Source organism: Salvelinus namaycush, chromosome 35 (genome assembly GCF_016432855.1).
Source record: "Salvelinus namaycush isolate Seneca chromosome 35, SaNama_1.0, whole genome shotgun sequence".
Lineage (NCBI taxonomy): Eukaryota > Metazoa > Chordata > Actinopteri > Salmoniformes > Salmonidae > Salvelinus > Salvelinus namaycush.
This window is the reverse complement of record NC_052341.1, coordinates 29,956,148-30,028,236: the sequence shown is the minus strand read 5'-3', so window position 1 is coordinate 30,028,236 and position 72,089 is coordinate 29,956,148. Positions and strand designations below refer to the sequence as shown.

General features: G+C 42.7%; 2 protein-coding genes across 4 annotated transcripts; one reads left to right on the top strand and one right to left on the bottom strand.

Annotated features, from left to right (window-relative positions):
- The first annotated feature begins 24,694 nt into the window (after positions 1-24,694).
- Positions 24,695-43,896, top strand: LOC120030105 (rho GTPase-activating protein 22-like). The gene is made up of 9 exons (XM_038975448.1): positions 24,695-24,961; positions 26,529-26,616; positions 36,326-36,457; positions 39,966-40,173; positions 40,442-40,574; positions 40,759-40,832; positions 40,950-41,071; positions 41,348-42,320; positions 42,433-43,896. Exons 1-9 carry the CDS (start codon positions 24,737-24,739, stop codon positions 42,653-42,655), a joined length of 2,178 nt encoding a protein of 725 aa, XP_038831376.1. The 5' UTR covers positions 24,695-24,736; the 3' UTR covers positions 42,656-43,896.
- A 131-nt stretch (positions 43,897-44,027) lies between these two features.
- Positions 44,028-61,936, bottom strand: LOC120030103 (mitogen-activated protein kinase 8-like). Of its 3 annotated transcripts, none has more exons than XM_038975445.1 (12): positions 61,731-61,934; positions 53,770-53,950; positions 53,245-53,374; positions 52,853-52,911; positions 52,248-52,386; positions 51,979-52,144; positions 50,561-50,632; positions 49,457-49,639; positions 48,883-49,007; positions 48,236-48,299; positions 47,566-47,643; positions 44,028-47,237 (listed from the first exon to the last, which is right to left on the bottom strand). In XM_038975445.1, exons 2-12 carry the CDS (start codon positions 53,889-53,891, stop codon positions 47,089-47,091), a joined length of 1,287 nt encoding a protein of 428 aa, XP_038831373.1. In that variant the 5' UTR covers positions 53,892-53,950; positions 61,731-61,934; the 3' UTR covers positions 44,028-47,088. The 3 variants fall into 3 exon arrangements, with proteins under 3 accessions (XP_038831373.1, XP_038831375.1, XP_038831374.1); XM_038975446.1 differs by having other exon boundaries at positions 47,116-47,242; positions 61,731-61,932; XM_038975447.1 differs by lacking the exons at positions 52,853-52,911; positions 53,245-53,374 and having other exon boundaries at positions 61,731-61,936.
- Between the last annotated feature and the right edge of the window lie 10,153 nt (positions 61,937-72,089).

Sequence of the window (72,089 nt, the reverse complement as noted above, 5' to 3'; positions counted from 1 at the left end):
AGACTTTTTACACACTTTGAGTCAAACAAAATTGTGTGTTCTCTTACATTTACATTTTTAGTCATTTAGCAGACGCTCTTATCCAGAGCGACTTACAGTAGAGTGCATACATTTTATTACATTTTACATACTGAGACAAGGATATCCCTACCGGCCAAACCCTCCCTAACCCGGACGACGCTATGCCAATTGTGCGTCGCCCCACGGACCTCCCGGTTGCGGCCGGCTGCGACAGAGCCTGTGCGCGAACCCAGCCCAGTCTGGGCTCGAACCCAGAGACTCTGGTGGCGCAGCTAGCACTGCGATGCAGTGCCCTAGACCACTGCGCCACCCGGGATGAACCCTCTTCTCTGACAATTAATCCACAGATAAAAGGAGAACCCTAGTTCGTTTTTAGTTCGTTTTTGATGAATCCCAGAAATGTTCCACATACACAGAAAAATATAATTTCTCTCAAATTTGGTGCACAAATTTGTTAACATCCCTGTTAGTGAGCACTCCTTTGCCAAGATAATCCATCCACCTGACAGGTGTGGCATATCAGGATCTGATTAAACAGCATGATCATTACACAGGTGCACCTTGTGCTGGGAACAACAAAAGACCACTCTAAAATGAGCAGTTTTGTCACACAACGTCACAGATATCTCAAGTTTTGAGGGAGCGTGCAATTGGCATGCTGACTGCAGGAATGTCCACCAGAGCTGTTGCCAGATAATGTCATATTAATTTCTCTACCATAAGCCTCCTCCAACGTTGTTTTAGAGAATTTGGCAGTATGTCCAACCGGCCTCACAACCGCAGACCACGTGTAACCACGCCAGCCTAGGACCTCCCCATCTTGCTTCTTCACCTGTGGGATCGTCTGAGATCAGCCAACCGAACAGCTGATGAAACTGAGGAGATTTCTGTCTGTAATAAAGCCCTTTTGTGGGGGAAAACACATTCTGGGCCTGGCTCCCCAGTGAGTGGGCCTGGCCCCCAAGTGGATGGGCTTATGCCCACCCATGGCTGTGCCCCTACCCAGTCATGTGAAATCCATAAATTAGGGCCTAATGAATTTATTTTAATTGACTGATTTCCTTATATGAACTCAGTATAATTGTTGCATGTTGCGTTTATATTTTTGTTCAGTACAGATACAACATTTCAATGTGGTTAATACACAACGTAACCAGGATGGCAGGTAGCAAGTCTCTAGGATAGGGGGCAACATTTTCACTTTTGGATAAATAGCGTGCCCAATTTCAACTTCCTTCTACTCATCCCCAGAATATAAGATATGCATATTATTAGTAGATTTGGATGGAAAACACTCTGAAGTTTCTAAAACTGTTTGAATCATGTCTGTAAGTATAACAGAACTTATGTAGCAGGCAAAACCCCGAGGACTAACCATTATTTTTTTGTATTTTTTTTAGGTCACTGTCTGTTCAATGAGTTTTCATTGGAATACTGGATTTCTAATCACCCTGTTTTCAGTTCCTACCGCTTCCACTGGATGTCACCAGTCTTTGGAAATAGGTTGAGGTTATTCCTTTGTGCAATGAAGAAGTAAGGCCACCTGGAAACAGTGTAATGTCATGTGTACTGTTTGAGAGTTGCGCAAGACTAGAAACGTAGCGTTAGTTTGTTGATCTCCTGTATTGAAAACAGATAGACCCGTCTTCAATTTGATAGATTATTAACGTTTACAAATACCTTAAGTTGTATTACAAAAGTAGTTTGAAATGTTTTGGCAAAGTTTAGAGGTAATTTTTGAGATATTTTGTAGTGACGTTGCGCAAATTGGAAGCTGTTTTTTTCTGGATCAAAAGCGACAAATAAATGGACAATTTGGATATATATGGACGGAATTAATCGAACAAAAGGACCATTTGTGATGTTTATGGGACATATTGGAGTGCCAACAAAAGAATCTCGTCAAAGGTAAGGCATGATTTATATTTTATTTCTGCGTTTTGTGTCGTGCCTTGCAGTGTTGAAATATGCTACTCTCTTTGTTTACTATTGTGCTATCATCAGATAATAGCATCTTATGCTTTCGCCGAAAAGCCTTTTTGAAATCTGACATGTTGGCTGGATTCACAACGAGTGTAGCTTTAATTTGGTATCTTACATGTGTGATTTAATGAAAGTTTGATTTTATATCATTTTTTTGAATTTGGCGCTCTACATTTTCCCTGGCTATTGGCCAAGTGGGACGCTACCGTCCCACATATCCCAGAGAGGTTTTAATTAAGAGTTTTGAGCAAGTAACCAAAAGGTTGCTGGTTCTAATCCCTGAGTGAAAAATCTGTTGATGTGCCCCTGAGCGAGGACCTTACAGTGCCTTCATAAAGTATTCATACCCCTTGACTTATTCCACATTCTGTTGTGTTACAGCCTGAACTCTACATTTATTAAAACCCCCTAAGGTCGATGTCTGCACCCCTGCGTCAATCGAAATAAAAAAATCACCATCAAAATCCATGTTTCAGCTAGAAATATCTGTTTTCTTGCATGGTTTGCATCTCAATCCACTGCATCCTCCTATGTCAGCCTTCCCGCATCAGGAAGGTGGCCGTGCTACAGCAGTCTTTGTCAGACCATGAGACATCCCGAAAATCTGTCTTCTCATGAAAATGTCTGTAGCATCCGAACCGTTTGAGCTACAAATTTGACCCCACTGTGGAAAGGGGAGACTTTCACGAATAGGATGGTGTTCTCCGGGACTCGTCTGAATGTAACCCTTACAAATGAATTGAAGTATGGAGGTAGTTTTGTGCCTACAAAAATAAGGGGTTGATGATGTGTCCAAAAAATATATATATTTCCTGAGCTTTCTTATATCTCCTAGATATAGGACAGACACTTCAACACATACATTTTTTTGACTGTCTTTTTTTATGCCATTTATGAATGTTTTATTCAATGTGTTATTGATGGGCTATGGTAGTAAAGGCAAAATTCTATATTTTATCAAATGATTAAAAAAATCCCCCAAAAATTCTAAATCAATCAGCTAAATGATTCATGATATGACCATCTTAAAACAATTCCATATGTTAGCTTAGTACCCCACCAATCCCCGAACAGATTAGACTTTTAGAGATTAAGTCAAAATTGTAACTCGACCACATTCTTCTTGGTAAGCAACTCCTGTGTAGATTTGGCCTTGTGTTCTGGGTTGTTGTCCTGCTGAAAGGTGAATTCATCTCCCAGTGTCTGGTGGAAATCAGACTGAACCAGGTTTTCCTTGAGGATTTTGCCTCAAGTTAATTTTTGTACATTTTTTATCACGAAAAATCCTTAACGATTACAAGCATACCCATAACATGATGCAGTCACGACTATGCTTGAAAATATGGAGAGTTGTACTCTGCAATGTATTGGATTGGATTTGCCCTGAACAACACTTTTGTATTCAGGATATGAAGTTCATTTCTTTGCCACATTTTTTGCAGTTTTACTTTAGTACCTTATTGCAAACAGGATGCATTTCATTTCACTCTGTCAATTAGGTTAGTATTGTGAAGTAACTACAATGTTGTTGATCCATCTTCAGTTTTCTCCTATCACAGCTATTAAACTCTGTAACTGTTATAAAGTAAGCTTCCTCTTCCTCTCCGGCAACTGAGTTAGGAAAGACATCTGTATCTTTGTAGTGACTGGGTGTATTGATATACCATCCAAAGTGCAATTATTAACTTCGCCATGCTCAAAGGGATATTCAATGTCTGCCCTTCTTTGTGAGGCATTGGAAAACCTCCCTGGTCTTTGTGGTTGAATCTGTGTTTGAAATTCACTGCTCGACTGAGGGACCTTACAGATGATTGTATTAGTGGGGTCATTCAAAAATCATGTTTAACACTGTTATTGCACAGATAGTCCATGCAACTTATTATGTGACTTGCTATACAAATTTGTACTCCTGAACCAATTTGGGCTTGCCATAACAAAGGGGTTGAATACTTACTGAGTCAAAGCATTTCAGCTTTGACATAGCACCAGTATGGTAGTAAAGGCAAAATTCTATATTTTATCTAATCATTTTTAAATATATATATTTTTTTACCAAAGAAATTCTAAATCAATCAGCTAAATGATTCATGATATGACCATCTTAAAACAATTCCATATGTTAGCTAAGTACCCCACCAATCCCCGAACAGATTAGACTTTTAGAGATTAAGTCAAAATTGTAACTCGACCACATTCTTCTTGGTAAGCAACTCCAGTGTAGATTTGGCCTTATGTTCTAGGTTGTTGTCCTGCTGAAAGGTGAATTCATCTCCCAGTGTCTGGTGGAAATCAGACTGAACCAGGTTTTCCTTGAGGATTTTGCCTCAAGTTAATTTTTGTACATTTTTTATCATGAAAAATCCTTAACGATTACAAGCATACCCATAACATGATGCACTCATGACTATGCTTGAAAATATGGAGAGTTGTACTCTGCAATGTATTGGATTGGATTTGCCCTGAACAACACTTTTGTATTCAGGACATGAAGTTAATTTCTTTGCCACATTTTTTGCAGTGTTACTTTAGTACCTTATTGCAAACAGGATGCATTTTATTTCACTCTGTCAATTAGGTTAGTATTGTGAAGTAACTACAATGTTGTTGATCCATCTTCAGTTTTCTCCTATCACAGCTATTAAACTCTGTAACTGTTATAAAGTAAGCTTCCTCTTCCTCTCCGGCAACTGAGTTAGGAAAGACATCTGTATCTTTGTAGTGACTGGGTGTATTGATATACCATCCAAAGTGCAATTATTAACTTCGCCATGCTCAAAGGGATATTCAATGTCTGCCCTTCTTTGTGAGGCATTGGAAAACCTCCCTGGTCTTTGTGGTTGAATCTGTGTTTGAAATTCACTGCTCGACTGAGGGACCTTACAGATGATTGTATTAGTTGGGTCATTCAAAAACCATGTTTAACACTGTTATTGCACAGATAGTCCATGCAACTTATTATGCGACTTGCTATACAAATTTGTACTCCTGAACCAATTTGGGCTTGCCATAACAAAGGGGTTGAATACATACCGAGTCAAAGCATTTCAGCTTTTAGTTTTTTATTCATTTGTAAAAATGTCATAAAACATAATTCCACTTTGATGTTATGGGTTATTGTGCCTAGGCCAGTGACACAACAATCGATAAAATCTTTACTGTAGAAACAAATTATGTAGATTTGCAACAACTACCACACCTATCCATTCTAAAAATGTACTTGAGTTACTATTAATATTTAACAAGAGATCAAAGCTCTGGATTCCCAATTCTAGACAGTCAGCAGTAGCACTTGTCACATATTCCAATTCAGTACAATGACAGAGGCTACACGCGCTGTTTTATAGCATTGCCTGCATGTTTTTCACACAGCCGGTGCAAAACCATGATTATCCCAATTTTAAACAATCCATCTTAAAACATAAAACAACAACACAACATATAATACACCTCAGAAATGTACATAGGAGCCCATTTCATGGTGTATGTTGTGTTAGCATTGCAAAGGGAGGGTCTATTACTGCAAACTTCGAAGTTTACCAGTAAACTACCAGAATTTTGGTATCTTTCAAGTTATTGGGGGGAATTTATGAAATGTCGTCTAGTGGCCTTTTTAGGGTACTTCAGATTATCACAGCTGTCTGTAATTATCTCTGGCCCTCTGTGTGGACTTACTACATGTAAAATAGATACAGTTATGAAATAACATGATTTTAAAATAAAAAAATGGAATGACAAAGCTGTAAAATATTATCCTAAATATAAACCATGAAGTTAGTGAATACCATTGGTGTTTAATGTGAGGGTTTCAGCATGAAATACCCTTTACATTTTACTGTATATTTAATTTACTATGTCAATATGTATTTGTTGTAAATGTTTTGTTGCCAAACTGGTGGCAGTTGTGAAAAAAGGTACTAGTTGGAAGAGTTACAGAGTTCATTGAAAATACTTCCATTATTGATAAGATGCTTTTTTCATTAATTAGGCTATTTTCTCTTGAACCATATGGTTCCATATCCAATAAAAGAGTGGTGACCAACCTTTTCAAGAGTCCAAAAGCAAGCCGAGATCTACCATTCTGATTTTACTTTTAAAAAACATACAGTAAGCCTATGCAACATTAAACAAGAACTTACTTATGAAAACAGCAGCTCTTTGCTGTATTCGTTGAGTCTCTCTTTAGTCATTGTTTTAAAAGTTTTGAAATCACAGTACCAACTTTGCTGTGCACTCAATGTTTCTTTTTACAGCCTATGGCTCGAGGAAACTGTGCAGACACAGTGATCTAAACTATCTGATTGGCCAGCGGTAGGCCTATAGGTGCACTTGATTGGCTCTCTGGTCCTGCCGGGTATGCAGAGTTCTACCTTCAGACACATAAAATGGTTCAAAATGGGAACATTTCGTCTTCCAGGCACTAGGGCTGCTGAATCAAGTGCACCTACCGCTAGCAGTGCTAAACAAAATATAAATATATAGGATCGCAAGGCTTTATAGTTGTTGTTTTTTATCATAGTTTTTTGGGGGGGGGTGATCAACTACAAATGCCTTGGAGATCGACCAGTCGTTCGTGATCAATCAGTTGGTGACTACTGCACTAGAAATGTATGGACAATATGGACATAGATATACACAATTAATACAAATACATTTTCTTAAAGAGTGGCGCATTGGTCTAAGACACTGAATCTCAGTGCAAGAGGCGTCACTGCAGTACCTGGTTCGAATCTAGGCTGCATCACATCTGGCCGTGATTGGGAGTCCCATATGGCGGTGCACAATTAGTCCAGTGACGTCTGGGTTTGCCGGGGTAGGCCGTCATTGGAAATTAGAATTTGTTCTGACTTGCCTAGTTGAAGTCGAAAGTTTACATACACTTAGATTGGAGTCATTAAAACTCGTTTTTCAACCACTCCACAAATTTCTTGTTAACAAACTATAGTTTTGGCAAGTCGGTTAGGACATCTACTTTGTTCATGACACAAGTCATTTTTCCAACAATTGTTTACAGACAGATTATTTCACTTATAATTCACTGTGCCACAATTCCAGTGGGTCAGACGTCTACATACACTAAGTTGACTGTGCCTTTAAAAAGCTAGGAAAATTCCAGAAAATGATGTCATGGCTTTAGAAGCTTCTGATAGGCTAATTGACATCATTTGAGTCAATTGGAGGTGTACCTCCAATGTATTTCAAGGCCTACCTTCAAACTCAGTGCCTCTTTGCTTGACATCATGGGAAAACCAAAAGAAATCAGCCAAGACCTCAGAAAAAAATTGTAGACCTCCACAAGTCTGGTTCATCCTTGGGAGCAATTTCCAAATGCCTGAAGGTACCACGTTCATCTGTATAAACAATAGTACACAAGTATAAATACCATGGGACCATGCAGCCGTCAAACTGCTCAGGAAGTAGACGAGTTCTGTTTCCTAGAGATGAACGTATTTTGATGCAAAAAGTGCAAATCAATCCCAGAACAACAGCAAAGGACCTTGTGAAGATGCTGGAGGAAACAGATACAAAAGTATCTATGTCCACAGTAAAACGAGTCCTATATCGACATAACCTGAAAGGCCTCTCAGCAAGGAAGAAGCCACTGCTCCAAAACCGCCATAAAAAAAAACAGACTACGGTTTGCAACTGCACATGGGGACAAAGATTGTACTTTTTGGATAAATGTCCTCTGGTGTGATGAAACAAAAATAGAACTGTTTGGCCATAATGACCATCGTTATGTTTGGAGGAAACAGGGGGAGGCTTGCAAGCCAAAGAACACCATCCCATCCGTGAAGAACGGGAGTGGCAGCTTCATGTTGTAGGGTGCTTTGCTTGACCCCAAGCATACTTCTGAAGTTGTGGCAAAATGGGTTAAGGACAACAAAGTCAAGGTATTGGAGTGGCCATCACAAAGCCCTGACCTCAATCCTAAAGAAAATTTGTGGGCAGAACTGAAAAAGCGTGTGCGAGCAAGGAGGCCTACAAACCTGATTTTGGGAACTTTTACTAGGATTAAATGTCCGGAATTGTCAAAAAACTGAGTTTAAATACATTTGGCTAAGGTGTATGTAAACTTCTGACATCAACTGTAAATAAAGGTTAGGTTTAAAATGTCAACAAATAAATTACTAAAGTTACCATCGATTGCCATAGCTGACCTGTTAATACCCAAATGACCAAAGATTCTGGTAACCCTAGTGACAATGAGCAGCCCAGTTGTTATGGCTGAACAAAAACAGCAGTGCCCAGCCAAACCCTACCCCTATCCACTACCCATGGCCATAAGGTTTTTATTGCTGTCTCATTTTGGCTTGTGCTGAGGTTTTTGTGGCCCTTCCCCCTCTGGTCTCTGTAGTAAGAGCAGCTGTGGTCTTCAGGGCAGCGCTGATTCAATTGCAGTGGAGGACTTAAAGCTTTTATACTCCATACGGGAAGAAGAGGAGGAAAGGAGGAGGATGCCTGGGATGCTGCTCCCACACTGATGCAATATCATTAGAGAGATGCAGGGAACTAGGAGGGAGGAGAGAGAGAGAGATGTAGAAGGGAGATCAAGTACAGTCTTAACCGAATGAACAACAGAGACAGAATGAAATATGGAATTGTACTAAATAGTTTGGCGTATGGCCTCGTTTTTGAGGAATGCTCCTCAGAGCCAGATGCTGATGACAGGTAACACTTTGCTCGGAAGCTGGCATTGAACCCCCCCAACCCCCCACAAAAGGAGAAGAATGAGACGCTATGCTGATGATGATAAGTTTGTATTCATTCCCACTATGCCTGTATAATAGGAAACAGAGTGAATTATGTTATGATGCTTGATGAAGTTCAACGGGCATTCAGAGCAGCCTCCTGATTGAACTTTCAGAAACTACAGTTCAATCGAGTACAGGCTTGACCGAATGAACAACATAGACAGAATGCAATATGGAATTTTATGAAATAGTTTGGGCTTCGTCTCCGAGGAACGCTCCTCGTAGCCAGACGCTGATGACAGGTAGCCTTTTGCTAGGCAGCTGGCATCGAAACCACCCAAAATAAATAAGTTAGACAATAGTGATTAGAGTGAAAAGACAGGATCAGAAAAACCTAAATCACGTGAAGGAATAAAAACGATAGGAGTTGTGAACTTGCAATTAGAAGGAAACAATGGAAAACCGGTAAGAAGACAGCCTCGCGAAAAGGTCACTGCGGAGGGAAACCGCCTTGCCTGAGGGCTGTGAGCATATGCTGTAGAATAGGAAGTAGCAGGTAGCATAGGATTGAGGTCAAAACGGTTGTGTTTTGCGATGAAGAGAGTCGTGCTGATTGAAAAGATGGTACGAGACAAAGAAACAAGTCGTAATGGTTGCCTGAAATAATGTAATTCACCTAGTGTGTGACATGCTGTCGCTAGGCTTATGAGCTGAGGCGCACTATAGAATGACCAATTATACATTATGGAGACCAATGAACTTCGGACCACTGAACCTGAAAATCCCCCAAAGGTACACAGATGGGAAGCATCAGCAGTAAAACCTGTCCTCGAGGGCCAACTGTCTAAAGCATGATGAGATCTTGAGATCAGTCACTGTTGCAACAACCATAGTAAAACCTTGCACAATTGCAATAAGGGAACCCACATGGTGAAAACCATTGCTGGGTAGCCTTAATTTGCTAACAGAAGGTGGTTACTGTGGGACCAACCATTGTTAATTGGGTAGGATGTTAGAAGCTAGCATGGAGAAGCATTTCCTTGAATCAGTTCAATATGTTCAATGATTACATTTCTGCATTACAAATCACTCCATACATTGCATTGCTTGCAGAATTTAAGAATGAATTGACAATGAGTAACGATGAATGTCGTCAGATAAATATAGGCTAATCATGAATTTCACTTGTGAGCTACTAACAGCAGCATACTGTATATAGGTATTTCTATAAACGAGGGTACCATTGAGCATTTCTTGTCTTGGACAACTGTTTGTTGCTGTTTCAAAGTCATTAATATTACATTGCCTTTTTTTTCATGTGAATACGTCAAGATACGTATTAAGAACTCTTTCTCGTTCTTGGAGTCTTCGCAGATTTGGCAAACACTTTGTGACATAAAACAGTACCTTTCTTTCCTTGCATTTCTGATACTGCTCGTTGTCATGATATCATATACTGAGAATTGAACAATTGAATTACACATTGAACTTGATAATGTAAAATTCCTGGATATTGCTCAGCCTCTTTTTTTGTATGGAAATCTCGGAAGTACACCATAACTTTGTAACATTTCGTATCTCCCTATGTTACAGTGGGTACACATATCCAAAACAATGACAAATGCAATGCTTCTAACGGAAAGAGTAACTTTAACAAGATGAATCAAACAAAAATCGATAGTCATTAACAGGGTTCTTCAATAATTATGCACGATAGTTGTTTGATACGCATGTGATGTCTACAGTAGCTGTTTAGTTACATGGGGAAATTATTGAGCTGGAAAGGATTTTCTGAATGACAGTCGAGATATAAAGAGCTTGTGTGATACTGCACTCGTTTGAACAACAGCGAAAGTGGGGGAATTAATGTTGATCTGGAGAATTGACGGAACATTTAGGTGTCTGTGTTGTTAGGGCCGTCAAGATAATTAGCCTACAGTATGTCATGGACAACATTATGTCAAGATTCCTGAGGTAAAATTATGGTCCATGTATGTTTATATCGTTTGTTTTCCAAGTTATCAGGAATGTGAAAATGGCTTGTTTATTTGTTTTTGTATATAAAACCCCTCAAAATTATTTCAGATTTTGATTTTCACATGTGGGTGGGGTTAAATGTGGAATGCCTGTCATTGGTTAAGTGCAAAGCCAACACTTCCTGTCCTTTCAAAGTAGGAGTTCACCCTTTTAACTCCATTCTATGAATCTATTATCTATTAGTTAATTGAGTAATAGCTGCCAATACCATGCCACAGTAGCCTAGTGGTTAGAGTGCTGGGCCAGTAACTGAAAGGTTGCTTTATCGAATCCCCGAGCTGACGCGGTCAAAATCTGTCGTTCTGCTCCTGAACAAGGCACTGTTCCCCAGTAGGCCGTCATTGTAAAAACGAATTTGTTCTTACCTGACTTTCCTAGTTAAATTTCTCAATTTCTGCATAATATTTAGTGTGTATTGACTTATTAATGAACTGCTGTTACTGTAAATGGTTAGCTGACTGATATATCCAGCTACCTAACTAACCATTGGTAACCTTTTCAATGATGCCATACAGCCAAAACAACAGAGTCTATTGCTAGACTAGAGATATACTATACTTAGTCAGTTGTTGCATATCTAACTAGTTGGAATGAAGCAAGGGTGTGAATAGTAGGCATGCAAATATATCCTTTCACTGTTTACAGCATGTCTTCAGCTACCCAGAACTGTCTGATCAGCCTGATAGGGTGCCGTGGGTGTGTTCCGCTTACAACTGTGCAAATCCATGTGTGTATAGCAATGGAATGAAACATCCAACCGATGCCTCGAGTCATGCTGTAGGTCCACAACACACCCAGAGGGTTGTGGGGTCCTGTCCAAAGGAAAGCCCTATCCTCTGCCCCTAGACACTTGTGGAGAACTGAGAGGATTGGACAAGTGTAAGCAAAACCACCAATATTGTGGAGGTCTCACCTTATCACCACTCATCAATCCCTCTCAGATCTCCACGTGTCTAGACTCTGGGCAGTAGGGGCTAGGGGTTGTTTCTGGACAGACCATGGGTATTATCAGTCAGGCACTGTGTAAAATGTTTAAAGCGGCAGTACAGTCAAAAACTTTATTTGCGATACTGGTATCATCCCGGCCCTACTACGAGGTTGAAATAACACTCTGAAATTGTGAAAATTATGATAATACCCTTTTTGTGTAAGAGCTGTTTGAAAAAAATGCTTGATATTTCAGCCTGTTTAGGTGAGATGGAAATTTTAGCCCACATCATGACATCACAATGTGAATTTATTATAACAGACCAATGACTGTTCATCTGGGTAAGGAGGTGGGCTCTAGACCATGCTATCAGTCGATCAGGGCTGTGTATGTAAATATCTTTCATATCGCCCACACAATCAGATTGAGCATTTAAAGGGCCAAAGGAGGCTCAGGGAAATAAATGATAAAAAATATATGTAGGGGTTATTTTCATTAAATAAACACAGACAGTGATTTATTAGACATACAGTGATGATTTAAAAATAAAATGACAAAGACTGCATGGGGGTTTTAATAACTGTCAAATAGTTTCTTCCTCTGTCCTTGGGGGAATCTCAATTTCATTTCCTTGATTTGTCAAATCCTCCCTCCTTGTCCCCTTCTCAAAACCCATTGGATGAGAAGGTCAGAGGTTGTAGGTGTCATAACCAGCCATAAAATAATGCAATATCTGTCACAACAGGTCTAAATATGTGCCATGACAGTGTTATGACCATATTATGACAGGTTATGACAAGTTATGTCAGCGCGTGTGACCATGTCATAACGTGTTATGACGCTAGGTGTCAAGTAAAGTGCTACCAATTTTTTGCCCCATATCTGATTCAAATCTGTTATTTCTCCTGCAGTCTAAGCAAAGGGAATCAGACACTTCAAGCCACGCTTCCAACTACCTTCGTAGGTGGTTTGAAATCAGATACAAATCTGGTTCCTGGCTATGCCACCTCAGACTGTTATTTGGCGTATCATTTTGCTAGCTACAGTATCTACTCTGGTGACAGTTTTGACAAGAACATGTGGTAGTTAACTAGCTTGATAATTGTTTACAAAAAAATGAGTGAATGTGCTAGAAAGCTACAGCTAGCTATTTGACTGCTGTGGCTAGCCAAAAAGGACTTGTTTTGAAAGTTGGATCATCTTATCCTTTGAGTCTTTAAAAGTGTTCTGAACATTCAAAGCAACTGGGGAAAAGTCCATGTCAGGCATTGTTGTCACCTTAGCTGGCTACATAACTGCTGAGTAATAGGAAGCACGAGCACCACCAACAATCAGCCTACACCACTAAGCACACACCCGTCATTACTATGACAACTAACGTGCTGTCTGAACACACACATCTGATTAGGTCACTTGTCACTTGCAGTTTGGACAGTCGGTATTCCAAAACGGATTTGAAAAACAAAACTGATTTGAGCGTTAAGGCCTTCAGTGTGAACATGGCTTAACATATTCTCTGGAAAATAGTCATGGAGGAATCACCTGTATCGCCTGGGAGTGGGTGGAGCTCTATTGCTGGAACAAGAGACGTATCTTCTTCCTCAGGGGAGATTTTGGGGTCTGACCGTCATTTGAAAACAATTGAGAGGACATGGGTAAGTTGACATAAATACATACCAAGAACTTGTCTGTCGGCCCTGCATTAAAGAAAAAAAATTGTGATAAAGAAAAAAGTATACCAGTTTCATTTAAGGACCAACAAATTGACAGCTGTGCCATATAGATTGAAAAAAAGTTGAGAAAAGATTTTCGATGTACCAATTCCATGGCACATGGTTTATGAACTGGTACACAAAACAATTTTGTATAACCACAGCTAGGTGATATAAGAAGTCATCGTAAATCTTAAAAAAATATATATTTTTAATTTACAATATGTACTTCTGTGAAACATTACAGTACAGTTGAAAAATATATGACTAATAGAATGGTGTTCTGAGATAGATGGGAGGGGTTGAGTGGAGCTGAAGGACTAAAAACAAACAAAATATACCTATAGTAAACTATACCGTGTCCTTAAAATGTATATAGTATGTATAAGCGGGAAGTAGAAGCCTAAGTGTTGTTGTTCATTAGTTTACTCCAGTTAGGGGAGGGATGGTAGGGTTAGGGGAAAATATAAACAAAAATACATTTAAATATATATACTGTATATATACAGTTACAGTCAAAAGTTTAGACATACCTACTCATTCAAGGGTTTTTCTTTATTTTTACTATTTTCTACATTGTAGAATAATAGTGAAGACATCAAAACTATGAAATAACACATATGGAACCATGTAGTAACCAAAAAAGTGTTAAACCAATCAAAATATTATTTATATTTGAGATTCTTCAAAGTAGCCACCCTTTGACTTGATGACAGTTTTGCACACTCTTAGCATTCTCTCAACCAGCTTCACCTGGAATGCTTTACATTTAACAGGTGTCTTGTTAAAAGTTAATTTGTTGAATTTCTTTCCTTTTTAATGCGTTTGAGACAATCAGTTGTGTTGTGACGAGGTAGGGGTAGTATACAGAAGTTAGCCCTATTTGGTAAAAGACTACCGCACGGCAAGCGGTACCAGAGCGCCAAGTCTAGAGCCAAAAGGCTCCTTAACAGCTTCTACCCCCAAGCCATAAGACTGCTGAACAATTAATCAAATGGCCACCGGACTATTACATTGACCCCCCCAGTTTGTTTTGTGCACTGCTGCTACTCACTGTTTATTATATATGCATAGTCACTTCACCAATACCTATATGTACAAATTACCCCAACTAACGTGTACCCCTGCACACTGACTCGGTACCGGTACCCCCTGTATATAGCCTAGTTTTTTATTTGTATTTTTTACTTTCGTTTATTTGGTAAATAATTTCTTAAATCTTCTTGAACTGCGCAGTTGGTGAAGGGCTTGTAAGTAAGCATTTCACGGCAAGGTCTACACTTGTTGTATTCAGCGCATTTGACAAATAAAGTTTGATTTGATTTGTATAATAGGAAAGAGTGAATTGTGCTATGCTACTTGATGAAGTTAACAAGCATTCAGACCAGCCTTCCTGATTGAACTTTCGTAAAAATGACATAATGAGGAAGAGGTAGACACCAGTGAGAGAAACAGAAGGAAAAGGAAGAACACAGACAGAGGAAGAAAAAGCTAGAAAGAGAGAAAATGACAGAACATTAGTGAAAAAGAGAGAAACACATGGCTTTAACCAATTAAGCGGGTAGCTCCCAGCCATAGAGAGAGGAAGTGACAGGGAAATAGCAACTCTCCTTCTTGTGTGTTTCAGCCCCATTGAACCTGCGATGGGAAGGGCATTCTAATCACAAACAGGCGTTTACCGGTCGGTGTGGTATAGTAGTAGTGGGATGAGATCCACCCTCCCTCCCCCCTACCCACCAGCGTGGTCTCCCCGGCGATGAATAATGTAGAAGGGAGGGGTGGAGGCCACTGAGCGTGTGCAAGGAGAAGGGATCCCTCCCCCTTCTGCCCCAGCCCCCTAGCCTGCAGCTGCTGCCGGTGCTGCCTACTACAGAAGGTCAGTGGGAGAGAGAAGAGAATAGAGGATAGGCAGGAGAGGATGGTGTGTTGAGAACGAGGGACCGAGCGAGAGAAACGAGAGGGGTGGGGTGCCGGATGGACGAATGTGTCGTCCTCCAGCGATGACAGCCATGCTCAGTCCCAAGATCAGACAGACCAAGAGAGGTGAGCGAGCCGAGAGCGGTGTTTATTTTTCTCTACCACTACTATCTAACCACACTACTGCTACACACTGTATGTGAATGGAGCACATGGGGCGGTACACGTAGATCGTTCTACTAGGATGCGGTCAATGACATCATCATCTCCTGTTTGGTCTTGATGATGCCGGCCAGATGCTTGTCTGTCAGCTGCTGCTTCTGATGTTCGCGGCATTGACACTAGAACGTGAATGACAAAATGATGCAGGTGTGAGAAGATTTCATGGGAGTTTAATGGGAAATGATGAACAATGCTAGATATAGGGAGAGATCACTTTGCAATCCGTATTCTCATATTCTCTCTAAAATAAGATCACATTGAGAGCGTATAAGAAACTAAACGGATGAATTCATTCATTAAAAGATATAAGAAATAAAATAGATTCAGTTAGGTTTGTGGTTCTAAGATAGGCACATTCTCTGCATAGCTTTTGTAATTGGTATGTAAATTTGCTTATTTGTATTCATTCAACAAAACACATGAAGAAATTCAATTTTCGAGTCCTGGTCCATTTAAATCTATTTCCTGGTCCATGGTAATCTCTTTAAATAGCCCACATCTCAGCTGTTTCACTCTCCCCATCATCATGCCTTTGAAGTACATTACCATGGTTTTAGGATGAGATAGCCCACTACTGTAGTATACTACACAGCATTGACAGTAGTATTACTGACAGATGAGCTACAGACACAGTAGTAGACACACATACACACATACTATGCAACAGAATATACAGCATAGATACAGTACACACTAGGGCTAGGAACTGCCAGGGACTTCACCATACAATGTTATCACAACACTTAGGTGCCGATATGATATGTGTTGCGATTCTCACGATTGCGATTCAATACTGCAATTTTATTGCAATTTGATGTTCCAAACATATTGCTCACTGTACAAGAGAGAGCATGAAAAGACGAGTTTTGATCAGTCATGGAAATAAAAGTGCATAAAAACATGTTGGCTCAATATTTAAATAGAAGATGGAGAACAAGCTATAGGATGAAAAAAAACTGCGTTTTGGCACAGGGACAGCCGGCTAGCGTTCGCTAGCGCTACCTCGGAGTCAAGTATTGATATAAAATCGTTCAAAATAATATTGCGATATGTAACTTTAATCCACCCCCCCCCCCCCCCCCCCCATCACTAGAGCACAGAGTACACACACACCAGCACAGCAGTGTTACACCTCACTGCAGCTGAACATCACGGCACAGTACTCACCCCCCCTCCCCCCTAATCCGAGTGATGCCTGCTACAGTTTCTTAGGCAAACTCTCCACGGATTCTCAATGGTTTAATACATTCATCAACAGCAGATAGAGTCAGTGGGAATTATCCAGTCATGCACCTGTAGCCGGCTACCACCCCCTTCCCATGCATCATAAATCACACAGCAACCATATTAATTAAATGGAATTTCTCAAATGGATTCTGTGCTTGGAGAAAAGAGCCAGGTAATTTATCCTGTGGCTGATAAGTCTACGCATTGTGACAGGTTAATGGATAGCTATTCTCTGATTTTCGAGGACTATACAGCCATACCATGTGATGATGAATCCACATCTCAAAAGTTAATTAACAACGGCGACTGGATATAGGCTATAGCAGGGGCAGGCAACCCTGTCCCTGGTGTGCCGCAGGTACTGCAGGATTTTGTTCCGACTTGGCACCTCACCTGACCAACTGAGCTGATTGTTCAACACACCTGGTCTTCTAGGTCGGTTAAATCAAAACATGAAGGGCCTGCGGCACTCCCGGTCCAGGGTTGCCTACCCCCGGTCCAGGGTTGCCTACCCCCGGTCCAGGGTTGCTTACCCCCGGGCTATAGTATGTGTGTGTGCAATGCAATCATGCAGTAGCTGTTTCTCTATGGTCCTAATGACTATCTCTGGATGAGGTTTCACCCACTTTGAAACAAGACAATATACTATGGATTATTCTAGTAGCAGCACATTGGAACATGCTAAATAGACAAGTTATTATAGAGCACATCTCCTTAGGTGGCGTGATCATTCTTTCAGACGTGAGCTCATTGATTGATGGTATTAGTGAAGCTGGTACACAATATACATTACTCATGATGAACATCCTTGGCAGACTATTCTCTAGGGTCAGGGAGTACATGCCATATACAATAAGGAGGAGGACCGCCAATCTACTACATCTTTCATTGAAGATCGCTATAAATCATATGGAGGAGAATATATGTTTGGGTTAGAATCTCAGAGCGACTGTGAGGGTGAACCATCCATTTACTTAACTATAAACATACAAAGAAATACTCTGAATGCGCACTTCGTAGCTAAATGAATTGCTGGTATTTTGTGTAAACACAACAGTCCCAATGTTGTTTCTAAGACTACTTACAGACTGGAAGAGACCACATGTTAAGCTACACCCATGACAACACAGGAAATCAAATCAAATGTTATTTGTCACATGCGCCGAATTCAACTTGTGTAGACTTTAACGTGAAATGAATCACTGAGAGGAGAAATCTCCAAACTGGCTCAGTGTACCATTAGCCTACAAACACTTACATACATACACTCACACACACACACACACCGACTCAGATAATTGGGCAGTGTGATCCAATGCGCCCACGGATTGCAACATCTGATGCAAACTACATTACACTTATAGAAGAAAATGGTGCTATCTAGATGCTCCCCATAGGAGAACCCTTTGAAGAATCCTTTTTGGTTCCAGGTAGAACTTTTTTGGGTTCCATGTAGGACCCTTTCTACAGAGGGTTCTACCTAGAACCAAAAAGGGTTCTCCTATGGCAGTGGTTCCCAAACTTTTTATAGTCCCGTACCCCTTCAAACATTCCAACTCCAGCTGCGTAGCATCCAGGGTCAGCGCACTCTCAAATGTTGTTTTTTTCCATCATTGTAACCCTGCACACTATACAATACATTTATTAAACATAAGAATGAGTGTGAGTTTTTGTCACAACCCGGCTCGTGGGAAGTGACAAAGAGCTCTTATAGGACCAGGGCACAAATAATAATGAATAATTTTACTCTTTATTTAACCATCTTACGTATAAAACCATTTTTGTTCATTGAAAATTATGATTTTTTTATTTAACTAGGCAAGTCAGTTAAGAACAAATTCTTATTTACAATGACAGCCTAGGAACAGCCTTGTTTGGGGGTAGAGCAACAGATGTTTTACCTTACCAGCTCAGGGATTCGTTCTAGCAACCTTTCGGTTACTGGTCCAATTCTCTAACCACTAGGATACCTGCCAACCCAATGAATAACTCACCACAGGTTAATGAGAAGGGTGTGCTTGAAAGGATGCACATAACTCTTAATAGCGAGATTTGCCAAGGCAGGATACTTTGAGCGCAGAAATCTGGCACTGGCTTCTGATTAAATTACATTTTCACAGAACCGCTTGTTGCAATTTCGACGAGGCTCTCTTGTTCAGATATTGGTAAGTGGACTGGAGGCAGGGCATGAACGGGATAACGAATCCAGTTGTTTGTGTCATCCGTATCGGGAAAGTACCTTCGTAATTGTGCACCCAGCTCACTCAGGTCCTTCGCTATATCACATTTGACATTGTCCGTCAGCTTGAGTTAATTTATACACAAAAAATCATACAATGATGGAAAGACCTGTGTGTTGTCCTTGTTATTGCAGACAGTGAAGAGCTCCAACTTCTTAATCATAGCCTCAATTTTGTCCAACACAATGAATATAGTTGTGGAGAGTCCCTGTAATCCTAGATTCAGATCATTCAGGCGAGAAAAAACATCCCCCAGAGAGGCCAGTCGTGTGAGAAACTCGTCATCATGCAAGCGGTCAGACAAGTGAAATTTATGGTCAGTAAAGAAAACTTTAAACTTGTCTCTCAATTCAAAAAAACGTGTCAACACTTTGCCCCTTGATTACCAGCACACTTCTGTATGTTACATGGTCGCTGCCCATATCATTGCATAGTGCAGAAAATACACGAGAGTTCAGGGGCCTTGCTTTATCAAAGTTAACCATTTTCACTGTAGTGTCCAAAACGTATTTCAAGCTGTCAGGCATTCCCTTGGCAGCAAGAGCCTCTTGGTGGATGCTGCAGTGAACTAAAGTGGCATTGGGAGCAACTGCTTGCACACGCGTTACCACCACTATGTCTCCCTGTCATGGCTTTTGCGCCATCAGTACAGATACCAACATGAGCAGCAGCTACATATGGACCGTTAGTGGAATTCCCACGAGAGAGTAACGGTTAATGTGATTGGATGTTAATTATTTGACTAGGCTACCAGTATTTGACATTGTGTTGTTATTTCGCTGAACACTAGATGGTTTAATGTTATTTTTGGCAGTGAAACGAGGATACTCAGGCGAGAAAAAAAACGAATCCAAATGTATAGCCCCGTTGGAAAATATAAATGGACTGTTTGAAAATGTGAAGGAATTATTATATTTTTTTAAATAAAAACAATTCATATTATTGTTGTTTTTTTAAAATGTTTACATTTTTATTATACATTCTTATTTGGCGTACCCCCGACGGCATTGCGCGTACCCCCAGTTTGGGAATACCTGTCCTATGGGAACAGCCGAAGAACCCTTTTGGAACCCCTTTTTCTAAGAGTGTGCACTACTAAAGCAACATTTACAAATCATTCCTTCATTCCTCTTGGCCCTATTTGGTTTCTTCCAGTAGAGTCGAATTTGAAAGGGCAGTGTGGAAACTGGAAAACAACTCATGAGTCTTCCTCCAAATGTCTGTTTAGAGACCCCACAACGCCACGCTGTGTAATGTCTGAAACACCACTGAGGAATTACATCTGTCTGGAATGACAGAATAATGAATAGAGTACTGAAAGACTTTGTCATTATAGTTTCATTTAAGACGATATCTGAGACGATGTTTGAGATCTCACAACACACCAATTGCAACGTTAAAACAAAAGAGCTCAAACGAGTCTCTACCGACCATGCTTATGGTCAAACCAAATCAAGTCAAATCAAATCAAATTGTATTGGTCACATACACATGGTTAGCAGATGTTAACGCGAGTGTAGCGGAATGCTTGTGCTTCTAGTTCCGACAGTGCAGTAATATCTGACAAGTAATCTAACAAATTCACAACGACTACCTCATACACACAAATGTAAAGGGATGAATAAGAATATATACATATAAATATATGGATGAGCGATGGCCGTGCGGCATAGGCAAGTATAGAATACAGTATATGCATATGGGATGAGTAATGTAGCATATGTAGACATTATTAAAGTGGTGTTATTTAAAGTGACTAGCGATACCTTTATTAAATCAATTTATTAAATATATTAAAGTGGCCAAAGATTTGAGTCTGTATGTTGGCAGCAGCCACTCTATGTTAGTGATGGCTGTTTAACAGTCTGATGGCCTTGAGATAGAAGCTGTTTTTCAGTCTCTCGGTCCCAGCTTTGATGCACCTGTACTGACCTCGCATTCTGCATGATAGCAGGGTGAACAGGCAGTGGCTCGGGTGGTTGTTGTTCTTGATGATCTTTTTGGCCTTCCTGTGACATCGGATGCTGTAGGTGTCCTGGAGGGCAGGTAGTTTGTCCCCGGTGATGTGTTGTGCAGACGGCACCACCCTCTGGAGAGCCTTGCAATTGTGGGCGGAACAGTTGCCATACCAGGCGGTGATACAGCACAACAGGATGCTCTCAATTGTGCATCTGTAAAAGTTTGTGAGTGTTTTAGGTGACAAGCCAAATTTCTTCAGCCTCCTGAGGTTGAAGAGGCGCTGTTGCGCCTTCTTCACCACGCTGTCTATGTGGGTGGAACATTTCAGTTTGTCCGTGATGTGTACGCCAAGGAACTTAAAACTTTCCATCTTCTCCACTATTGTCCCCTCGATGTGGATGGGGGGTTGCTCCCTCTGCTGTTTCCTGAAGTCCACGATCATCTCCTTTGTTTTGTTGATGTTGAGTGAAAGGTTGTTTTCCTGACAACACACTCCGAGGGCCCTCACCTCCTCCCTGTAGGCCGTCTCGTCATTGTTGGTAATCAAGCCTACCACTGTAGTGTCGTCTGGAAACTTGATGATTGAGTTGGAGGTGTGCATGGCCACGCAGTCGTGGGTGAACAGGGAGTACAGGAGAGGGCTGAGAAGGCACCCTTGGGGCCCCAGTGTTGAGGATCAGCGGGGTGGAGATGTTGTTTCCTACTCTCACCACCTGGGGGCGACCCGTCAGAAAGTCCAGGACTCAGTTGCACAGGGTGGGGTCGAGACCCAGGGTCTCGAGGTTAATGACGAGTTTGGAGGGTACTATGGTGTTAAATGCTGAGCTGTAGTCAATGAACAGCATTCTTACATAGGTATTCCTTTCGGGGGTCACTCCATTCAAATTGCATCCAAAATGGATAAACCTGTTCTCGATTTATATATAGCCCAATGTATAGATGTCCTAGCCTACCTCTTTCAGGTGATACATTCAATGCAGTATCAGCTTTAGATTTTGCTAATTAATGATGGGTTAAGCATAATAAGCTTCTGACTTAGAGCCTCTGTCTCTTGCGCAATATGCACCTGTGCTCCGTTGGCTTTTTTCCTTTAAAAAATGATCCTTAGCTCTTGGAGTCCCATGAAGGAAAAGCTAGACTAGAATAGCTTGCTGGACATAATGTTTTTTTTGCATTTTTTATACCAACACACTATTTGAAAAGGGATGCAAGCGCTTGTTTGCATCCCTTTACAGCAGCCTATAGAACTCGGGTAGTTTGAGAGAAGAGCGAACGTGAGACGGCAGTAGGCTATAGCAGCTATTTCTTCAGACACATGACCTTTCAATCTTCCTGAAGGGAAGTGACAGCCTTCTGCATCTAATTCTAGTCCTATATTATTCAAGGATGTCATTAGAATGATGCAGTTATGGACAACAAAACGTATTTCATTTAACTGTTGAACCCAAGGAAGGAATGAACAACAAAGTGAGAAAGAGGAGGTATGCCAATAACATTCGGGGAAATACAATTTTATGAAAGGTATTTACGCGTCAGCCTACTAATTATACGAATAGGCCCTATTATATTTCAAAATTAAAGTCAAATTCGCTAGCCAATACTTGTAACTCTGTAGGTCTCATGTGCTGCACCAGAATTGCATGTTCACTCCCTGCTTTGTCATGGTTTGAACGATGTGCGTCATTCCAGTCAATATAATACAGTATAACACAATGCAGTACAGTAATACAGCTCACACTCAAAAAGATCAGCCTACTGGAGCTAATTTCATTTATTTCGCCAGGAGAGCATAGAGCTAGCTACATCTATGGGCTTTGGCGTTTTTCTGTCGTGCAAAATGTGCAGTAGCCTATAGGCCTATCATATATTGGAGAACGGCACAATCTAGGCACACAAAATGTATTTAGTGTATGGCTCATCAGGCTCAGGTAGCATCACACTTGAATTTATCGATCAAAGCTTTATAAGCGTTATAATGCTTTTGAATGACACTTTTGGGTTTGGGCGGGAAGAACTGGGTTAGCCGTTGAGAAAAGGGATTTATTCTCCGGATGGAACATTTGTAAAATAGTCGGGAAAATATTCAACACTAGTGTGTGTACAGTATGTACTCTAATAAGGCTTCCAGACAAGCACACAGGGCTGTGATTGAGTGGGGCCGGCAGAGCACCCAGAAACAGGGATGGAGGTAGAGAGAGATGGACGGACAGTTGTAGACGGAGAGAGAGAGAGAGAGAGAGAGAGAGAGAGAGAGAGAGAGAGAGAGAGAGAGAGAGAGAGAGAGAGAGAGAGAGAGAGAGAGAGAGAGAGAGAGAGAGAGAGAGAGAGAGAGAGAGAGAGAGAGAGAGAGAGAGAGAGAGAGAGAGAGAGAGAGAGATGGTTCATGTGATATACGGCCCCTGCTCCTATGATGAGTGTAACCCATTAGGAAGGGAGCCAGGCAGGCAGCCATGGCAGTAGGAGTGGAGGGGGACAATGACGGCTAGGCTACGGTGGCCATGCAATGTTGTGTCTGGTGCCGGGGGGCAAAGGAGCCACAGCCCAACCCATAACCACAGAGTATAATAAACAATGACTGTAAATGTAGGTTTGATTTGACATTTGATTTGATTTGAAATGAATGGACAGTTAGAACTATGAATTAATTCCAATAAAACATGGGATGTTAGGAACTGTCTTTCCAGGGTGTCTGCGTCATACCTATACTATAGCGTTCCACATCCTTAGGGTCGGGAGTTTTCCCTGGCCACGTGAGAAACTCTTGGCCGTCCATACCCGTCCCACATCGCAATAAGGAGAAGAAAGGGAGAATAAGAGAGAAGAAAAAGGGAAGAATAAACATTGATTTTCATCCTCCCTTCCCCCTCTAAGCTGAGCAATGATCCTGAGTGTGTCACACAGGAGGTCCAGCAGAGAGGACGTCTGCAGGATTGATTCCTATAAATTATACATGATCATCAAATTGCTTGTCTTGTTTGCCTTTGCTGCTGTTTGGCTCTGTGGGAGGTGTTGCTGAGTGGCTATTCGCCCTGGATGGTCAGGTCTCTAGAAGCTGAAATCAGGTTTTTGTTTATTTTGTCAAATGTCATGATTAATGCATGGACTAGTAAAGACCCGATTTTACTTTCTGCACATGCTGTACTGTATTAAGTAATCTTGTCTGTGTCCTGTATCAAGCTAATTTCATGAATTACGTTGCATAAAGGACAGACTGAAACTGATTCAGGGTCAGTGTGAGTTCAGAGCCTCCAGACATAGGGAGCCTATAAACTGCATCTGAAACAGTCCTTGACTGAGCTCACGTTACACTAAAACCCAGAGTCAATCCCAGGAGGTCTTATTATCACAGTTCAAACTGGTTCCTGGTTCTGTTGGTCTGCCAGAACGGACAATAACTCTCTTCCAGTGGCTTTAAATGAATCACTTAGATCACCTGAGGCCTTTCCTCTCTTTCCTGTGCCGGGTGGGTCTCCAGCCACCTCTACCCAGGGGAGGAAGGGGGGCCTCAGCCTCAGCTCCAGGGCAGGACGTGGTGTGTGTGGTGTCTGCCTCACCATGGCAACCCTGGAGCTGACACACACTATGTGTATATGACTGTCTCCCTCACTGTCTGTCTTCCTCTCTGCCTGTCTCCCTCTCTGCCTGTCTCCCTCTCTGCCTGTCTCCCTCCCTGCCTGTCTCCCTCCCTGCCTATCTCCCTTTCTGTCTGTCTCCCTCTCTCCCTGTCTCCCTCCCTGCCTGTCTCCCTCTCTGCCTGTCTCCCTCCCTGCTTATGTGTGTATTTGTATTCATGTGTGTATGTGTGTGTGTCTCGACTCTCCAGCCCGGTCCAAGAGCATGGTGATGGGGGATGTGTCCCGGGGCCCATGCCGCCCATCCTCCCCCAGTCTCCAGGAGGGGGCTCTGAAGGCTGGCTGGCTGAAGAAACAGAGGAGCATCATGAAGAACTGGCAGCTAAAATGGTTTGTCCTGCGCTCCGACCAGCTCTACTTCTACAAAGACGAGGAGGAGACCAAGCCACAGGTACTGAACATTCACACCTAAGCTCTTCTTCAGTTCATTGCAGAGGTTTGCTGAAGTCCTTTATTTGGTTTAATGTGGGACTTTCGCTATAGTAGCTACTGTCGCAGGTTCAGATCCTCTCCAATAATACTTGTCTGTGGTTTTTCATCCGTTGCTTAGAAAAACAGGCCAAAGGAATTGTCTATATCACCACCTAGCATGGATAGCTAGCACTGTCATCGTGCCCTGCCTAGAAGGAAAATCAGGATGAAACATAGTTTTGATACCGTTGCTCAATTTTGGTAATGACGTTTTGGCATGGTCATGAAAGAGCTGTGCAGTAATCAGGCAGACAGTTGTTTCAGGACCACCACACAGCATCAAGCCAGGAAAGGGTAATGAAGTGATCCAACAAAAGACAGCAGGCGGTAGTCGGTGGCCCAATGCTTCCAGTGTTCAGTGATCATCTTCTTACATTCCCGGCCTGATATCCAAGCACCTCCATTGATTTCCACAGGCGTTCCCACTTGACTGCTGCCCTTTTAAATGCAGACCTGTCTCCCCAACACACACACACACACACACACACACACACACACACACACACACACACACACACACACACACACACACACACACACACACACACACACACACACACACCATCGGGGCCTTTCAGGCTGGAGAAGCTCTACATTAAGGCCTGGCTGAATGACTGAAGGGTTTGATAGGCACCTTTTAATCACAGGCTGTCAATAGTCATCCAGCCAGTATTGATTTCTCCACACACACACACACACACACACACACACACACACACACACACACGCCCCTCCCTGCGCGGTAACCAGGATGTGTGTGAAAGTGTCAATCTGTCCGCTTTTTTCCCATCTAATCAATAGAAATTGGAGCAGGGGGCTGTGTAAGCAATTCACACAGCAAAGTCTCCCACTGAGATGAAAGGAAATGATAACTGAAGGAAGGGAATTTGCATGTAGGCAATCTACAGCCATGTTTTATCATGTAGAGCAGGCCATTAAGGAATGGCTTGGTGTTTAGAGCCACAAAGGTTGCTACAAGACATCTTCTGAAGGGAGAATAATCTCAGATCTTGAGTTCCGTCTTAATTTTCCTCAGTCATTTGTCCCCATATTCAAGGCTCATTGTACCCTTGGGAGCTCTGCTGGGCTGCTAGCCCTGCCCCAACATTCTACCAATTTGTTGCCATGGCAACTACTGTGGACAGCTTGATCTCTGGTTTGGCAGATCCCATCCTGTTTGATGAGGGATGATGAGGGATGCTGCCAGACTGGTAGAATGAGACCCGGCTTTCCTTCTGAGTAGTCTCTAAATGAACAGGCCTTGATTACGTTGTTTAATTATTATTGATCTCCATTCAATAATGTGTACATCTTCATCCTGAAAGAGATGAAAGAGATAGATATTTTTCTATTTTCTACCCTAATATTCTCATAAGGATTTGATCAATATTTGTGATTTAACCGATTAGAGTTTAATCTCACTGAGGTATTGTTAATATTTGGTTTTGAATGGATTCTGTCTTCCTTCTGTCTTCTGTTCATTCCAGGGCTGCATACCTCTGCAGGGCTGTCAGGTGAACGAGCTCACCGCCAACCCAGAAGAACCAGGGAGACATCTTTTTGAAATCGTTCCAGGTGAGATAATCCATCAACACCAAACCTTCTCCTCCTTTAGCAGAAAATACATGTGTTGTCAGTCAAGCATCACTGCACATGTCTGGCTCAAGATTTTATGAGGAGGATATTTAGCGTATTGCAGTTTCCTCAATACCACACTGAGCCAGCAGGGGGCAATGCTGATTCACAATGGAGACTGGAGATGCAGGACACAGACGCCATACTGACTGGTAGATAAGCTTGCACTCAATACACTGCAATTACACTGAGTGTACAAAACATTAGGAACACCTTCCTAGTATTAAGTTGCACCCCCTTTTTCCCTCAGAACAATTTGTCGAAGCATGGACTCTACAAGATATCGGAAGCGTTCCACAGGGATGCTGGCCAATGTTGACTTCTATGCTTCCAGCAGTTGTGTAAAGTTGGCGCTATGTCCTTTGGATGGTGGATCATAATTCATACACACGGGAAACTGTTGAGTGTGAAAAACCCAGCAGTGTTGCAATTCTTGACTCACTCAAACCGTTGCGCCTGGTACCTACTACCATACCCCGTTCAAAGGCACTGAAATATTTTTTTCTTGCCCATTCACACCCTGAATGGCACACATACACAATCCATGTCTCAATTGTCTCAAGGCTTAAAATCCTTCGTTAATCTGTCTCCTCCCCTTCATCTACACTGACTGAAGTGAATTTAGCAGGTGAAATCAATAGGGGATCATAGCGTTCACCTGGATTCACCTGGTCAGTCTATGTCATGGAAACAGCAGTATATCACCCCCTAAGAATTGCATCCCTGTGGATGTTAATCTCTTTCGTGACAGAATCTCCAAACCAAGACTTCAGAATCAGAACTAATCGCTAAGAACACATTGACGCATCAGTATGGATTCCACCTCCTTGGCGAATGACATTTTAATAAAGGGAAGAGAGAAAAGAGAATATTCTCATCTTGCCCAGGCATACTGACCCCAATAGCTGGTTCTCAGGACTATCAGGAGTCTTTTAAGGTTGACATCTATGTAAAAGTAACCGGTGTGAAAGGGCTAGCTTGTTAGCGGTGCGCACTAGTAGCATTTAAATAGGTGACGTCACTCACTCCGAGACCTTGAATTAGTTGTTTCCCTCGCTCTGCAAGGACCGCATATTTTGCAGAGATAGGTAATGACGCTCTGTGTGTGACTGTCGTCGAAGTGTTCAGAGGTTCCCTGGTTTGAGCCCAGGTTGGAGCGAAGGAGAGGGACGGAAGCAATACTGTTACATGTACACGGACAATACGCAGCTTTGCCTAGGGGCGAGTGTGCTGGAAAGACCCTACGCAGTCAACTCTTCACGCTCAATACAGCCCGAATGGTCATTTTCAATTAAAGTCACTCAGAGTGAGCTAGGCAAAGAGATCGTATTCAATTCTAATTCCTAATTCTGCGGTACTAGGTAGCTACTGTATATCACTCAGTTAAATGTTATTTGCACTGTGATTTTTTCCCCCCACTGTGTATTGTTGCTGACGGGCCAGTGGGTCTCTGTGTTTTCTATTTATGGCGAGTAAATATTGCAGCACAGTGTAACCCCAATCAGCCTTTACTGGCTACGTGTGGATGAGCTAGGCAGGCAGCACACAGGCTGTCAAGGCCATTTCTGAAGACCATTTCAACAGTGGGACAGCAAGAACATAATGGAAAGGGGACTGCATTTCAATCGGAGCTGTGCACTTTAGAAGTCTCCCACTCTCAAACCCAACTCAGCCCCCTACATGCTCATTAGAAGAGATTCAATTCTCAGGCCCTTGAGAGAAACGGGGTGTTTTTTCTCCCTCTTGCTTTCTCTCTCACTCAGCTTGAATGAAAGCTTTTCACTTCTCAGCCTTGAAATAAACAACCACTGAGTGCTCAGATTGACTCTGGCATTACGATAATGATCCACTCTGGTAATGGGGTTAGGAAACAAGGGATCGTGGTAAACAAATGTTACTGTAAGGCTTCAACAGAGGCGCGGGGAAGCTTTTTGTGTACTTCTTACAATAGGTCAAGAGGGACCACCACATTCACCCACATCACCCAAAATGTCTCCATATGGATGGTCCTGTCCTCATTCATACTATCCATTTCAGAATCGGGTTTCGGCAAAGAGCAGTGCCTGCAATTCATTGGGCAATTTGGCTTTTGACTGTGCCATCTAGGGTGTTAGAGAGCCCATGACCTCTGAGGTTACTGTCTGTATAATTCTCCTAGCACTTGTGAGAAATCCCTCTGAGCGTCTTTTGTCTTCTGTTACCACATCACGTCATCCTTTCAGAGTAGGGCTGCGCAATTATTCTAATTCACATCGAAATTGCAACATTGACTCATTGACATCCACTTTTATAGTTTACTTAGTTGTTTTTCCCTCTTATGGCTGTTTCCTACACACACTAAACCCCGCCCCCTGTTACTCAAGTGGTGCAGTTCATCGTCCTAGCTGTTAGATCCACTATAAGTTTGCATGCGGTTCTATTAAGTCAAATGCAGTCAAGAGATTGTAACAAACAAGAAAAATGCTGCTTTCCACTTCGTTTTTTATTTAATCATTCTATTTCTATGATTCCAACAGTTTGCCCAAGTGTTTAGATCTATATCGCAGGTGAAATCGCAATCACAATATTTGTTTAAAAAAATGCTATTTGATTTTTGGGCCCGTATCGTGCAGCCATATTTCAGAGCAAGGCTAGGCACTAGGGTGTTCCTCGGTCTCAGTTCACTGACTCTCTCCATGCATGACCTCTGCCAATAAACGTCCTTGCAGGTTGTGTTTGATGTGGACACTTTAAAGGTCCTTGCACTGTCCAAATGAAAGAGAAGCGAAGGCCCCTGCAAATTGACACTAACTCATCAAGGGTACAAATATGCCTAGCTTGATTTTTTCCCCCTCCAGAATTTGGCAAGATATGATGCATTGATACATGATACATCTCCACTCATTTCCTCAGGAACATCTACGGTGATAGGTTCATTTGGTCATACAGGATGTCTATCTGATAGCACCTCTTATATCCTCATATCCAAGGCTACAATTAAACTGGTTAGGGAGCCCTCACACATTTTAAAGGTATAATATCCTGCTTCTTTTCCCTCTAATATCCTTGGGAGCAAGAAAGCAATGAACCAAAACGTAGCCAAATCCAACAACCCTTTTCAATATCCTTTAAACTGAAGTAGCTATGTGGCTATTACTGAAAGCCTATCAGAGAAAGGAAACAGGTATTATAATCTGTGGTTTATAAATGCACTCTGTGCTTAAGGGGTTACTCAAGGCTAAGCTTCCTTTTGTGTTGGTCTCTAGCCATAAAACCAGCTGGGAAACAACAGCCTGTAAAGGATGGTGGACACACACACACACACACACACACACACACACACACACACACACACACACACACACACACACACACACACACACACACACACACACACACACACACACACACACACACACACACACACACACACACACACACACACACACACAAGCCTGGGTAAACAAGACAATTTCAGCTAATTAATTATTGCAGGCTACTTGTTTAGCCAGTGCAAACACACACACACACACACACACACACACACACACACACACACACACACACACACACACACACACACACACACACACACACACACACACACACACACACACACACACACACACACACAGACACACACACACTTGGAGCCTGTCCCCTACCCCCAGCACCAGTCCAAGCCTTGCAGAAAAGCTCAGCCTTATAAAGAAGAGTTGTTTGCTAGAAGGGAATACAGCTTTAGACAAAGAACAGTGGTCCTGTCTTTCTAGGCTTGCACGACTTCTGATTAGCTAGTTGTCAGCTCATTGCTTATAGAGCACCCCGCTGGCTCAGAACATTGAATGAGGGTACTAACACGATCTTTGTATACAGTATGAAACTATTTTCTTAGTGCCCTCTGACATTTGCATATTACCCTGTGGCACTAGCAGTAGAAAAGTGTGTGATCTTGTTTACCTGAGTAATGTGAGCCAGGTTGAAAAAGTCAACAATATTCACGTGTGCCTCCCTTTCATCTGAGCTTCATTGTGGGCTCCCCTTACCTGATATGCATAAACTGTCAGTAACTACAACAATGGCTCACTTCATGACCCCAGACAGTGTTGCAAAAGAAAGCAATGGAAGTAGCTAGGCGCTGTTTTGTTGGTTTTAAGTCTATGGACAGCATGCTGGAATTTGTGATGGAGGATTTCCATGGATCTATAGATGGGTCTTGTGGTGACGTGACTGTGACCCTTAGGCTAGCAACAAACCTACACATATCACTCTTTCTGGTCACTTGAAGTGAAGGGAAAACCCCAAGGCCTACTGTAAAAATGGGTTAGTAGGACAAGCTAGCCAACAGCAGTGTGATCCAACAACATGATTACAACGATCAAATCAAATCAAATGTTATTGGTCACATACACATGGTTAGCAGATGTTAATGCAAGTGTAGCGAAATGCTTGATGCTACTAGTTCCGAAAGTGCAGTAATATCTAACAAGTAATCTAACAATTCCACAACAACTACCTAATACACACACATCTAAAGGGATGGAATAAGAATATGTACATATAAATATATGGATGAGTGATGGCCGAGCGGCATAGGCAAGATGCAACAGATGGTATAAGGTACAGTATATACATATGAGATGAGTAATGTAAGATATGTAAAGATTATTTTAGCTGTAGTCAATGAACAGCTTTCTTACATAGGTATTCCTCGTCCAGATGGGATAGGGCAGAGTGCAGTGTGATGGCGAATGCATCGTCTGTGGACCTGTTGGGGTGGTATGCAAACCGACGTGGGTCTAGTGTGGCAGGTAAGGTGGAGGTGATTTGATCCTTGACTTGTCTCTCAAAGCACTTCATGATGACAGAATAGTCATTTCGTTCAGTTATCTTTGCCTTCTTGGGTACAGGAACAATGGTGGCCATCTTGAAGCATGTGGGGACAGCAGACTGGGATAGGGAGCGATTGAATATGTCCGTAAACACACCAGCCAGCTGCTCTGCGCATGCTCTGAGGATGCCGTCTGGGCCAGCAGCCTTGTGAGGGTTAACACATTTAATTGACTTACTCACGTCAGCCACGGAGCAGGAGAGGGAGGGCCCGCAGTCCTTGGTAGTGGGCCACGTCGGTGGCACTGTATTATCCTCAAAGTGGGCAAAGAAGGTGTTTAGTTTGTCTGGAAGCAAGACGTCGGTGTACGTGACGTGGCTAGTTTTCTTTTTGTAGTCCGCAATTGCTTGTAGACCCTGCCACATACGTCTCGTGTCTGAGCCGTTGAATTGCGACTCCACTTTGTCCCTATACTGGTCATTGCAGTTTAGACTCATACACTATTAGAAAGAAAGGTGCTATCTACAACCTAAAAGGGTTCTTTGGCTGCCCCCATAGGATAACTCTTTGAAGAACCCTTTCTGGTTCCAGGTAGAACCATAATGGGTTCCATGTAGAACTCAAAAGAGTTCTACCTGGAACCAAAAATGGTTATCCTATGGGGACAGCCGAATAACCCTTTTGGAACCCTTCTTTTCTATGAGTGTACTACAGATCACCATGACAAATCTGGCCAATCAGAGGCTTCCCAATTGACTCGCAACGTCTGTGCGTTTTCCAGAGAGTGTGTGTGTGGACTGGGGAGGTTTGTTTGGTAAGGAAGGGGAGAGGAGCCCATCTAATCACTCCACACACAGCACACTGCCAGGGAGAGAGAGGGAGAGCAAGGCCAGGGCACACAAGGAGAGATTAGCGTACACTCCTCCTCTGGTATCTGCCTCTCCCGAGGGAACCCAGGGGATAGAGATAACTACTGCTGCCCATGTTAGTGAATGAGAGAATCTATACATGAAGAACAGGAAGAAGTGGGACTTGTTTTTCGGGGCTTGTTTTTCCTGGCATTGAGCATGCCTCACTGGCACCGCCTGCCCAGTAGTACCTGCGTGTGGATAAGGATACACAACCTCCAGGAGGGCAGCACGTACCCTATTCATGCCCCAGCTGTAGCACTGCCAGCTCCCCTCAGTGAATCATGGGAATGGGGCTGGCCTGCTGTAAGCCCACCAGGCTCAAACAGGAACACCTGCAAGGTAAAGCTAGCTACCTTTTTAGAGTTATATTGTAAATGTCAATTAATGTCATTTGAGTACATGTAATGTACTGTATTTATATTGAACAGCTATGGGCTAATGATGTCCATCTCTCTGTTGTGGATTTCACTTGTTTTGTCCATAATGCAGTATGCCATACCACAACAAAGGTTTACTTTGTAGGGGAGCTAGAGTGGCTCAAAAAAAGGGTTTTATTTTGTTGGTCGTGGTGTTCTGTTGTTGTATGACGTACTGCATTCAGGTTTTCTGAAGTCCTTTCTTTCATTTGAAGGGCAAGCTTTTCTGGTTATCCAACAAAGGTTGGTAGAAAACAATATAGGGCATGTTCTACAACCAATCATAGCTGCTCCAGAGCACATGTTTTATCACAAAATGTACATACTATAATAAATTAGAAAAAGAAACGTAGTATATGCCAGAATTATCATGATGTTCCCTCTCCATGGTGACCCTACACACAGCTATTTGGGAAACATTATACACAACACGTGTGCTGCACTTCCTAAACCCTCCGGCACAAAGGTCAGCAGGAGTTAATCAATTCCCAATCCTCAAAACAATCATCTGGACCATTATTCACACTGACAGTGGCCACACACACAGAGACACACAACACCGCTGCTTATCACTAACTGCAGGTGTCCGCACCTCCCAGTCAGTCAACTATGTTCACACAGTCAGTGGTGGAGCAAGAACTCAATTGTCATACTTGAGTAAAATAGATACCTTAGTAGAAAATGACTCAAGTAAAAGAGAAAGTCACCCGGTGAAATACTACTTGAGCAAAAGTCTAAATGATCTGTTTTGAAATGTACTTAAGTACAGTGATGTAAAAAGCACTCAATTGTCATACTGCAGGGGCTCATTCCAACACAGACATCATTTACAAATTCCGTATTTGTGTTTAGTGTATCCGCCAGATCAGACACGGTAGGGATGACAACCAGTGGAGGCTGCTGAGGAGAGGACGGCTCATAATAATGGCTGGAATGGAGTCAATTGTATGGTATCAACCACATGGAAACCGTCCTCTCCGCAGCAGCCTCCACTGATGACAATGCGTTATATTGATAGGTGTGGTGGAGGTGTGCTGTCCTGCCTGAGCATTCTAAATGTAACTAGTACTTTTGGGTGTCAGGGAAAATGTAATGGAGTACAAAGTACATATTTTCTTTAGGAATGTAATGGAGTAAAACTAAAACATAAATATTAAAGTAAAGTACAGATACCCCCCAAAAATACTTAAGTAGTACTTCAAAGTATTTTTACGTATGTACTTTATACCACGGCACCCAGGTAAGAAGAAACCTATTTTTCACAGTAAAACTCATCCCTTATCTCCCATCCCTTCCACTAAGGATCCATCCATCCACAAGCACAGTGGGCAGTCTGACATTTACCGACCAGAGGGAATCACTATCACCAAGAATGACCTTCACTGCAGTTTTCTGTGGAACATGAAGAGTCCTAATCAAAATATCAGCCCTTTTATGTGCTCAGTAGGAGTGAGACTATTTTCTTACAGTCTGCTGGCAGTGGGCTGGAAGAGGAAGCATTGACTGTGTTCAGGCTCCTTTATGTCTGCGTCAGCGGGGCATCTTTATCACTCGCTTGATTTCTCTCTTTTCCGGTGGCTGGATAGATCACTTATGTGGGTGACCTGGTGGGAAGGCATCCATCTGGTTTACACTGTTATTGATGACAGGAACTAGGACTGAAGAGCTTTGTCTTTCCTATCAGACCACATAAAGGAACAGCTTTTTGAACAAGTGCTTTTGAAGCTGTAACAATATTAACACGTTCATCTTTCAAGTTAATGGAAAGTGCTATGTTTGGAACCAAAAGTATCCAATATAGATGTTTGGTACAAGATAGTAGAAGGTGTTATTTTTTTGTGAATGATATGATTCTCTCCTACAATGGGAGTCCCTTTAGTCTTTTTTTGTTTGTTTTCAAGTTCATATCAGACGGCAGCAGCTAAGCGGTATTGCTTTCTGCGTGTCTGGTATATGAGTAAGATGTTTTGAAGCAGAAGACAAGTGGGAAATACAGTATATCTTGACAGAGCCAATATTCCACCAGTCAAATGATAACATCATCATTTAATATTTTATGAAGGCAATAGAATTCTCAGCATTATTTTGTACTCGCATAGGGAGGTTTCAACTGATTCCGAGAATATACAGTAGTAATATGCTAGGAATGCATAGACAGGAATTATATCTACTCTATCGACATAATATTAGGTATATGAAGTACTGACTGAATACAATGACTGCATATGGTAATAATGATAAAAGTAATGACTAAAGCATTTCAGCCTGGACTATAGACTGCAAACCTGTATCTAAGGGTCACATGAGTACACAGAGCCCAAAGCAGTCAATGTGACTGGGCTGCTAAGTGATAATCACAGTGGTGTGAGTTTGCTGAGCTGGGTGACAAAGGCACTTAGCTTTATGGCACCACTGTTTATATTTGGTTTACCTTCCCAAAGCTAAATGGCATGTCCTAACATGGCGAGAGATATCATTACATGGATTACTGGACCCCAGTAAAATCACATCTGAAGAATGATATCTGATGAATCACTTAAATGTGACCTGTTCTCTACATGTGTGCTACTATATCTGATAAATGGTAGACATTCATTGTGTTGCCAGATCCTATAGGGTCAATCAATTGAGACATGTAGTCTACATTTGGTTGTTCGGTCGGTCTGTTATGTATCCACAGAGTTTCTAAACCCAGAGGCGCAATATCGCTAGGCTTTCTGGGAACGCTCGCGAAGCAGACCAAACAGACCAGGCCAGGGTTTTGAGTTTGAGAAGTCAATGAGAGAAGTGACATTCTTCCTTGGTTGTTCATTTTCCCGAAATCTAAAGGCACAACCGAGATATGAGCCCGTCTCTTTAGTAGTTGAACATGTTATTACTCCAACCTCGTGGTAGTGACAGACTGACACGTTTTCATTTTCGTCAAAAACAACTTTATGTCGAAGGAGTGCCTTTGATTTGACCGCCTGCACATGTGCTGTTTGGCTTCGGGGCGACCGTTACACTCAATGGCATGTTTCTACAGTTTTCGCCTATCTTCATGGTGTACTATCTTTGATGTAGCTGTAACTGTATTCTAAACAAAACAACTACACCATCTAGTGGTAATAGTGCCGGTTACAACTTTATTCACCAAGAGGTCTGATATGAGGGTAGTTGATGGCTAACTTGTTGGCTGAAAATCCAATTTTTTATTTAGACAGCTTGATCTTTGAGGAGTCGGGCCTACCTGATTGGATTTCTTGTCCGTGCACAATATCTTATATTGTAGCCTTGTACAGGGATGGGGCTCTTAAAGGACATCTTAAAGGACATCTCCCGATGTGGAGCTGTGGTATGAAAAAAAACATGAAAGGACATTGAAGTAGCTGGACTCATCAACCTTTCATTAACCTCAGTCCACTTTCCCCCCAGATTAGTCTGCCAACCTATTAACTTTCAAAGATGCATTCGACTCATCTCTCTCTCTCTCTCTCTCTCGTTCTCTCTCTCTCTCTCGTTCTCTCTCTCAGGTGGTACAGGAGGAGAAAAGGACCGCGCTGCTCTCAGTCATGAGGCCTTTCTGCTCTTGGCCAACTCCCAGAGTGACATGGATGACTGGGTCAAGGCCATACGACGGGTCATCTGGGCACCCTTTGGAGGAGGTAAACTAGGCTGGCATTCAAAGTGATTTTGCTATGTGTTCAGTCTGGTTTTACCAGGGCTAGAAGGAAAACCGCTTCGCCCAGACATATTACTAGATGCAATTATTTACAAAACTGATCTAATGCTCAGTGAAAGGATATTCTGGTCAAGGCTCTCATTATTCTCTTTATGTCACTCAAACATTTTTGACATGTGCTGTAGGGGGTCAGAAGGTTTGACAGACAGAAAATCATTGCATGGCGTACAGTATGTTCAGAACAGACTAACGAGTCCTTTCAGAGTCTTTATTTCCTGACTAGTGTGTCATTACACTCTGTTCAGTTTCGAAACATTGCACTGAAAGGCTAGTCTACTGTACTTGACGTGTATGCAGAAGTTTCAAGTTTTAATGTCACATGCACAAGTACAGTTAAATGTCTTCCTGGCAAGCTCTAAACCCAACAATGCAGTAATCAATAACAATGTAATACTACAAATAGCAATAAGGTAGAACAAAAACACACAATAAATAAAAATAAGGAAATAAGAAGAGCACGTGAAAGTAAGTAAGCATACTATATACAGGGTCGGTTTCAGTACCATATTTACAATGTGCAGGGATACTGGAGTGATAGAGGTAGACATGTAGAGGTAGACATGTAAAGAGGTAAGGTGACTAGGTATCAGAATATATGATAAGCAACGTAGTAGCAGCGTATATGATGATTGAGTGGGTGTGTGTAGAGTCAGTATAAATGTACTATAAATGTAGTATAAATGTAATATTATGTGTGTGTGAGCAAATTATGGAGTGAGTGTTTGTGTGTGTGTTGGAGTGTCAGTGTACGTGAGTGTGTAGGGTCCTGTGAGTGTGCATAGAGACAGTGCAACATTTTTCATTAAATAAAACACAACGGTCTACTCAGATAGTCCGTGTAGCCATTTTGTTAGCTATTTAGTTAGCTATTTAGCAGTCCTGGGGATAGAAGCTGTTCAGGATCCTGTTGGTGTCAGACTTGATCCACCGGTACCGCTTGTCATGCAGAAGCAGAGAGAACAGTCTATGGCTTGCGTGGCTGGAGTCTTAAATGATTTTACGTGCCTTCCTTTCATATCGCCTGATATAGAGGTCCTGGATGGCAAGGAGCTCAGCCCCAGTGATATACTGTGCTGTCCACACCCTTTCTGTAGCGCCATGCAATCGAGGGTGGTGCTATTGCCATACCAAGCAGTGATGCAGCCAGTCAAGATACTCTCAATGGTACAGCTGTAGAACTTTTTGAGGATTTGAGGGCCCATGCCAAATCTTTTTCGACCTCCTGAGGGGAAGAGGCGTTGTTGCGCCTTCTCCTCGACTGTGCGCGTGTGTGTGTACCATTTTAAGTCCTTTGGACACCGAGGAACTTGAAGCTTCAACCCGATCCACTGCAGCCACACTGCAGCCCCAAGCCGCATGGAGGGGACAATGGTGTTGAACGCTGAGCTTTAGTCAATGAACAGCATTCTCACATAGTTGTTCCTCTTATCTAGTTGTGTGAGGGAAATGCGGAGTGCAATTCAGATTGCGTCGTCTATGGATCTGTTGGGGCGGTATGCAAATTGGAGTGGGTCTAGGGTTTCTGGGATGATGGAGTTGATGTGTGCAATAACCAGCCTCTCAAAGCACTTGGCTAGTGTGTGTGAAGGCAGCTGGATATCCAGATATTACGTCACACAGAGGATGTTCTAAATAGGAGGATCACAGCATGTCTAACTGACATCCATGCTTTCATATCATACATTCTAAATATGAGGGTTGTTCTAAGATCCTCTATGTTTTTTGAAGAACCTTAGGGTTCTTGGCATTGAAAATGGCCGGCAAAATTTTGCACTGCTAAATTATTCTGCCTGTGGATACGCAGAACATCAACACGCCAGAGCATATACCCATTGGACTTGGGGTTCTGCTGGGAGTTTACCTCATATTTGGATTTTTAAATTCTGCTTTGCCACTAAAATCATAATAAACACTGAGAACTAAAATATTGTGTTATTGATGTAATTTTTATGCGTATTACTATTATTCATAATAACTTGGGAGGGGGGTAGCTCAAAAATTAACCCCAAAGGTTCTTTGAGGATCCATTAAAAGGGTTTCTTTGAAGAACTTATAGGGGTTCCCCCACAGTTTCAATTTGAAGAACCCCTAAAGGAATCTCCAGGAACCTTTTGTTTTTAGAGTGTAGCCGTAACTTTAAACCCATCCGACACTGGAACTGGAAGGCAGGCACACTATTGTAGTCAGTCAGTGAAGGCTGCTTACGGAAGGACAGCTCACAATAACGTCTGGAACGGCTGAGCGAATGGAATGGCATCCAACCATGTGTTTGATGTATTTATACCTTTCCACGGATTCCGCTCCAGCCTTTACCACGAGCCCGTCCTGCCCAATTAAGGTGCCACCAACCTCTGGTGTAGTCAGTAGGCTACTTGCTACATATATTACATTTTGGAAGGAGCATGCAATGATGAAGAGAACTTCTTTAGCCCGTATCTAATTTTAATGTCAAGAGGGCATACATTGAGAGGATATACAATAATTTGTTGATAACAACAAGATTACGTATGGACATTGGACATTGGACCTATGGACATTTTTCATATTGGCCCATGCCAAGTACCTCAATTCCTCCACGAAGATGAGCGTAGACTAGAGTTTTTGAAATGAACCTCCAAGTCCTTCGATTCGCTATGTGTCGATACTTAATAAATCTTCTTCGGGATTGGTGTCCCTTCCAGGGGACTGTTGAGCTAACCTAGGCTAATGCGATTAGCATGAGGTAGTAAGTAACAAGAAAATTTACTAGGACATAGACATATCTGATATTGGCAGAAAGCGTAAATTCTTTTTAATCTAACTGCACTGTCCAATTTACAGTAGCTATTACAGTGAAAGAATACCATGCTATTGTTTGAGGAGAGTACACAGTTTTGAACATGAAAAGTTATTAATAAACAAATTAGGCATATTTGGGCAGTCTTGATACAACATTTTGAAAGTTGAAAGGTTGAACGTTGTAAACATTTCCCAAATCTTAAGATAAACCATTAGTCAAATTAACCCCAGAATTGGTTTATAAACTCAATAAATTAAGTAATGACATTAAGAAGGATTACCTGCTGAATTCAAAGATACAGCACTCGACTAAACTTCACTTGCGTCATCTTTGTGGTTTTGAGAGATAAACATGGTAATGCTTTCACTTATTGCACATAAAGGAACATAGTTCCCACATGATAGAGTGCTTGCTTTGTTACCCAACTGATCTCCTTTCTGTCATCCTGTGAACCCCATTCATTGCTGCTGGCAGCTATATTTTGATTTGCATTTTGTGTTTACTTGTTCATCCAACTGCTGAATGTTGAGATGCTGCATATTGGTATTCCTGAACATAACTTTCCATTGGTTTGGCATTTTATTATGGTAATGAATGACAACCATTATTTAATACTGAAATACAGTATGCAATACGTTTTTCTTGCCTGCAGGGATATTTGGCCAGAGTTTAGAGGACACAGTCCAGTATGAAAAGAAGTTTGGCCATCGCCTGGCACCTCTTCTGGTGGAGCAGTGTGTGGACTTCATAAGGGAACGAGGTCTGGATGAGGAGGGTCTTTTTCGGATGCCAGGGCAGGCTAACCTGGTAAAGGATCTACAGGAAGCCTTTGACTGTGGGGATAAGCCTTTATTTGACAGGTAGATGAAAGGTCATCTACATTCCCTGTTATTGAATAGAAAATAAATGCTGATTTGTTTAGCTGGAAGTAGAAGTGGTGGTAGAGGTAGTGGTGGTCAATTATTCACAATAGCTGTGATAGTGTATACACTGTACGCCTACATACTGTATAGCCTACCTTTAAATCCTTCCACTACAATACCGTAGGCCACTAGGCCTTTAGCATTTGGATATTGTGATTCACAGTTAGTAGGCAACTTTAGATAACTCTTTCGTGCCCCGTTGCAGTAACACTGACGTCCACACAGTGGCGTCCCTGCTGAAGCTCTACCTCCGTGAACTGCCTGAGCCTGTGGTCCCTTTCTCCAAGTATGAGGACTTCCTCGCCTGTGCTCAGCAGCTGGCCAAAGACGCGGAGGTGGTAAGAAACACTTCTCTACACTAGTCCTTGTCATGTTAGTACTCACACTATGACTGAAGCCAACGAGACAAACTGCTCTGTCATTGGATAAAAACCAGTGTTCAAGTACATTATGTCTTTGTGAAGAAACAAAAGCTGTTGTGATACTGTATGTCATTCTCAGGTTCTCATCTTATCTTCTTAGGGTGTACAAGAGCTGGGGAAGCAAGTGAGCAATCTTCCTCCAGCCAACTACAATCTCCTGAAGTACATATGCAAGTACGTCCACAAACATCAAACTCCCGTCCGTAGAAGATCACAATTATCTCATTTTATCACAGTCACATTTTCATATCTTTCTAATTCTGTCCCGCCGTGCCTTGCCTTTCTTTAAAGGTTTCTTGATGAGGTCCAGTCTCACGCAATCAAAAACAAGATGAGTGTACAGAACCTGGCCACTGTATTTGGACCAAATATCCTCCGGCCCAAAATGGAGGACCCAGTGGTAATTATGGAAGGTATGAACGAACTCTCATTCATTTTATATCATACCGATATTATTAGGCACTGTATTAATCATCTGAGTCTTTCCTGATATTTTTTAATTCAAATGGCTGGGAAGTATGATGCAGAGAAGATACGGTACATTAGCTTATGGAAAGTAGGGTACTATTGCATGCTATCTATTCATGACTCATCTACTCTATGTCCAGTTCACAAAACATATACAAATCCAAAGTAGAACAGCATTGTACAGTATGGTTCCTTATACCTTTTTATTGTTTCCTGTAAAGGGACCTCCCTAGTCCAGAGCCTCATGACCGTACTGATCAGTGAGCATAAACGTCTGTATTCGGGGAGGGGGGAGCTGGAGGTCCCTGTTCCCCAGCCAGAAGTGACCCTCCAAGGCCAACAGCTCCAGCAGCACAGCATCGGTGGCTGGATTTCTGAGGAGGACCTCCAGAGCTGTCCCGCCAACCCCAACGAGGACCTCGCCTGCAGCAGCGCCTCTTCTCTGGATGCTAAACTCTGCGCCGCCACCGCCCCTCCGCTCAGACTCGCTCCTTCAGGGAAGGGTGAGACGGTGGTCAGCCCCAGCAAGCAGACCAAGAATGTTCCCTCCTGGAAGTACTCCTTCAAGGGCTCCTCCACGCCGCGGCCCCCTCCTCAGGCCAAGCCGGCCGTTTGCGCGGCTGACGTCAGCGCGTCCTATAGTGGAAATTGGCTGATGAACGGGCTGTCCTCTCTGAGGAGCCACAGGCGCACCGCCTCGGGGGAGCGTGTCAGGGACTCCACCAGCTCTTCCCAGAGACTGTCCACCTATGACAACGTCACCTCTTCCTCCAGCATGGGCAGTGTCCCCAGCGTAGCCAGCACGCCTTGGTCCACCTCCTCCTGTGAAATCGCCGCACCTGACTCAGGCAGCGAGCCCTCATGGCCTAACTGTGGTAACGGGAAGGGTCCAGGGGAGTGCCAGTGGCAGGAGCTAGCCTCACCCCAGCGCCAGGGCCAGATGGGAGGCCGGGAGGAGGAGAGAGTTGGAGATAGGGTCTCAGAGCAAGAACATGACAGTAGTGAAGCCATGGAGCTGTGTGTTAGCAGCGCAGGCTGCAGTGACAATGGAAACACCATAGCCAATATGTTGGTGCCGTCCATCTTGACGCCGGAAGACCTTGACGGAGGCTCCAAAGCACTTACCAGCCTGGTGGAGGGTCTGAAGGATGAGCTGAGGCAGCAGAAGGTGGCCTATGAGACCATCATCAAAAAGTAAGTCTGCAGGCTGCAAATCAGTCAACAATCTTACTCAGGTTACTTGCAGGTATTGAGTAGTGCCGGCTCTACAGTTGTGTAAATCAACCTACGTATGTACCCCCTGCAGGCTGGAGGAGTCGAGTGCTGCTCTGTGCGCTCAGATGGAGCGTCTGGGGCAGCAGATGGAGCAGGAGAGGAAGAAGCAGCGCATGCTGGAGATCAAGCTCCGCAACTCAGACCGAGGCCGTCACGACGCAGAGAACAGGAACCGGCTCCTGGAGAGGGAAATGGAGGACTTCTTCTCCACTCTGGGAGACCTGACTCTGGGAGCAAGGACTAGCAACATTTAATAGCCCTGGTCATAGACTCCTATAGTCTCTCCCCACAGCCGAGTGCCATGAGTCTGGCAAGGGAGACTAAGAACTACATCGACTCAATTAATAATACTGTATGTTGTCCAACGCAGGCAGCTGCATCTCTATATTTCCTCAGGCCTCTAAGTGTGCCTATGACTACCATGAGTATCTATCTGGTGACAAAGCCTTGGTCCTTGGTTGACTCTGGTCAACTCTGTCAGTATACCTTTAATGTAAAACAAAAGGGGTCAACTACTATCATTATGACTGTACAATAATCACTGCTTTGTTAATCATATGCTGCCTCCTACAGTACACAATGTGCAAATACAACAATACCAAATACTCTTGCTTACGGTCCAGTGTTGAAGCCGCCATGACGGTTTGGGGCACATGAAGCTGACCACTGCCCTCAAAGAAACAATTCAAAGGTATCCTGGCTGTGCCTTCAGGGACTTTTAGAATTTAAAAAAAGAAAATGTTGTGTGCTTGTCCAAATGGTTCATGTATTGCTTAACCTTAATTTATCACTACTATCCCCAGAGTCACTTGCAGTAAGGTGCCAATAGTTCATCGAATGAAAATGTTGAAACAGAATGTACTGTATACTTCAGTGAATGTAATGTGTTGTTGATCAAGCCAGCCCTGTAAATTGAGTGTGAATTAATTATCAAAACATGGATATAGATTTGAACGCATAACAATTATATACATTCCCCCAGATAATTCTTATGTGAGCGTTGCATGTGGTGAAACTGTTGCTAGAATCCCCATTTTCAGCAAATGATTACTGCTACTGTATAGACATGTCTGGAGGCCTGAACACGAAACATGATCTGGTTCCTGAAGTCCCCTATAATCGTGTTAAATATTGTGACCATGTGTATTAGTTTCAAGGCCATGTGACTGTATTTTTTTGTGTTCTTTTTGCATTTTATACAGAATCATATGACTAATGTTTTCTGATGACCCCTTTCATATGCTGTTCCGATGCTTACGTTTACAAGGTTTTGTTTTGAAAGACTTGGACTGATTAAGACAAGTGTCTATTGTGGTCGCCCCTGTCAATTGACAGCAGTTGAAATGTTTATTTTCTCCTCAAACGTAAACTTAGGTTCAATATTTATAGTCTTTGATTAAGATTTGAAGGTGCTTATTTATTATGAATCTACACACTTGTAATGAATGGCATTATGGCAATATGAGTAAATAAAGATGACCGGTGTCATTTTGTGAGTGATGCTATATGGGTCAGCATGCTTGTGTTCAGTTCATCTTACACTTAGCACTTGGTGTGTACTCATTATACCACCAAATTATACAAAATCTCAAGATCATGTACAAAAACAACCTACAAATGCATGACTCAAATTGTGTTTCTTTTATTTGCAGTACATATTTTTATTTTTTTTGGGGGGGGGGGTATCATCAGATCCCAATGCATTTATTCTAATAGTGCACTGTTCATTGGCTGTGATCCCAGACGCACAGAGCCAAGAATTCTTAACTACTTGCATGGCTGGCTTCACTAGCAAACATAACAAACCAGCACCATACATATGACTTTGTTTTTAGGCATTACTTATCTTTTATTTATCATTATTTGGCCTTACCGATCAAAATCTATTGGCCACGCATGATGTACTCCCCTCTCTCTGCTCCCTCTGGCCACAGATTGGACTGGTATAGGACCGATTACGTAACATCATGACTAGATTAAAGTCATAGAGAATCATCCTAATTCATAAAAAAAGGAAAACATGGATTGACAGTACCAAACATTTCTCTACCTTCAGAAACATACAAACTAATATGGGCTAGACCCATCACTTAGTTTAGTCCTAGCACATTTTGCGGAAGGTATTGCACATGAACTGTAAAAAAAAAAAAAAAGATTTTTTTTTAAAGGAAATGTACATAAACAATTATCTTTACTTCTAGGTGAAGTATTCATAATGTACAAAACTAGAAGTTTCCTAACATTGACAATAGTACACTTTCAAATAAATAAATAACGGAATCTGTATTCACATGTCTTCAATAGCTAATCATGTGGGCAACTAAGTATCCAAGAACTTATTGAAATTTAGTGAGGTAGTTCATCAAAGCCTACTTAAAATCATGATGATACTTTTTTTCGAGAGAGCGATGTGATACAAAATCAAAAGAAAGTCTACAAATTCCAAAATATATCCCCAATAATGCCGGGCTAACAAAATTAAGACCACATCAAAATAACAAAATATCTTGTCTTGATTAATTATGTTCTTGTGTTATAACACAGCTTCTATAATAGTGGATGGATCTCATTGGCTGTTATTCTGCTTCCCCTTCCACAACACGTCATGTTGCCAAATAATCCATTAGGTTACATTTTACATTCTGAAATGACTCTATTTAGGACAGGAATTATTCAACACCACCACATAACATCTACACTGCCACAGTTACCATTCAGCGCAAATACATTTGGTTTAATATAAAACCGAGGAAATTAGGCAAAAGAAATCGTCCCTTCTAAAATCATCAAGCACATTCTCATTATGCAAAGTAAAGCCGCAAACCACACATGCCTACCAGTGATTGTTATATATTTTTTAAAAGTATTTAACTTTGATGAAAGACCTACCTAAAACTGCCCCTTTTTTAAACTATTTCAAACGTATATTATGTGCTAAAATATTCTAAAGCATACATCATCCGCTTGACAGAACGTAGACTCCAACTTCAGGGTCATACCGATGCCGTAGAAAAATATACAATGCATTTTTTGATAACGGCCTCAAAATGTGATTGACTTATTTGTGGAAACTACTATAGTCCTTATCAGAAACCATTAACAACCTACAGTGTGCACACCATGACGACTACTCCTCTTCCTAGATCCTCAGGAATGAACGATTGACAAACTACAGGCACTTTTCCCTTTTAAAAGCAAAATAATAAACAAAACATACACTGGAGGGACACTATTATTGCATACAGTTCAGAATCATTGATAAACTTGGATTTCGTGGTGGTTCAGTAATTATTTTGTGAAGTACTGTACTGAGCTTAGTGCGAAATAGATTTAGTACACACATGCATACACCTTCTGCAAAGGGCTTAGCCAATACCTTCTCTGAGATCCAGCTTATTACACTCATAATTTTCCCAATTAGAAATGTTCAATATACAGCACGTTGGCAACCGTAAAAACAAAATCGTTAAGGTATATTTATATTACGTTAATAAAATTAGATCCGATTTTTTTTTTGTATATAGTTTGTTTCTGCACTTGCAGCCTGCAAAATCTCCATCCCTCCAAAGACAATCAACATCACCACATACACAAGCCCTCTCTACGTCCATGTTCGGACTGAACCGAAGCGCAGTCTTCATAGGACTCCTCCTCCTCACAACTAGTCACATCCCATTTCTCACAAAGCTTCTCAGCGTACACCTGCACAGTAGTGCCACTGCCATATTTCTCTGTCCTAGTGTTTAACATAACCCCACTGTCAAAGCAAAAGCCACCTGGAGAAAAGAATCACTGGAGAATAACTGACCAGAGCCGAGGAAGAAGTGCCTACAGCTCTCTGACAAAATTAAAATGATCAACATCTTCTGAGTTGTTTCCTTTCTGGACCTATCTGCATCCTTTTGATCATATACTGGAATACCCATGAAATATGAAAAGAAAATTCCGGAAAACTTTTTACTGAAAAAAAGAAACAACATTTCTTCTCTTACCAAAAGGAAAAATGGTTCAGGAATCAAACAGCATTTTGAGATATTTTAAGACTAAACTAACAAAGAACAAAGAGAACCAAAAAGAAAGCTGTTTCATCAACTTGGATTTCTTTACAAGGAAGTACTCACAAGAGGAAAACAGTTCTAAAGTTTCTCAAAATTCAATCCAATGGATATATGCATTAAAACACAAAATCCCATATGAAATAGGCAAAGTAATATTACTATTCTGAAGGGGAGTACTAAAATTAGACATCAATTAAATGATAGTTGAAATGGCTTACTGCAAACTCAAATTGAAAAAAATATATTTACCATAAAATCTGTACAAACTCATTCAACATCAATATGGCCAATTGAAATAGCAGTATCTTGAACTAAAAGTTGATGAAACTAAAAACAAACAAAAAAAGAAGCTTTGATAAAGCTTTTACAGATGTTCTCAAATTCTCACCAGCAGTCGAAACCACAGCGTAGTGAAATCATTCTCAGGTTAAAAAAATATTGATATGCCACAATAAATTACAGCCTGGACTCAAAAAGAAAATAACTCAAATAACTCTGTAGCAGTAGTTTTCGGGGAAAATTATAAAGGATTAAAAAATAATTTAAAAAAAGGTGAAACTGGCCTAAACTCTACACCATTGAAGACAAGCGGAGGGACTGGTGGGACAGGGCCCAGGGCAGGGTGATAGTCATCTGCAGCAGCCCAGTGGGTCCGTGTTAGAGGCTGTCTCCAGGCTGCTGTCCGTGTCGGAAGCCAGGGTGGGGTCGGTGGACACATCGTTGACGGACGAGGACGATACAGAAGGGTACTGCTGGGAGCCGCTGCTCACTGCTGCACCTGTGCTACATGTATGGAGAAACATAGAAGGGGCATCAAGTCAGACTTGAACCACAAATGACTTCTGGTTAGGCTATGACATTTCAGCAGAGAGAAAAAGAGGAAAGTTTCTTAAAGAAATGAACATGGTCCTTCAAGTCGGATCTGGAGCAGAAGCCGATTATGGGCAGAGAGACAGTGCCCGTCTCAATTTGTTCCTACCACAGTGCACTAGGACCAGTTTTTCCATGACCACGGGACCTGACCAGGAAAAAGGCTGGGCCATAGTTATAAGCTATAATCAGAGCGGGAGTGCTCAATCCCCATAGAGACAACGCTCTAAACTAACCTAAAGACGCTGGCTGTCCCCGGATCACTCCATTCTTCGTTCTCTCCTCCCAGTCCTGGACCTCCATGTATATCAAATCTGTGATGGAACACAACATTTGGTAAAGAGAGCGAGTACAGTTGCAACTTCCGATAACTTCACCAAAACGCTCAGGTTTCCCAGAATTCCGGATTGGAAGATTCCTGGAATCAGGAGGGAATAAGGAGGACATCTGGGAATCCTACAACCGGGATTTTGGAAAATCTGGGAATTTTGGGAAAGTTGGGGAATTTTGCAACCTTAGACAGGAGACATAAACCTAAGAAGAGCATGACAGACCGCAACACAGCAAGCATGACGTGACACGGAGTTGACACTTGAGAATAGAGTCAATAAACAGGGCTCTGTCAAAAATCATCAGACCAGGTTTAGATTAGACAGGGAGGCAGGCAAAGGACACACCACACACTTTAGACAGGGATTTGTTAGGACAAACAGACACACACAAAGGGGAAAACCTGCATATAACACTCAAATATGAATATTAAATGTCCCGCAAGTATACCGTGAGATGTAGATTCTTAGTAGAGTAATGTGCAATTGTAATGTAACATAGTGCAAACATTTAAAAGTGCTCAGTGTATACGTCAAAGCATGGGTAAGCAAAATGGCTTCGCTCTCTCTACTGTACCTTTCCACTCCTCCACTGTGTGTTCCCTCTCATCCAGCTGCTTGTCAGTGATCAACGGTGGGGGCTGCAACAGGAACAGGACAGAGCATACTGTAAGTGGGGTGACACGGGGACTGATGACCTTCTCTTCACTTGGCTGAGTCACATTCAAATATGTGCAAGGCGCTGCTGCACTGCTGCCAAATCTACACGTCTCAAGGCCGTTTTATGTCCGTTTTGAGGACTGGTGAATGACTGAGGGGAGTGCAACATCTCATTCTTCACCCACACACTGCGCGTTAGCCGAGGTGGAGATTTCGTGACTGAGGGAAAAACAGGTTGACACATCCAAGTGCAATCTCTGCGCTGACAACCTGCCTGTCAATGGAAGTCAAATCCAGAGCACCTGCTTTCAGCGACGGCCTGATAAACAGTCAGAGACGTTTACCATCTGATGTGGCCTGAGCCTTTGGCAGGCAGGCAAACTCACGGGGCTTTCATGGTCCCTCTTACTGTGAACCACAACTAAATGTGTTTTTTTAGAAGCATGCACACACATTAAGACACACACAAAGTAGACCTGAAGAGTCATGTTATTATCTAACATAAGAGTAGACGACACAAGAGCCACCCCTACACGCCCACATAATGAGCAAGTAAGTGCTTACCGCCTCCACTTCAGTTGGATCATACCACACGTTGATGTAGGGGTGCTGGAGAGCCTCGCTCACAGAGATCCGTTTGGATGCATCTATTACCAGCATCTTTGATAATAGGTCTCTGGCTTGACTTGCTGCGAGGCAATTAAGAAAAATAGAGAAATTAATGGCATGGGTAAAGTCGACTCGGCTGACATTCATTGTGCTGATAAATTAGTGTAGTGTACCAGAATAGTCCCTTAGTCAAGCATGATCAGAATCAAAGCAGAGTAAGGCTTCAAACCACTACATAAAAGACTGCATTAATCATCATCATCATCATCAAACTTAACTACTTTCTGTGGAATTAACAATTGATCACATAAGTAAGTCGGACTCTATTAGTTAGTGTATATCAGAGAAAGTGTTAGGCACGTAATGTACTTATATTCAGCAAATAACTGTCTATAGATTTAGAATATTTTAGTCATACAAACATGTAGGAGACATTTTGCATCTCACAACAGGCACCTCTCAATGACACACAATACTGCAGTTTTCATGCTTTGGGTGTCTCACAGGGGGGCGTGCTCTCCCCGCTTACCTTTCAGTTTGTTGTGCTCCGAGTCGGCTGGGAAGAGGACGTCGGGGAAGAGCTTCTCAAAGGTGAACCCGGCGTAGCGGGGTCTGTTCTCCACGTAGGTCCTTACCGACTGGTTGAGCTTCATCAGGAACTCCTGACTGGGAGTCCCCAACTGCTCGATCACCTTGTTCCACTGATCAATATCTGACGTTCCAACATGTAAGAAAAACGCTACACAGGGCTTTTCAGAGGCTTTTCACAAGGGGGACAATTGACAAAGTTTTGGGTTTGTAGTTAGTATGAAGAAATCGGTTGTCGTGGAGAATTATGGACACTGGACACATGGAGGAGGCTAATTTCATTCACTGTTGCCTTTGTTGAGCAACTGTGACTGAGTAATCAAGGGAAAGCTGTTTGATCGTCTGTTCTCCCATGAGACAGACACACAAAACACTGAAAACAGAACCGAAAGCCTCGGTGTGGAACTGTATAATGAGGTGAAGTGATCAGAACAGTTTTCCCTTCAGTTGAAGCGGCCTCCGACAGGTACAAACCATAGACATCGCATCATGGTATCGGTCCCAATATGGAGTCTGTGAGAGTACGGGCAGCACCATTGAGGCCATCTCAATCTTGAAGTAGTGAATGTTCTTCTTCTACTAGTTGTATGACTTGGAAAACAAACTGAAAGGATGTATACTGCCACCTAGAGTGAGTTATTTGAACCGGTATAAGCCGAGGTTGGTGATTTATTTCCATCTGAAGTTATAGAACGTTTCCTCACAAGTGTAATTAATTGGCTGATCCCTGGTGACCTGGATGGAATTATGTGATCCTTCCTTAACCCATAGGAAGTCCCAAACAGTTGACTACTTCAAAATGGTGGAAGTCCTCAATGTCGCTGCCGATACTGAAACGGGCTTTTGAGCACTAGAGTCCTCGATATCTCTCTATGGTACAAACCCATTCACATACACCGAACGGAAATGAATTTGTATGCAGTAGTAGGACGGTCTCAGCACCACAACACACACTTTTTCACACACATAACAAACAAATTTGCACACACATACCTACAAACTCACACACACAATGGAGGGACGATGAGGGTCCAGGTAAGGATACGATCTGTGCCTGGGAACAACACACTACCTCGGACCATTTCTGCCATGATGCAGCCAATAGACCAGACATCAACTGAAAAATGAAATGACAATCAAATTAGCATGCAGAACTGAAAAATAACAAAAGAAGGAACGAATAACGATGCAGACAAGGTGATGTGTGTGAGTGCAAACAAAGAAAATGAACGCATGCAAACTCTCACGTCAAACCGCTGTCAGTGTCCGACTAAGCAGTGCATCATGATATGGGTTTGCTGGTTCACTCTCTGGCATATTATTAACCAAAGTGGAAGAGGGCCAGAGAACTGCCTACATACCACCCTCAAGACTCTCAGTGGACTACCATCAATTTAATAGACAAAAGCCAATTTTAGATCATTGATAAAAGCTCTACCAGTCCACCATATACGGCTGTTTATCTTTGAAGAAGACCGTCAAACAATAATATGAGATAAGAGGGTATCTTTTGCAATTGCAATTTCTTGGTACAAATTAAAGGAGCAAACCATTCTATTTCAGGTGCTTGATGTGTGAGTCAGAGGTGCTTCGAGCTACAGTGATGGGTGCTTGGGGGATAGAGTGAAGGTGTGGGGGGGGGTAAAAGTGGGCGAGGAGGTGTCAGGCATATCAGAAGAGAGATGGAATTTCGACAGTTGCTCTTTGACATGATCGCTGCGATCCATTGTAACGAGCACGGCTTCAAAAAGAAACTCGGCGACGTTTTTTTTGTGTGCAAATGCTGAACTGAGCTGCTGCAAGCAGCACAAGGATACAATCCCTTCCTGGAAAAAGGATTTTGTGGCGAACCATTTCTGCCATAATGCAGCCCACAGCCCATATATCCACTAGATATGTGTAGCATAGAAAGAAGGAGAAGAAAATAAGCAAAGCAACAAGTCAGCAGGAAAGTTTGGGACATTTTTGGTCAAGAGTACAGGGATGCCCATATTTCCAGGCAGTAGAAGTAGAAGTTAAATAAACCTTTCCCCCCGTATTTGAGCACTGAATTTCATCGCACAACAAACCCGAGTCCAATGATTCGGCGATATCAAGCCCCATCACATCTGCACATAAGACATTCTTGCATAAAATGTTAATTGTTAAAGGCATGCGCACTAAAGTGAACCAGTGGATCCACACGTGACTGGATTCCCACTGACACCTAGTCCAGCTGCACCGTCTCTGGGCGGCCTCTTAGAAAACACAAGCGCTACATCTGCTGTGCACTGGCTCTCTACACCGGAGGAAAGGAACCCACAATGCATAGCCAGGCATGCCACCGTCACCTCAGACTGTGACACTGACACGGGAGGGGGGTGTGGCTGTGAGGGTGGGTGGGTGTTAGGACATTGTGGGCGGAGCATGCGACAGGCAGCGTTCCGCAGCACGCACAGCTCTGATGACCGGTCACTCACTCACCGTTGGCCTGGTAACCCATGCCCAAGATGACTTCAGGGGCGCGGTAGTAGCGGGTCACCACATACGGGGTCATCAGGAGGCCTGTGGCCGCTGTCCTGGCCAATCCGAAGTCCAGGATCTTCAGTGTGCAGTCCGACTTTACCACAATGTTGCTGGGTTTCAGATCCTGAGGGTGGGGTAAGGAGGGGATGTGGTTTAGAGATATGGGATGGGTGGATAACTCTCTAGAAATGTCAGGCTAGGCAAGGCGTGCGTGTTTGTGTGTCTACCCTGTGTATGATGCCCGCGGCGTGAAGGTGCTTGATGCCACACAGCATCTGGTAGAGCAGATAGGACAGCCGCTCGTGGTCCAGCTCCATCTGGATCACCTGGCACAGGTTAGCATCCATCAGCTCCATCACAATATAACTGGGGACGGATACAGAGGAGAGGGAAGGAAGGGTGGGTGAGATGACACGTACACACTCACAAACATATGCATACACACAGGCAAACACACACAGATACACCCAAGCACATGCAAGAATACACACCGATTACGTCTCTCTCTCACACACACACACACAGGCTGCCTCCTCCGTCATAGCAAAACCGTCCGTATACCCTCAGGCTATGATTTGTTCATTTTGTATTTTTAGCTCCAATCAGGCAGACAGAGATTCTCACAGTTCCTCCCTCCGCTGTGAGAATGAAATCACATTTCGTCCCATGCACTGCAACATACTAACCCATCCGTTATCCCACGATGGACCCCGACCCCAACCACCATACACGAAACAATTGTTGTATGTACTTCCTGCCATTTCAGCACCACAGCCTACCAGGGAACACTGAGCATATATTATGTAAAACCAAGGGCGACGACGTTACTTACACATCTTGGAACTCCTCCAGTGTCTTCTGTGGCGTGAATACATTTAACAAGCCAATAATCTGTGGAGTTACAAAACGCATCAGTGCATCATGGTTCTATGAGCAGCATATGGAGGGACACCGCATTCAGCGGTGACAACACGCTGCATAAGGGTGCACTAAAAACAGCAGGAGGGTTCTTTGCTAAAAAAACGGATAACGCTACAGAAAACAGGCAATTGAACATTTGAAAAATGGAAACGGCCAAGAGCTCGCGTAAAAGCTACAAGAGGATAGCAACATTCTGGAACGATCTCTGTCGTGAAAATGAGACACATTTTTACAACTCCCTTTCCCACTTGCACTCGCCCTTTTTGCTATCGCAGGTTCAGAGAGAGGGGAAAAATAGCTTACGTTCTTATGGTTGACACATTTCATGAGCACCAGTTCTCTGTAAGCTCTTTTGGCATGGGTCTGGTTCTGGAAAGGTCGGCTGAGTTTTTTAATTGCAACGTTGCGTTCAAGGTTGTGGTCATATGCTGAGCTGGGAAACACAAAATATAACAGGTTTGTCCATACTGCATGACGCAATCTGAAGAAGGCAAGCATGGCCAAACATCAATGTCTTTAATCCTTTTTTTCTTTTCTTTTTAAACTAGGAGGCGTGTGAGTTGTTCACACTTTCCCATGTCCTAGATAAATAACAAGGTACAAGTATCGAAGTCTAATACTGGACCCATGGCATACAAACAACCTGCAACAGCTAATAACATATCATATTGACTTCCAATGCCATTTTTAAAAAAGCTATCAAATGGTTATGTTAGATAATGTTATTTTCCAACGTAACACACGCAGTTCTAACATAGCCACTTGATAATGAGTACCGGGCTACAACGCCTGTCTTTTCCTGTCTAATTCACAGCTCCGTCTACTCACCAGACAATCCCTTGTGCTCCGGAGCCTATGGGTCTTAAATTCTGGTAGCGCTTCAACACCGTAAAAGTGGAATCACCGACGTCTAAACTGTAAAACTCCTTTTCACGCTTATTCCGATTCATGATGAAATCTGGACAAAGTGTGTATTTTGGGCATCCAAGTGGAACTTCTGTCTCAAGACCTAAGAAAGAGGGAGAAGACAGCAGGGAGATTTTTAAAAAGTACTAGCATTTCATCAGCTTATTACCTGGACATTCCAAGCCATAGTTTTTTTTGATTGATTGACATAGGCTGCATTGAGAATTTGATTGACAGGCTGCATTGAGTGTAAAAAGCAATGACATTTGGATAATTTACAGTGCATTCTGAAAGTATTTAGACCTTGTCCCTTTTTCCACATTTTGTTATGTTACATCCTTATTCTAAAATGTATTTTTTTTTAAATGTACACCTCAATCACAGCCACGCTCAAGGTCCTAAACGATATCAGAACCGCTATCGATAAAAGACAATACTGTGCAGCCGTCTTCATCGACCTGGTCAAGGCTTTCGACTCTGTCAATCACCTCATTCTTATCGGCAGACTCAATTGCCTTGGCTTCTCAAATGACTGCCTCGCCTTGTTCACCACCTACTTCTCAGATAGAATTCAGCGTGTCAAATTGGAGGGCCTGTTGTCCGGACCTCTGGCAGTCTCCATGGGGGTGCCACAGGGTTCAATTCTCGGGCCGACTCTTTTCTCTGTATATATATATATATCAATGATGTCGCTCTAGCTGCTGGTGATTCTCTGATCCACCTCTATGCAGACGATACCATTTTGTATACATCTGGCCCTTCTTTGGACACTGTGTTAACAAACCTCCAAACGAGCTTCAACGCCATACAACACTCCTTCCGTGGCCTCCAACTGCTTTGAAATGCTAGTAAAACTAAGTGCATGCTCTTCAACCGATTGCTGCCCGCACCCTCCCACCTGACTAGCATCACTACACTGGACAGTTCTGACCTAGAATATGTGGACAACTACAAATACCTAGGTGTCTGGTTAGACTGTAAACTCTCCTTCCAGACTCACATTAAGCATCTCCAATCCAAAATAAAATCTAGAATCGGCTTCCTATTTCGCAACAACGCCTCCCTCACTCATGCCGCCAAACATACCCTCGTAAAACTGAATATCCTACCGATCCTTGACTTAGGCGATGTCATTTACAAAATAGCCCCCAACACTCTACTCAGCAAACTGGATGTAGTCTATCACAGTGCCATCCGTTTTATCACCAAAGCCCCATATACTACCCACCACTGCGACCTGTATGCTCTCGTTGGATGGCCCTCACTACATATCCGTCGCAAAACCAACTGGCTCCAGGTCATCTATAAGTCTTTGCTAGGTAAAGCCCCGCCTCATCTCAGCTCACTGGTCACAATAGCAACACCCATCCGTAGCACGCGCTCCAGCAGGTATATTGCACTGGTCATCCCCAAAGCCAACACCGCCTTTCCTTCCAGTTCTCTACTGCTGCCAATGACTGGAACGAATTGCAAAAAAAATCACTGAAGCTGGAGTCTTATATCTCCCTCTCTAACTTTAAGCATCAGCTGTCTGGGCAGCTTACCGATCACTGTACCTGTACACAGCCACACCTCATCCTCATATTATTACTTACCCTCTTGCACCCCAGTATCTCTACTTGCACATCTATCACTCCAGTATTAATGCTAAATTGTAATTAATTTCACCTCTAGGGCCTATTTATTGCCTACCTCCCTACTCCTCAACATTTGCACACACTGTACCTAGATTTTTCTATTTTTCTATTATTTTGTGTTATTGACTGTACGTTTGTTTATATGTAACTCTGTGTTGTTGTTTTTGTCGCACTGCTTTGCTTTATCTTGGCCAGGTCGCAGTTGTAAATGAGAACTTGTTCTCAACTGGCCTACCTGGTTAAATAAAGGTGAAATAAATAAATAAAAATCTACACACAATACCCCATAATGACAAAGCCAAAACAGGTTTTTAGAAGAAAAAATTTTTAAATACCTTATTTACATAATTATTCAGACCCTTTGCTATGAGACTCAAAATTGAGCTCAGGTGCATCCCGTTTCTGTCACGAACGTCGTCAGGGAAATGACCGGACCAAGGTGCAGCGTGGTGAGCGTACATTTTTCTTTATTTTAAATGTCGCCAACAAAACAAGAAACAACAAAAACGAACGTGAAGCTTACTAGGGCTATACAGGCCACTAACAAAGACAACTACCCACAACTAAGGTGGCAAAACAGGCTGCCTAAGTATGATTCCCAATCAGAGACAACGATCGACAGCTGCCTCTGATTGGGAACCACACTCAGGCCAAACACAAAGAAATACAACACATAGAATGCCCACCCCACATCACACCCTGACCTAACCAAATAGAGAAATAAAACGGCTCTCTAAGGTCAGGGCGTGACAGTACCCCCCCAAAGGTGCGGACTCCCGGCCGCAAACCTGAACCTATAGGGGAGGGTCCGGGTGGGCATCTACTTCGGTGGCGGCTCCGGTGCTGGACGCAGATCCCGCTCCACCTCTGGCTCACCCCACTAAAGGTGGCGCCTCTGGTGCGGGGACCCTCGTCGCCGACCCCGGACTGGGGACCTTCTCCGCAGGCCCCGGACTGGGGACCCTCGCCGCCAACTCCGTACTAGGGACCCTCGTTGCAGGCCCCGGCCTGGGGACCCTCGCTGCAGGCCCCGGACTGGGGACCGTCGCTGGAGGCTCCGGACTGGGGACCGTCGCTGGAGGCTCCGGACTGTGGACCGTCGTTGGAGGCTCCGGACTGTGGACCGTCGTTGGAGGCTCCGGACTGTAGACCGTCGTTGGAGGTTCCGGACTGTAGACCGTCGTTGGAGGTTCCGGACTGTAGACCGTCGTTGGAGGTTCCGGACTGTAGACCGTCGTTGGAGGTTCCGGACTGTGGCCCGTCGTTGGAGGTTCCGGACTGTGGCCCGTCGTTGGAGGTTCCGGACTGTGAAACGTCGTTGGAGGTTCCGAACTGTGAAACGTCGCCGGAAGCTCTGGACTGGGAACTGTCGCCGGAAGCTCTGGAGTGGGAACTGTTGCCGGAAGCTCTGGTGTGTGTAGGTGCACTGGAGGCTTGATGCGTGGGACCGGCACCGGTGGCACCGGGCTGATGACACGCACCTCAGGGCGAGTGCGGAGAGGAGGCACAGGACGTACTGGACTGTGGAGGCGTACAGGAAGCCTGGTGCGTGGAGCTGCCACAGGGCTCACCAGGCTGGGGAGACCTACTGGGGGCCTGGTACGTGGAATCAGAACAGGTCTCACTGAACTGGGGAGATGCACTGGAAGCCTGGTGCGTGGAGCAGAAACCGGATACGCTGGGCCGTGGAGGCGCACTGGAGGTCTCAAGCGTAGAGCTGGCACAACCCGTCCTGGCTGGATGGTTACTTTCGCCCGGCAAATGCGGGGCGCTAGCACAGGACGCACTGGGCTGTGCAGGCACACCGGAGACACAGTGCGCAGAGCCGGCGCAGGATATCCTGGGCCGTAGAGACGCACTGGAGGCCAGATGCGCTGAGCCGGCACCATGCGGGGAGCTGGAATATAGCGCACCGGGCTATGAGTGCGCACTGGAGACACCGTGCGCATCACTGCATAACATGGTGCCTGACCAGTCACACGCTCCCCACGGTAAGCACGGGGAGTTGGCTCAGGTCTCCAACCTGACTCAGCCAATCTCCTCATGTTCCCCCCCCCCCAAAAAAAAATTGGGGGGGCTGCCTCTCGTGCCTGCTCCGCTGTGCCAACTCCTCGTACTGTCGCCGCTCTGCTTTCGCCGCCTCTATCTCCTTCCTTGGACGCCGATACTCTCCAGCCTTTGCCCAGGGTCCCTTGCCTTCCAAGATCTCCTCCCATGTCCATTCCTCCAGAAAACGCTGCTCCTCCCGGCAACGCCGCTTTTTTCTTTTGGTAGTGGTAGGTAGTTCTGTCACGAACGTCGTCAGGGAAATGACCGGACCAAGGTGCAGCGTGGTGAGCGTACATTTCTCTTTTTTAAATGTTGCCAACAAAACAAGAAACAACAAAAACGAATGTGAAGCTTACTAGGGCTATACAGGCCACTAACAAAGACAACTACCCACAACTAAGGTGGCAAAACAGGCTGCCTAAGTATGATTCCCAATCAGAGACAACGATCGACAGCTGCCTCTGATTGGGAACCACACTCAGGCCAAACACAAAGAAATACAACACATAGAATGCCCACCCCACATCACACCCTGACCTAACCAAATAGAGAAATAAAACAGCTCTCTAAGGTCAGGGCGTGACAGTTTCCATTGATCATCCTTGAGATGTTTCTCCAACTTGATTGGAGTCCACCTGTGGTAAATTCAATTGATTGGACATGATTTGGAAAGCCACACACCTGACTATATAAATGTCCCACAGTTGACAGTGCATGTCAGAGCAAAAACTAAGCCATGAGGTCGAAGGAATTGTCCGTAGAGCTCCCAGACAGGATTATGTCGAGGCACAGATCTGGGAAAGGGTACCAAAACATTTTTGCAGCATTGAAGGTCCCCAAGGACACAATGGCCTCCATCAATCTTAAATGGAAGAAGTTTGGAACCACAAAGACTCTTCCTAGAGCTGGCCAAACTGAGCAATCGGGGGAGAAGGGCCTTGGTCAGGGAGTTGACCAAGAACCCGACGGTCACTCTGACAGAGCTCCAGAGTTCCTCTGTGAAGATGGGAGAACCTTCCAGAAGGACAACCATCTCTGCAGCAATCCACCAATCAGGCTTTTATGGTAGAGTGGCCAGACGGAAGCCACTCCTCAGTAAAAGGCACATGACAGCCCGCTTGGAGTTTGCCAAAAGGCACCTAAAGACTCTCAGACTATGAGAATCAATACTCTTCTCTGATTTAAACCAAGATTGAACTCTTTGGCCTGAATGCCAAGCGTCACGTCTGGAGGAAACCTGGCACCATCCCTATGGTGATGATTGGTGGTGGCAGCATCATCCTGTGGGGATGTTTTTCAGCGGCAGGGACTGGGAGACTAGTCAGGATCGAGGCAAAGATGAACGGCGCAAAGTACATGATGAAAACCTACCTCCAGAGCGCTCAGGTCCTCAGACTGGGGTGAAGGTTCACCATCCATCAGGATAATGACACTAAGCACACAGCCAAGACAACGCAGGAGTGGCTTTGGGAAAAGTCTCTGAATGTCCTTGAGTGTCCCAGCCAGAGCGGACTTGAACCCGATTGAACATCTCTGGAGAGACCTGAAAATAGCTGTGTGGCAACGCTCCCCATCCAACCTGACAGAGCTTGAGAGGATCTGTAGAGTAGAATGGGAGAAACTCCCCAGATACAGGTGTGCCACGCTTGTAGTGTCATTCCCAAGAAGAATCAATGCTGTAATCGCTGCTAAAGGTGCTTCAACAAAGTACTGAGTAAAGGGTCTGAATACTTATTTAAATTAAATATTCAAAAATAAAAAAAATAAAAAATAAAAATTGGCATAAAATATTTTTTTTAAACTGTTTTTTGCTTTATCATTATGGGTTCATGTGTGTAAATTGATGAGGGAAAAAAAAACATTTAATCAACTTTAGAATAAGGCTGTAACTTAACAAAATTTGGGAAAAGTCAAGGGGTCTGAATACTGTTCGAAGGCACTGTACATCATTTCTCTACAGCTTTAAAAAGGCCCTTCCTGAGGTTTGTGGAAGTTCTTTGCTAGCATTATAGCAAATATAGCAGCTTAAAAACAAACACTTTAGTTGCTTGCTTGGCTGAGATATGGGGCAGCGCTAGGAACGTTTCTCACAAGCCAATATAGAAATCGCACAGCTATCACATCGAGAGTGACTAGCACCACTGTCTGATGCCCATTTGAGCCTGCAGAAATGTTTATTTAAGACTCCTTGCTCAGGCAAATAGAAGGAAGGAGTGAGGCAGAGAGAGAGAGAAAAAAAGAGAGGGAGGGAGCGCTGGATTTGATATGGAGTTAGAAGACAAAATCATTACTCAAATGTAGGCCCATTTCCACTGGCTGATGGCTGCACAGTCGACAGACCATTAATTGACCTCCATACGCCTACACAGCCACCTTCCCCTCCTCTTCACACGAAGGGGCATTCAGTGTGGGGGGGTTCATCCCGGATGAAAGGCATGTCAACGGCCCGAAGCCGTGCTATGAGATGGAGGGACTAAAAAAAAGGTTTGGAGGAGCTTGAACAAAATGCTTTACCGACACAAAAGGGAAGTGAAATCACTCCGTGCAATCGCTCCGTGCAATTGTGCACTCTGGAGCAGGATGAATGGCGGTGCAAACAACTGAATGACTATGCCCTATACAGAGGGACTGAATTGAATGATATGCGTGTCATTGTATTAAAACAACATAAATGACACTATTTTGATTCACATGATCAATGGAAATGTGAGCATTTTGCATCATAGTTCGTTTGTGAAAAGCTAACAGACAGGATAAAAACACTAACACATACTGTGTGCAACAAGGTTTACTAAAAGCAGGAGCCATGGAGCAGAAGAAGGTGTAACAACGACATTTGGTCTTTAGATGTGGCACTCGGATAGATGAGTGGTAGAGAGAGAGAGAGCTTCTCTCACAGAGACTCTGAGAGAAGCTGAGAGAATATGCGATTAGAGGGAGGCAGAGAATTGTAGCCATGAAGCATGTCGCCGTCGCGGACAACATCGCCCACCCACAGGTGAAGGCTACATCGTCTGTTGCTGTTTCAAGGTCTCGCTCTAAATCACAAGTTCGTGGTGTCTGGGACATTTCAGTAAAAATGGGGGCCATTTCATTCACAGCAATAACTGTGAAGGAAATAATCATCCATGTCTCTCGATCATGCCATTAATGCCCAGCTGGTGTCTACATCTAACCTAAATTAATATGACTTCTTAAATGATCGGTGGTTTTCACCAGCCTACTTTTCCAGCTAATGAAGACACTGTAGCCCATCACCACTGACCGCAAGAACGAGCAACGTCAGAATTAGAAGCAATTTGTCAAATGCCTCTGGCTGCATCTGTTACGGAGGTCATTCTTCTATGACACACCTTAGGCTGGAATGGCCAACGAAGGTGTCCGACATCTTTCAAAACGAAATGCGACAGTAATCTTTAGCCAAGTGTTGTTAATCGAATGAATAGGAAGTCAAAGGAAGATATGATTGAACCATATTTACCATCACTGTAATTATATTAATAGCGTTCTTATTGTAGATAGACGGGTATTATGTCGATGTGACAGCTGCCTGAACATAACACCGTCGATTAATTATTCTGCAATGTTTTAGGTATATTGGATGAAATGTAGTCGATCCAGATATGCTGACGACTTCATCCATCAAAAGAGTTACAATTTTGCACAAGCTGCTGCTATTCCTCTCACTTGCTAAATAGACATCGACTTGACGCACTAGCAGAATAGGTAAGCCTGCGAACACACGTTTATACTACTCAATTGGTGGTAGGCAAATTGTCAATTGCCCATTTCTTTACCGAATGGCGGGCATGTGTTTCATATTTGAGAAATGTAGCATGTCAAATGTAACCAAGTCATTTATGTTGTCAGTATCTGCTGCGAAGATAGGTAGTTGTTACAATGTAACACAGCAGGTAGTTACAGTCTTGTTACAATGTAGCGTATTTTATAGAGTCTCGTGTGCATTTAAATTCATCGCGCATTGAGAAGTATCCAATAGCCAGATTTTTTAAGGCGGTGCACGTCTTTAAAATTGCAATAGGCCTATAGGCCGAAACTCGACAATATGTTCCAGCAAGCTGGTTGCAGCTATTTATTGTAATTTCTGTGTTCCTTGCGACCCATCAGTGACAATACCCTCCCCCTCCCCCACTGCTAACAATAACATGTCTTATAAAGGTTTCATATGGAACTCACCTCACTCCAAAAGAACGCGTTCGTAATTCCAAAACTGTCAAACCGCGGTTTCTGGTCTTCCGTTTAAATATGCAGCAGAATGTTTGAATATCTTATAATATCTTCTCGTTAGTAAGACAACCTCTGAATCCGCTGCGTTTCCTTCCACTGGCAGGCCTGGATCTGCAAAATACATGTGTACTACGTAGCCTAATCTTTGCGCTTCCGTGACACAAACAGTTTCTGCTATTTCATACCGACGTCGTCGAAACCTTGCGATGTTTTCCGGTTGCGGATGAGAACTGGGTGACATTCAAGAGCGCAACGCCCTGCAGTGTTGTATAGCCTACCTCCCGCGGGTATTCTCTGTTTGTAGTGTATGCAACATTATGCATGACAAATTAGAGGCATTTAGGCATTCTACTTCTCATCTCGCCATAATAAACACACCCACTGAGAGCGAGAGAGAGAGAGAAAGGAGAGAGAGATAGAGGAATATGTTTCCCATGCCAATAAAGCCCTTGAATTGAGAGAGAGAGGGAGAAACCTTCCATAACAAAGCCATCACCTACAGAATATTAACCTGGAGAAGAGCCCCCTACGCAAGCTGCTCCTGGGGTTCTGTTCAGAAACACAAACAGACCCCACAGAGCCCCAGGACAGCAACACAATAAGACCCAACCAAATCATGAGAAAACAAAAAGATAATTGCTTTATACATTGGAAAGAATTTACAAAAAAACTGTGCAAACTAGAATTCTCATTGGCCATAAACAGAGAGTACACAGTGGCAGAATACCTGACCACCGTGACTGACACAAAATTAAGGAAATATTTGTCTATGTACAGACTCATTGAGCATAGCCCTGCTATTGAGAAAGGCCGCCGAAGGCAGAACTGGCTCTCAAGAGAAGACAAGAGAACCCCATATGCACACTGCCCACAAAATGAGGTGGAAAATTAGCTGCACTTCCTAACATCCTGCAAAATGTATGACCATATTATAGACACATATTTCCCTCAGATTACACAGACCCACAAAGAATTCGAGAACAAATCCAATTTTGATAAACTCCCATATCTATTGGGTAAAATACCACAGTGTGCAATCACAGCAGCAAGATTTGTGACCTCTTGCCACAAGAAAAGGGCAACCAGTGAAGAACAAACACCATTGTAAATACAACCTATATTTATGTTTATTTATTTTAACTATTTGCACATCATATAGACATAATATGTGCTTCTACACCTGCATTGCTTGCTGTTTGGGGTTTTAGCCTAGGTTTCTGTACAGCACTTTGAGATATCAGCTGATGTAAGAAGGGCTATTTAAATACATTTGATTTGATTTGATAATATGACATTTTAAATGTCTTTATTATTTTGGAACTTTTGTAAGTGTAATGTTTACTGTAAATTTTGTATTGTTTATTTCACCTTTGTTTATTATCTAATTTACTTGCTTTGACAATGTCAACATATGTTTCTCATGCCAATAAAGCCCCTTAAATTGAAATTGAGATAGAGATATTGCGTGTGCGTGTGTGAGAGAGAGAGATAGTGAGAGAAATAGAGTGTGTGTGTGTGTGTGAGAGAGAGAGAGAGAGAGAGAGAGAGAGAGAGAGAGAGAGAGAGAGAGAGAGAGAGAGAGAAAGGAGTGTGTGTGTGTGAGAGAGAGAAGGAGGAGTGTGTGTGAGAGAGAGAGAAAAGAGAGAGAGAGAGAGAAAGAGAGAGAGAAAGCGAAAGAGAGAGAGAGAAGGGGAGAAAAAGAGAGAGAAAAGGAGAGAAAAAGAGAGAGAGAGACAGAAGAGCGAGAAAGAGGGAGAGTTGGCGTCTTTAGCCAAACAACAATCACACGTGATTTTTGAAGTTCTCATTAAAAAAGAAATAGGCCTATTTTTTAACATACTTTGGGTTAGTAGAACTGAGCGGAACATACTTGTCTCACCTTTCACCTCACTGTTCAACTGACAGATTGGGCGCGTTCCTCTGCCCAGGCGTTGCTGACTCCTGCCAGATTTTACAACGCCTATAAAGGTATTTATCAGGTAAAGTATCAGCTAACCACATCATATATTATAGCAATCTGTCAGTCGATTACACAGTTGATGACGTCGCACGCAACCATTGGTTGATGCATGCAAGGTCTGCGCAAGGGAGCGCGACCATTAGCTACAGTATATGCTGCTCAGAGTACTTGGCCACACCAATTGGTTGCGCACTGCCTCGCCACTTGTCACACTGCTCCTGCGTAATCCAATTGAGTTCTTATAGCTGGAGTCTAAAAATAGTCCAAATTAACAGAACCACAGTATAGACAGGTAACTACGTGTGAGTCCAGAACGTTATATGCGATGGAGAAATGTGTTATTTCCACGCTGTCGTGTGATGGAATTATAGATGGATAGATGAAAGTCCCCTGATAGGCTAGACAAATTTGCCGACGGAGAGCACAGCCACAGGTGGAATGCCATGTGATGCTTGAGAGGATTACATTCGAGCTGCAGGTATTCTGAAGAAATTAAGAGGGACTTCCGATATCGAATTAATTAAGGTAAAGTTTTGGGTTTAATTGGATATAATTCCGCAAAAATATAGACCTACATCTATTCTACACAAGTGTGGTATTCTATGAATGCGTAAAAGTTGCGTACCACAGCCAATGAGTGAATGCCGATATGTCATTAGGAGTTAATTGTGGGTTTAGCTTTCCATTAGGTAGTTAACGGTTGAATTACAACAGTTTCTTGACAATAGCCTGGTAGGCATGATCTCAACCTAAAGAGGGAAGCATATATGTTACGGTGTCATTTTAGCCCATCAATTAAATTATTGGGCAATATAATTTTATATTTTGTGTTTTAAATGCAATGACAGCATAAATATAGCCAGTTATCATGCCTTTATGTCCAAATTGAAAAAAATATTTAATTCCAGTTTGTCGACAAATTAATAATTTATATGCTGGATTCACGTTTCCACCTCAACCAAAATCTCAGTTAAATCAAATTAAACTTAAATTAAACTTAAATTTGATTTAGGCTTAATCCTATTCTTTAACTTAGATTTTTGGTTGAGTTGGAGATGTGAATCCAACATGACTGATTCATTTGAAAAACAAACTGGAATTAAAGCCAGACTAAGTCAGTGGCACAGATGGAAATATCCAAGCGGAAGATACATCTCCTTCTAATGTTGATATTTGGTTCCAGTGATAACCAAGCAGAATTCAATATCACGTTTGAAATACAATAAATAGCCTATTAACGTGTCGACAAGTTAACAAATGTGACCGACCGGCTCGATTCAGGTCTTATATAGCAACATTTAAAATTTTGTTTTTTACATTGGATAAAAGTAGAGACTCAGAGCTAAAAATTGGTATATCATACACTACAGTTGAGGTACAATGGGAAAGTAATTCTGCTTTGAAAGTTGATAAACTTGTAACCTCACTTTTTGAGAAAATGGCCCTTGAATGTTTTGGTACACCTACTGGAGAGCTCTTTTTTCGTCTACACCCATTCAGCATTGTTCACACCCGCTTAAGCTTTATCCCCACCCAGCTCTTTATTAAGGATTCAGATGTGAGGCCATGTACTAAACAACCAAAGATTTCAAGACTAAAGGCTGGTTTATACTAAGGGTGTGTTCGTAAATTCAATCTGGAGTGCCAGAGTGTCCTCAGAGTGCGCTCGTAAACGCATAGCGTTGTCAGATCGTCCGTTCGTAAATCCAGTGTGCGTTCAGAACGCACTGGACGCTCTGGCGGAGGAGTAGGGTTGATCCGAGTGTTCTGATCTAACAGCAGTCAACCACCCAAGCTAGGGGAAAGGAGGATACCTAGTCAGTTGTCCAACTGAATGTATTCAACTGTAATGTTTCTTCCGCATTTAACCAAACCCCTCTGAACCAGAGAGGTGCAGGGGGCTGCCATAATCGACATCCACGTCTTCGGCGTCCGGGGAACAGTGGGTTAACTGACTTAGCTAACTGGCTAATGTTGGCTAGCTTGCTAGCAGTGGCGATTTTAGCATGTAAATCTTGGTGGGGCAAATAAAATAAATGTGTGATGCATGCCAGCAAAGCCCCTACGCAACAACACTAAACAATACATTTAATTGCACTACAACGGTGACAAACGGTGCACAGAAACTCATTCACCGTTCATTAAGCCTCATTTACTGCCTTTTAAAGAACATAGCTGATATGGCTGACTTGCTTAAACAACTGTGGTTTTTACTAACAATTGAGATGTACAAACTATGGTATAAGGGGACAACAAGCGGATAAGAGGCAATCCGTAATTTCGATTAAGACATTAATGAGTGACCAACGACGGACGTAGGCAATAATACTATTTGTTCAGCGCTTTTGAAATGTACAAGCGACAGAATTCAGAACGTGGGCTGTTCTTACAGTGTACTCCCTGTACAACAAGTCAGAATCATAGGATGAATAAAGGGGGCATGTAAACAGACAATGAAAGCTCTTACAATATTCAATGATTACATTTCTCTAAAACAGGTTATGGGCAAACAAGCACACACCGGCCACGAATGATGTGTTTACAATACCGCATTGGTGGAAATAGACCAAATTATTAGGAAGTAGATCTAATCTTTATCTAAATCACAACAATAGACAAACACAGTCTGCTTAAACAAATAACACACAAACCATTATACGTTTTCATGTCTTTATTGAACACACTGTGTAAACATTCACAGTGTAGGGTGAAAAAAGTATGTCAACCCTTGCATTTAATAACTGGTTGACCCTCCTTTGGCAGCAATAAACTCAACCAAACATTTTCTGTAGTTGCGGAGCAGACCTGCACAACGGTCAGGAGGAATTTTGGACCATTCATCTTTACAAAACTGTTTCAGTTCAGCAATATTCTTAGGATGTCTGGTGTGAACCACTCTCAAGGTCATGCCACAGCAGTTTAAATCAGGTTGAGGTCAGGACTCTGACTGGGCCACTCCAGAAGGCATATTTTCTTCTGTTGAAGCCATTCTGTTGTTGATTTACTTCTGTGTTTTGGGTTGTTATCCTGTTGCATCACCCAACTTCTGTTGAGCTTCAATTGGTGGACAGAGCCTTACATTCTCCTGCAAAATGTCTTGATAAACTTGGGAATTCATTTTTCCGTCTGATAGCAAGCTGTCCAGGCCCTGAGGCAGCAAAGCAGCCCCAAACCATGATGCTCCCTCCACCATACATTACAGATGGGAGGAGGTTTTGATGTTGGTGTGCTGTGACATTTTTTCTCCACACATAGAGTTGTGTTTTCCTTCCAAACTACTCAACTGTAGTTTCATCTGTCCACAGAATGTTTTGCCAGTGGTGCTGTGGAACATCCAAGTGCACTTTTGCGAACTTCGGATGTGCAGCAATGTTTTTTTTTGGACAGCAGTGGCTTCTTCTGTGGTGTCATCTCATGAACACCATTCTTGTTTAGTGTTTTTCACGTACCGTAGACTCGTCAACAAAGATGTTAGCATGTTCCAGAGATTTTTGTAAGTCTTTAGCTGACATTCTAGGATTCTTCTTAACCTCATTGAGCATTCTGCACTGTGCTCTTGCAGTCATCTTTGCAGGACGGCCACTCCTGCGGAGAGTAGCAACAGCACTGAACCTTCTCAATTTGTCTTACCGTGGACTGATGAACATCAAGGCTTTTAGAGATACATTTGTAACCCTTTCCAGCTTTATGCAAGTCAACAATTCTTAATCTTAGTTCTTCTGAGATCTCTTTTGTTCGAGGCATGGTTCACATCAGGCACTGCTTCTCACATTTTGTAAGTGCTTTTTTATAGGGCAAGGCAGCTCTAACCAACATCTTCATTCTCGTCTCATTGATTGGACTCCAAGTTAGCTGACTCCTGACTCCAATTAGCTTTTGGAAAAGTCATTAGTCTAGGGGTTCACATATTTTCCAACCTACACTGTGAATGTGTAAATGATGTATTCTATATAGACAAGAAACATGCAATTATTTGTGTGTTATTAGTTTAAGCACACTGTGTTTGTCTATTGTTGTCACTTAGATGAAGATCAGATCAAATTATATGACTAATTTATGCAGAAATCCAAGTAATTCCAAAGGGTTCACATACTTTTTCTTGCCACTGTATGTGCTCTTCAGATATGGGATTGCTTTGTTCTAATCCTTTTTTGGCATCCAATTAAATGTTCTCTAAACCTTCTGTTCGATGTTTTTGTACTGCTCCTCTATTTTTTTGCATATGTGGGTGGTTTTGTATGCAAAAACTTTTCTCTGAACTACATACTTCACAGAGATGGAATTCATGATTCATTCAAGTCTCATTTTGCTGTGTAACACAATCTGTGGTAAACATACAATATTTTCTTCACACCTTCCACAGTGTGATATTTGCTGTGAATACTCTAACGACTTGGATCCAATGGTGGTACAGTGCCTTCAGAAAGTATTCACATCCCTTGACTTTTCCCACATTTTGTTGTGTTAAAGTATGACTTTAAAATTGATTTAAATTTAGATTTTTTTTTTGTCACTTGCCTCCACACAATATCCCATAATGTCAAAGTGGAATTATTTTTTTCAAATAAATAAAAAATGAAAAGCGGGGATGTTTTGAGTCAATAAGTATTAAATCCCTTTGTTATGTCAAGCCTAAATAAGTTCAGGAGTGAAAATGAGCTTAACAAGTCACATAATAATTTGCATGAACTCACTCTGTGCTCAATAATCGTGTTTAACATGATTTGTTACTGACTTCCTCATCTCTGTACCCCACACATCCAATTATCTGTACGGTCCCTCAGTCGAGAAGTTAATTTCAAACACAGATTCAACCACAAAGACTAGAGAGGTTTTCCAATTCCTCTCAAAGAAGGGCACCGATTGGTTGATGGGTAAGTATATATATATTGTTTTTTCTTCAGGCATTGAATATCCCTTTGAGCATGGTAAAGTTATTAATTACACTTTGGATGGTGTATCAATACACCCAGTCACTACAAAAATACAGACATATTTTAACTCAGTTGCCGGAGAGGAAGGAAACCACAGGGATTTCACCATGAAGCCAACTTTAAAACAGTTAGAGTTCAAATCAAAATCAAATCAAATGTATTGGTCATATATACGTGATTATCAGATGTTATTGCGGGTGTAGCAAAATGCTTGTTCTTCAAGCTCCGACAGTGCAGTAATATCTAACAAGTAATAGGTATCAGTTACCCAAAATACACGTAAATCTAAGTAAGGAATGGATTAAGAATATATACATATATGTCAGAGTGGCATTGGACTAAGAAACAGTGGCATAGTATAGAATTCAGTATGTACATATGAGATGGGGGATGCAATATTTACACACAATTGAAGTGACTAAGATAGTATAGAGTGCAGTTCATACATATGAGATGAGTAATGCAAGATATGCAGACATTATTAAAGTGGCTAGGGATCCATTTCCTTAAAGTGGCCAGTGATTCCTAATCTATGTCTATAGGTAGCCGTCTCTGATGTGCTAGTGATGGCTGTTTAGCAGTCTGATGGCCTTGAGATGGAAGCGGTTTTTCAGTCTCTCGGTCCCAGCTTTGATGCACCTGTACTGACTTGGCCTTCTGGATGATAGCGGGGTGAACAGGCAGTGGCTGGGATGGTTGATGTCTTTGATGATCTTTTTGGCCTTCCTATGGCATCGGGTGCTGTAAGTGTCCAGGAGGGCAGAAAGATTGCCCCCAGTAATGCGTTGTGCAGACCGCACCTCCCGCTGGAGAGCATTGCGGTTGTGGGCGGTGCAGTTTCCGTACCAGGCTGTGATGCAGCCCGACAGGATGCTTCTCAATTTCCACCTTCTCCACTGCGGTCCCATCAATGTGGATAGGGGGGTGGTCCCTCTGCTGTTTCCTGAAGTCCACAATCATCTCCTTAGTTTTGTAGACGTTGCGTGAGAGGTTATTGTCTTGGCAACACACTCCCAGAGCCCTCACCTCCTCCCTGTAGGCTGTCTCATTGTTGTTGGTAATCAAGCCTGCTACTGTTGTGTCGTCTGCAAACTTGATGATTGAGTTGGAGGCGTGCTTGGCAACGCAGTCGTGGGTGAACAGGAAGTACAGGAGGGGGCTGAGTACACACCCTTGTGGGGCCCCAGTGTTGAGGATCAGCAAAGAGGAGGTGTTGTTTCCTCCCACCACCTTTGGGCGACCCATCAGGAAGTCCAGGACCCAGTTGCACAGGGCGGGGTTCAGACCCAAGGCCTCAAGCTTGATGATGAGCTTGGAGGGTACTATGGTGTTGAATGTTGATCTATAGTCAATGAACAGCATTCTTACATAGGTATGCCTCTTGTCCAGATTGGACAGGGCAGTGTGGTGGCGATTGCGTCGTCTGTGGATCTATTGGGCAAATTGAAGTGGGTCTAGGATGGCAGGTAAGGTGGAGGTGATATGATCCTTGACTAGTCTCTCAAAGCACTTCACGATGACAGTTGAGTGCTATGGTGCGATAGTCAATTAATGGCTGTGATAGGAGGAAACTGAGGATGGATAAACAACACTGTTACTCCACAATACTAACCTAATTGACAGAGGTAAAAATAGGAAGCCTGTACAGAATACAAATATTCCATAACATGCATCCTGTTTGCAACAAGGCACTAAAGTAGTACTGCAAAAAATGTGGCAAAGAAATTTACTTTTTGTCCGGACTACAAAGTGTTATATTTGCTTACCAAGAAGAACGTGAATGTTCCTGACTGACCGAGTTACAGTTTTGACTTAAATTTAATTTAAAATCTATGGCAAGACCTGAAAATGGTTGTCTAGCAATGATTAACGCCAATTGGACAGAGCTTGAAGAATTATTTTAAAAGAATAAATGGGCAAATGTTGCACAATCCAGGTGTGGAAAGTTCTTCCAGACTTACCCAGAATGACTCACAGCTGTCATCACTGCCAAAGGTGCTTCTACAAAGTATTGACTCAGGGATGTGAAGGGTTATGTCAATTAGATGTAGTATTTATTTCTTTTTTCAATACATTTGCAAACATTTCTGCAAACATGTTTTCACTTTGTCATGATGGGGTATTGTGTGTAGATGGGTAAGTGTTTTGTATTTGATGCATTTTGAATTTAGGCTGTAGTACAACAAGATGTGGAATAAGTCGAGGGGTATGAATACTTTCTGAAGGCTTCAGCTCAGTATTTTAGTATGAATACCTATTTTGTTATCCCTGACTCACAACACCAACAAGGCTGTACAATTTATGGTGTAACTGTAATGAGGACGTCACCACAAATGACTTCCTACATATTTTGTAGACATGTCTGCACCTGCAGGAACCAGTGTTGCTACACTACCAATTAAAGCGCTGACGTTTATTTGATCATAGTACTATATATCCTTTGATTTTCAGGGATGACATATAGCTACATTCATGTAGCTACACTCATCACACAGTCAGTGTAAAACTTCACAACTTTGAGGTTTTGAATGAAAGAAAAGTGAACCAGTATCCCTCTAACATTAGGTTTTATACTGAACAAAAATATGAACTCAACATGTAAAGTGTTGGTCCCGTGTTTCATGAGTTGAAATAAAAGTTTCCAGAAATGTTCTATACGCATAAAAAGCTTATTTCTCTCAAATTCTGTGCGCAAATTAGTTTATATCCGTTAGTGAGCATTTCTCCTTTTCTAAAATAATCCATCCACCTGACAGGTGTGGCATATCAAGAGGCTTATTAAACGGCATGATCATTACACAGGTGCATCTTGTGCTGGGGACAATAAAAGGCTACTCTTTAATGTGAAGTTTTGTAACACAACACAATGCCACAGATGTCTCAAGTTTTGAGGGAGCGTGCAATTGGCATGCTGACTGCAGGAATGTCCACCAGAGCAGTTGCCAGATAATTTAATGTTAATTTCTTTACCATAGGCCGCTTCCAACGTCCTTTTTAGAGAACTTGGCAGTACGTCCAACCGGCCTCACAACCGCAGACCACGTGTCTGGCGTCATGTGGGCGAGTGGTTTGCTGATGTCAACGTTGGGAACAGAGTGCACTATGGTGGCGGTGGGGTTATGGTATGGGCAGGCATAAGCTACGGACAACGAACACAACTTAATTTCATCGATGGCAATTTGAATGCACAGAGATACCGTGACAAGATCCTGAGGCCCATTGTCGTGCCATTCATCCGCAGCCATCATATGCGGCAGCATGATAAATCACGGCCCCATGTCGAAATAATCGTTGAAATTGTTGCATTTTATATTTTTGTTCAGTGTCATTTGATATGTCACAGAACCTCAGCCGGATGCTACCACTGTCACGTCTCATTGTAACGCTTCACAGTCACCTTGGTGACGAGAGGCA

What these genes read in the sequence shown, in the direction of transcription:
- LOC120030105 (XM_038975448.1), top strand. Translation starts at nt 24,737, where the DNA reads ATGTGTGTGTGTCTCGACTCTCCAGCCCGGTCCAAGAGCATGGTGATG. An exon ending in TCTTTTTGAAATCGTTCCAG is followed by an intron (nt 26,617 to 36,325) that starts GTGAGATAATCC and finishes TCTCTCTCTCAG; the next exon opens with GTGGTACAGGAGGAGAAAAG. An exon ending in TATGAGACCATCATCAAAAA is followed by an intron (nt 42,321 to 42,432) that starts GTAAGTCTGCAG and finishes TACCCCCTGCAG; the next exon opens with GCTGGAGGAGTCGAGTGCTG.
- LOC120030103 (XM_038975445.1), bottom strand. Translation starts at nt 53,891, where the DNA reads ATGAATCGGAATAAGCGTGAAAAGGAGTTTTACAGTTTAGACGTCGGT. An exon ending in AATGTGTCAACCATAAGAAC is followed by an intron (nt 52,912 to 53,244) that starts GTAAGCTATTTT and finishes GTAACTCCACAG; the next exon opens with ATTATTGGCTTGTTAAATGT. An exon ending in CACAGTGGAGGAGTGGAAAG is followed by an intron (nt 47,644 to 48,235) that starts GTACAGTAGAGA and finishes GTTCCATCACAG; the next exon opens with ATTTGATATACATGGAGGTC.